The 63,580-nt window shown below is 38.1% G+C and overlaps 2 protein-coding genes across 2 annotated transcripts; one reads left to right on the top strand and one right to left on the bottom strand.

Annotated features, from left to right (window-relative positions):
* Window positions 1-25,850: 25,850 nt before the first annotated feature.
* Window positions 25,851-26,502, bottom strand: LOC117310621 (sex-determining region Y protein). Its single transcript, XM_033850333.2, is given in 2 exon segments — window positions 25,851-26,114; window positions 26,116-26,502. Coding segments are annotated over 2 exon segments (651 nt in total).
* A 17,045-nt stretch (window positions 26,503-43,547) lies between these two features.
* LOC117310622 (sex-determining region Y protein) lies at window positions 43,548-44,199 on the top strand. Its single transcript, XM_033850334.2, is given in 2 exon segments — window positions 43,548-43,934; window positions 43,936-44,199. Coding segments are annotated over 2 exon segments (651 nt in total).
* Window positions 44,200-63,580: the final 19,381 nt, after the last annotated feature.

Genomic DNA, 63,580 nt, shown 5'->3' with positions numbered 1-63,580 from the left:
CCGAACCTTAACCCGAACCCTAACCCGAACCCTAACCCTAACCCGAACCCCTAACCCTAACCCTAACCCTAACCCGAACCCGAATCCAAACCCTAAACCTAACCCGAACCCGAACCCGAACCCAAACCCTAACCCGAACCTTAACCTGAACCCAAACCCTAACCCGAACCCGAACCCGAACACTAACCCTAACCCTAACCCTAACCTGAACCCTAACTCAAATCCTAACCCGAACCCCACCGTAACCCTAACACGAACCCGAACCCGAACCCGAACACTAACCCGTACCCAAACCCTAACCCTAACCCTAACTCCTAACCCGAACCTGAACCCGAACCCTAACCCTAACCCTGACCCGAAACCGAATCCAAACCCTAACTCTAACTCCGAACCCTAACCCTAACCGAATCCCGAACCCGAACCCGAACCCAAACCCGAACCCGAACCCTAACCCTAACCCTAATCTGAACTCTAAGCAGAACCCTAACTCTAACCCGAACCCTAACCCCTAACCATAATTCTAATCCTTACCCTATACCTTACGCTGTGGTCTGCAACAGAAGAGTCCACAGCAGTGATAGTCCCGCGTACCGCAAAAAAAATAATAAATACATAAAAAGCCCATTTCAGTAATGGGTAGAACAACCAGATAGGAGAGCAATAGAGGAATAGAAAAAAATGAACCACAATATAAGCTAATTGGATTAAATGGAACACTCCACCAAAAAAACAGCAGAACATACATTCTTCAAAAGTACACATGGGGGCTTTCCTGGTGGCGCAGTGGTTGAGAGTCCACCTGCCGATGCAGGGGACGCAGGTTCGTGCCCCGGTCCTGGAAGATCCCACATGCCTTGGAGCGGTTTGGCCCGTGAGCCATGGCCGCTGAGCCTGCGCGTCCGGAGCCTGTGCTCCGCAACGGGAGAGGTCACAACAGTGAGACGCCCGCGTACAGCAAAAAAAAAAAAAAAAAGGAAAAGTACACATGGAACATTCTCCAGGATAATACACATCATTAGACACAAAATAAGGCATAACACTTTCAAATTCATAGAATTCACACAAGGTACCTCTCTCTGTCTCTCTCTTATTCCATTTTGTTTTAAATTGAAGTATAGTTATCTTACAAAGTCGTGTTAGTTTCCGATGTACAGCAAAGTGATTCAGTATATATTTTTGTCTGTTTATTTTTGATATTGAGATGGATGGTCTGTTTGTATACTTTGTAGATTAATCCCTTGTTGGTCATATCATTGGAAAATATTTACTCCCATTCTGTGTGTTGTCTTTTCATTTTGTTTATGGTTTCCTTTGCTGTTCAAAAGCTTTTAAGATTAATTGGGTCCCATGTGTTTATTTTTGTTTTTATTTCCATTACTGTAGGAGGCAGATCCAGAACGATATTACTGCAATTTATGTCAAAGCGTGTTCTGCCTATGTTTTACTGTAGAAGCTTTATATACCTGGTTTTACATTTAGGCCTTTAATCTATTTTAAATTTATTTGTGTGTATGGTGTTAGAGAGTGTTCTAATTTCATTCTTTTACATGTAGCTGTCCACTTTTCCCAGCAACACTTATTGAAGAGACTGTCTTTCTCCTTTGTATATGCTTGTCTTCTTTGTCACAGGTTAATCATCCATAAGTATGTGGATTTATTTCTGGGATCTCTATGCTGTTCCATTGATCTATATTTCAGTTTTTGTGTAAGTACCATACTGTCTTTATTACTGCAGCTTTGTAGTGTAGTCTCAAATCAGGGAGTCTGATTCTTCCAACTCCATTTTTCTTTCTCAAGAATGTTTTGGCTATTCGGGGTCATCTGTGTTTCTACACAAATTTTAATTTTTTTGCTCTAGTTCTGTGAAAAATGTCATTGCTAATTAGATAGAGATTGAACTGAATATATATATTGCCTTGAGTAGTATAGCTGTTTTGACAATATTGATTCTGCCAATCCAGGAACTTGGTATATATTGTTCCATTAGTTTGTGTCTTCTCTGATTTCTTTCATCAGTGTCTTATACTTTTCAGAATACTGACATTTTGCCTCCCTAGGTGGATTTAGTCCTTCATATTCTTTTTTTTTTTTTTTGATGCAATGGTAAATGGGATTGTTTCCTTAATTTCTCTTTCTGACCTTTTCTTGTTGGTGTATAGAAATGCAACACACTTCTGTGTATTAATTTTTTATCCTTCAACTTTACCAAATTCATTGATTAGCACCAGTAGTTTTCTGGTGGCATCTTTAGTATATTCTATGTATAGTATCATGTAATCTGCAAACAGTGACAGTTTTACTTCTTCTTTTCCGGTTTGGATTCCTTTAATTTTTTTCTTACTCTGTTGTGGCTAGAACTTCCAAAACTATGTTGAATAACAGTGGCAAGAGGGCACATCCTTGCCAGGTTCATGATATTAGATGAAACACTTTCAGCTTTTCACCATTGAGTATGATGTTTTCAGTCTTCAATTTGATGATGTGGTGTATCACAATAATTGATTTGTGGATATTGAAAAATCCTTGTATCCCTGGAATAAATCCCACTTGATTATGCTTGATCATGGTGTATGATCCTTTTAATGTAGTTGGAGTGAGTTTGCTAGTGTTTTGTTGAGGATTTTTGCATCAAGTTTCATCAGTAATATTGACCTGTAATTTTCTTCTTCTTTGATATATGTGTCTGTCTTTGGTAGCAGAGAAAACCATAATTTGAAAAGATGCATACAGCCCAATGTTCATAGCAGGGCAGAGAAAGATAAATATTATATAATGTCACTTATATGTGGAATCTAAAACAAGGATACAAGTGAACTTATTTACAAAACAGAAATAGATTTACAGACATAGAAAACAGACTTATGGTTAAGAAAGGGGAGGTGAGGAGGGATGCATTGGTAGTTTGGGATTGGAATATACACACTATTATATATAGAATAGATGACCAGCAGAGAGCTACTCCGTACCACAGGGAACTGTACTTAGTATCTTGCAATAGGTAGCATATATATATATATGTATCATTTGTCAAAAGGTTTGTTCATGTTTTCTGTAACATCTTCCATCTTCCATATACTATATATATATATATATATATATGTATATATACAATTCACTTTGCTGTACACTTGAAGCTAACAGAGCATTATAGATCATTATATTTCAACAAAAATTTATTTAATACATAAGTAACAATAAAAATTTTAAAAAGAAAATGATAAAGAAGCTAAGAGAATTGCTTTTGTTGTATTTCTAATTACATTTGTCTTTTTTGTTCATGAAAAGAGAGAGAACACTATGAAAAATTGTATGCCAACAAATAACAGAAGGAATAACTAAATTTCTAGAACCACACAATCTACAAATATTAAATCATGAAGAAATAGAAAATGAGGACAGAACAATAATGACCAAGGGATTGAATCAGTAACCAATATCCTGTCAACAAATAAAAGTCCAGAGCGGAGTGGTTTATTGGTGAATTCTACCAAGAATTAATGTCAATCCTTCTCAAACTCTTGCACAAGTTGAAGAGGAAGAGGCATTTCCACCTCATTCGTTGAGTCCAGCACTACCCTCATAGCAAAGCTAAACAAAGACCCCTGCACACACATTATGGAACACTGTCCCTGATCAATACTGACACAAAATCCTTAAGAAGAAAAAAAAAACTGGCAAACCAAATTCACCAGCACATGAAGACAGTGATGCACCTTAACCAAGTTGGATTTATTCCTGGGGTGCAAGGATGGTTCAACAAACAAAATTTAATCAATGTAAGGCGCCACATTAACAGACTGAAGGACAAAAATCACTTAATTATCTCAATTAATACATAAAGAGTACTAGATGATAAGCAAAAAACAACAAAGCTAGAAGTAAAAGGTAATTATCTTAAAATAGTAAAGGCCATATATGAAAGCTTACAGCCAATATTATGTTCAATGGATTTGCATATCTCCTATGACTAATGGAAGGCTGAAAATATTTTCCTCTAAGATCAAGAACAATGCAAAGAGACCTGCTCCTGCCACTTCCATGCAACAGAGTATTGTAAGTCCTAGCCAGAGCAGCAAGACAAGAAAAACAATAAAAGACATCTAATGAAGTGATTAGAAATGTGAAGGAGTCAATTGAATAGAACTGTAATTCAAGCTTGATTGTCCACACTGATGGAAAGAGGTACACAAGTGGCATTTTACAGATTTTTTCTTTCTCTTAAAAGTAGAACTATGTTTTAGAAATAAAATCCTACTTGGAACCCCAATATCTTAATTAATAAAATGGAGATGCCCAGATTAGAAAGAGAACTGAGGCCCATTGTCTTATCGATCCTGCCTTCTGCTTGTTCTCCTCATCACCCCACACCACGGTCTTTAAAGAACCACTTTGAAATCCAAGATTACTAAGGGATGAGATTGAAAATCACTACACTGATAATAAAAAGAACAATAATAAGGTGTATGAACTGGAGAGAAAGGAGTACAATTATTTCTGTTCATGAGTGATATCTTATAGGTAGAAACCCTAATAACTACACACACACACACACACACAACTGTTAGAATAAACAAATTCAGCAAAATTGTCTGACACAAAATTGACTTGCAAACATTACATTTCTATACACTAACAAAGAACAATTCAAAAAGAAAATCAAGAAAGGAATTTCATTTACAATAGTATTTAAAGAATAAAATAATTATGAATAAACATAACCAATAAGATGAAAGACTATACACTGAAACCTAAAAAACACTAGTGCAATTTAAAAGATGAATAAGTAGAAAGACATCCAAGTTTACAGATAGGAAGGCAATAATGCTAAGATTTCCATGTTAGCCAAAGTGATCTACAGATTCAATTGAATGCCTATCAAAATCCCAATGGTATATTTTGAAGAAATAGCAAATTTTATCCTAAAATCATATGGAATCTCAAAGGAGCCTGAATAGCCAAAACAATTGTGAAAGAGAACAAAGTTGAAGGACTCAATCTTCTTGATTTAATAAAAAAGCTATAGTTATAAAAAGAGTATGCTATTGTCAGAAAGACAGACAAATAGACCAATCAAAATAGAAGAGAGAGGCCAGAGATAACTTCTCACATATATTTTCACGTGGTCTTCAACAAGTGTGCCATAGCCACTCAACGGAGAAAGGTCAGTCTCATCAACATATGATGTTGGAAAAACTGGATATGTGTATGTGTGTGTGTGTGTGTGTGTGTGTGTGTGTGTGTGTGTGTGTATATATATAATGCATATATGTATGCATAACGATGAATGTGGACCCTGCTTTACAACATACACAAAAGTTATTTCAAAATTAAGTAAATACCTAAACATAAGACCTAAAGCTCTTAAACACCTAAAAGAAAATGAGGAAAAATTCTTCATGACGTTTGGATTTGGCAATGATCTCTTAGATACAACACCAAAAGCACAGGTAACAAAAACAAAAAAAGACAATTTGGACTTCATCAGAAATTAAAACTTTTGTTCACCATAAGGCACAAAGACAGTAAAAATGAAATCTTATATCTGACAAGATGTTAATATCCAGAATATTCAAAGGTCCCTATAACAACAACAACAGAATTTAATAGCACAATTTAAAAATGGGCAGATAATATGACTAGGCATTTCTTCAAAGATGATAAACAAATAGGCAAAAAGCATATGAAAAAAATGTTCAACACCATTAGTCATAAGGCAAATCCAAACCACAATGAGATAGCACCATTAGATTGCTTACTATCAAAAACAAGAAGGGGTGGAATTAAGAGGAGAAGGAGGAGGAGAAAGAGAAAGTGGAGAGGAAGGAGAAATGTAACAGCGAATGTCACAAAGGATATGGAGAAAGTGGAATCCTTGCAGACAGCTGGTGAAATTGTAAAGTGATACAACCACTGTGGAAAATAGTATGGAGCATCTCCAAAAATTAATAGTAAAACTACCACATGATCCAGCAATCTCACTTCTCAGTATATATGCAAAATAACTGAAACAAGAGCATCAAAAAGATATTTTCACACACATATTTATAGCAGCACTATTCACAATAGGCAAGAGGTGAAAGCAACCTGAATGTCTATCAATGGATGAATGGAAAGAAGTAATGTGGTATTCACACATACATGCAGTGGAATATTATTCAGCCTTAAAAGGAAGGAAAGTTTATTACATGCTACAACATGAATGAAACTTGAGGACATTATGCTAAGTAAAATGTCAACAACAGAAAGACAAACACTGGATTGTTCCACATTCATGAGGTATCTAAAGAAGTTAATTTGCAGTGACAGAAAGTAGAATGGTATATACCAGGGACTACAAGTGAGGGGGTATGGGGCATTGTTATTTAAAAATATAGAGTTTCAGATTTGCAAGAGAAATTTTTGGAGATCTGTTTCACAACAATGTGTATATATTTAATACTACTCAACTGTACACTTAAAATGGTTAATATTATGTTATGTGCTTTTTAACACACACACAGAAACTAGATGAAGCTGGTAAATTTTATGCTACCTCTTTAGGTCACAATAAGGGGAAAAAAGATCAGTTCCTTTTCTATTACTGGAGAAATATTCCACATTCCTGTAAAGGAAGATTCAATGTTGTCAAGATGGCAGCTCTAACCAACTTTATCTGTAAATGCAATTCCAATCAAAAGTAACCAGCAAGTTACTTTGTGGATATAGGTAAACTTTTTGGATATAGATTGTAAAATTTATATGGAGATACAAAAGACCCAAAATAAGCAACACAATATTGAAGAACAAAGTCAGAGAACTGTCACTACCGAAATTTCAGACTTAGAGGAAATGATAAACCAACTAGTGAAATGATAAACCAACAGATCCATGGAACAGGACAGAGAGTGCAAAAATAGGCCAACACAAGTACAGTCAACTGATCTTTAAAAAAGAATCAAAAGTAATTCAACAGAGAAGAGAACAGTCTTTTTCACATGTGGTTCTGGAGAAATTCTTAAATCTATGTGCAAAAAATTAAGAAATTGAATCCAGAAACAGATCTTACACATTTCATAGTAATTTATGCAATGTGAATCATAGATCTCTAATGCAAAATGGAATAATATAAAATTTCTTGATTATCAGAAAGGTAAAATTTAGGTGACCTTGTTTTTGTGTGCATTTTCAGATACAACAGCAGATATATGATTGAAGGCAACTAAAAGTTGGCAAATTGGATTGTACCATATATAAAACCGTTCAGTCTGTAACACACACTGTTAAAAAAATGAAAAACAAGCCACAAACTAGGAGAAAATATTTGCAAAACACACATCTGATCAAGGATTTGTATCCAAAGTATACAAAGAACTCTTAAAACTCAACTATACTGTGTATGGCTGATTCATTTTTTTGTGAAGTGGAGGCTAACACAACATTGTAAAGCAACCACACTCCAAAAACCAAACAAAAAAACAATAATAACAAAAAACCACCTCAGCAACTAGAAAGCAAACCACCCAATTAAAATACAGGCAAAATATCGGATCAAACAGTTCCCCCAAAAAAGATACATAGATGGCATATAAAAGATTGTTTATAAAAAGATTGTTTCATTTGGGAATTACAAATTAAAATGACAGTGAGGTGCCACTACAAAAACATTAGAATGCCTAAGATCCAAAACACTGATAAAAAAACACTGGTGAGGATGTGGAACATGAGCTATCATTCACTGCTTGTGGGAATTAAAGGTGGTACAGCCGCTTTGAAAGACAGTTTGACAGTTTTTTTTTTAAGCTAAACACAGTTTTTCTGGATGATCCTGCAATTGTGCTCTTAGGTATTACTCAAATGAGCTGAAAAATTATATTTACACAAAAGCCTGCACACTAATATTTATAGCAGCTCTATTCATAATTGTCCAAAACTAATGGCAAACAATATTTCTTCAACACCTGAATGAATTAAACTGTGGTTTGTCTAGTGAGCCATGACAAGACTTGGAGAAAGCATCAATGGACATAACTAAGTGAAAGAAGCCAGTATGGAAAGGCCACATACTGTATCATTTCAACAATATTACATTCTGGAAAAAGACTAAGCTGTAGAGACAATAAAACATTTCATGTGTGGCAGGGGTTTAAGGGATACAGAGACAAATTACTTAGGCGATATTTTAGAGCAGTGAAGGGTTTTTTTGGTATGAAAGTGTAATGGTGAATCATAACATTACACATTTGTCAAAACCCATACAATTCTACAAAACAAAGAGTGAAGCCTAATAAAAATTATGACTTTTAGTTAATAATAGTGTATCATATTTTGGTCCATCAGTTTAACATATATACCACACTAATGCAAGATATTAATAAAGGTGAAATCGTTGAGGTGAAAGAATGTAGATACATTCAGTGTAGTGCTCTCTGTACTCTTTTCATTTTTCTGTAAACCTAAAGCTGCTCTTAAAAATTAAGTATATTTTTTTCAATGGGCAAGCAACTTGAATAGACTTTTTTCTGAGAGAGATTTATAAATGGCCACAGAGCATATAAAAATATACTCAATATCATGAGGCATTAGAGAAATGCAAATTAAACCCACATGCATTTCTACATACCCCTAGGGTAGCTATTAACAACAGAAAGAAAGACAAGGGGGAGAGAGATAAAGAAAATAACAAATGTTGGCTGAGTGTGAAAAAATTGCAACCCTCATCTATTGCTGATAGGAATGTAAAATGCTGCATCTATCATTAAAACTTTTTGTTTCAGCTTTCCTGGTTCATCACAGACCAGGGATGCCACCCCTAGAGTCCAGTGATTTCAGTGTAATAAAACACAAAAGCATGACCAAAAGGTGGCAGTAGTATACAACAAGATTTATTTAGGTGGCACTTTTTCAGTTTCACACGGAGATAAGGGGGAAATCCCTCACCATGTGAGATGAGTACCCAGAAGTGGAAGAGGGCAAGGAAACTCCCAGGGACAGGAAAATAAGCGAGCAGAGTTAGGTGTCTAAAATAATCTCACTGCAAACAGCAGGATAGGGAGTGTCTGAGTAGAAGCCTGAAAAAACAACATCAGCCTGGGGTGTTCTACAGGCCCAGAATTTGTCTTATAATCTATAGCTGGAAGATACCCTGTGCAGTTTCCTGGGGTAAGCAAAGCAGGCAGATTCTGAATGACTAAAAATCGACTCACTTAGGAGATACTTAAAACAACGCGATGTATAAAAACTTGAGTTTGGCATTTTTTGAGCTAACAGTCCCAGGCTGCCATGAAGAGCAATCTTTGCAAAGCCCATTCACAGCCAGTCTGCATATTTAGTGGAGAAATCAGGAGGATAGATTAAAAACAGGGAAGATTTCTATTACTTCTATCTATTGAATCAATAGTGTGACATTATGGCCCCATTGGTGCATATACCTGACACTCTATAAAATTTTGTGTTATTTAACTACATGCAGCAAGACACATTAACAAGGGCACAGACCCCTCCTTCAGAAGCCAATAATTTATCTAAAATCATGGCCCCTGAAGCATGGTGGGATTCAACTAAGTGTTCCAGTCCTTCTGTCATTTGTTTTGCGTGAATAACTCCTTGGGCATTCCTCTCTGTGTTTCTTTTCACTGTTTTGCAGTGTCCATCAAATATGCTGTTTCTACTGCCCCTCCAAATTGATACCCCACACCACAGGCCCACTTGAAATTTCACTGAGGTAGAAGGCCCCTAAATTTTTACTAGATTTATTTCCCACTCTGTGACATGCAACTGTCTTACCAATAATTCTAGGTCAGTTGCTATTTCTTGCTTGTTAGATCCAACCAGTGCAAAGTCACCAGTGTGGTGGCTTGCATAAAGGAAATGTGGTCAAGGTCCCTGCTAGAGGTATACCCCTGATATATCTCTGAAGTATGACAGTAAGTCAGTAAGCATGTATTGCTGGCTTTGCCAGCTAAAAGGAAAGTGGTTCTGGTGGTCTTTACTATTATGTATAGAGGGGAAAAAGTGCATTAGCCAAATCAATAGCTGCATGCCAGGTACCAGGGGATGTGTTAATTTGTTTAAGCAATGAAACCATATCTGGTACAGAAGCTGCAATTGGAGTTACCATCTAGCTAAGCTTATGATAATCCACTGTCATTCTCCAAGACCCATCTGTCTTCTGCACAGACCAGGAAAGTTGAATCAAGATGCGGTGGAAATCACCACCCCTGCATTCTCACAATTCCTTGAAATTGGCATTAATTCCTGCTGTCATTCCTTCAGCTATGTGGTATCACTTTTGGTTTACTATGTTTCTAGGTATAGGCAGGTCTAGTGGCTTCCGTATGGGCTTTTCCATATCCTCACTCCACAGATCAGGGAACCAACCAGTTGCTTGGTATGTCTATTTCAATTATGCTGTCTGGAGCTGGGGAGATAAACAGAGGATGGTTTCCAGGTCTGTGATGGTAAATAATGGGTCAACTTGATTGGGTGATGCAGTACACAGATATGTGGTTAAATATTATTTTAGGTGTGTCTCTGAGGATGTGTCTGGATGAGGTTAACAACAGAGGTGCAGAGGGCAAAGCAGAAAAATTCTCACACAGAGGATTGCTACTCACCAGCACTCACCAGCCTGAGAGGCTTCTCTGCTCACCCACTGGGGCAGGCAGAGTCTGGAAGCTTAGGCTCGGGCTTCGGAGATGAGATCCCCGGGAGACGACTGTGTATGGCTGCATGAACTCAGACTGAAAGGGGCTAGTGCTCCACAGCTAAACGGAAAGGAGTCCGGGAAAAGTCTGGAACTGCCTAAGAGTCAAGACACAATTTTTTTGGTGTGCGTGAGGAGAGGAGATTTAGAGTACCGCCTAAACAAGCTTCAGAGATGGGAGTGAGCTGCAGCTAAAACAGAGACAACAGAGACTGGCATGAAATACTAAGGCTGCTGCTGCAGCCACCAACAATATTGTGTGCAACCACAGGTCACTATCCACACCTCACCTTTCCGGAGGCTGCGCAGCCCACCACTGCCAGGGTCCCATGATCCAAGGACAATTTCCCCAGGAGAACACACAGTGCACCTCAGGCTATTGCAACATCACACCAGTCTCTGGGACTGCAGGTTCACTCCGCATTCCATACTCCTCCCTCCCACTAGCCTGAGTGAGCCAGAGTCCTCTAATCAGCTGTTCCTTTAACCCCCTCCTGTCTGGGTGAAGAACAGTTGCCAGAGGGCAACCTACATGCAGAGGCAGGGCCAAATCCAAAGCTGAGCCCCGGGAACTGTGCAAACAGAGAATAGAAAGGGAAGTCTCTCCCAGCAGCCTCAGAAGCAGAGCATTAAAATTCCACAGTCAACTTGATGTATCCTGCATCTGTGGAATACCTGAATAGACAAGGAATCATCCCAAATTGAGGAGGTGGACTTTGGGAGCAACTGTAGACTTGGGGTGTGCTGTATGCGACTACTAGTTTATGATTTTTATGTGTATCCTAGTACAGTTTTAGCCATTGGTATCATTGGTGGATTTGTTTATTGGTTTGGTTGCTTTCTTTTTCTTTTTTCATTACTTTTATAATTTTAATAATATTTTTTTATTTTAATAACTTTATTTTACTTTTTAAAATTTCTTTTTTCTTTCTTTCTTTTTTTCTTCTCACTTTTCTTCTGAGCCGTGTGACTGCCAGGGTCTTGGTACTCCGGCCGGGTGTCAGGCCTAAGCCTCTGAGCTAGGAGAGGCCAGTTAAGGACACTGGACCACCAGAGACCTCCCAGCACCACATAATATTAATTGGTGACAGCACTTCCAGAGATCCCCATCTCAGTGCAAAGACCCAGCTCCACTCAACGACCAGCAAGCTCCAGTGTTAGACACCCCATGCCAAACAACTAGCAAGACAGGAAAACAACCTCACCCATTAGCAGAGAGGCTGCCTAAAATCATGATAAGTTCACAGACACCCCCAAATAGACCACCGGATGCAGCCATGCCCACAAGACAGATAAGATCCAGCCTCATCCACCCGAACACACAGTCCCCTCCACCGCGAAGCCTACACAACCCACTGAACCAACCTTACCCACTGGGGGTAGACACCAAAAACAACAGGAACTATGAACCTACAGCCTGTGAAAAGGAGACCCCACATACAGTCAGCTAAGCAAAATGAGAAGACAGACAAACACACAGCAGTTGAAGGAGCAAGGCAAAAACCCACCAGACCAAAACAAATGAAGATGAAATAGGCAGTCTAACCGAAAAAGAATTCAAGTAATGACAGTAAAGATGACCAATATCTTGGAAATAGAATAGAGAAAATTCAAGAAACACTTCACAAGAACCTACAAACACTAAAGAGCAAAAAATGATGAACAAGACAATAAATGAAATTAAAAATTCTCTAGAAGGAAGCAATAGCAGAATAACAGAGGCAGAAGAATGGATAAGTGACCTGGAAGATAAAATAGTGAAAATAATTACTGCAGAACAGAATAAAGATAAAAGAATGAAAAGAATTGAGGACAGTCCCAGAGACCTCAAGGACAACATTAAATAAACCAACATTCGAATTACAGGGGTCCCAAAAGAAGAAGAGAAAAAAAAGGGCCTGAGAAAATATTTGAAGAGATTATAGTTGAAAATTTCCCTAATGTGAGAAAGGAAGGAGTCAGTCAAGTCCAGGAAGCACAGACAGTCCATTACAGGATAAATCCAAGGAGAAACACATCAAGACACATATTAATCAAACTAACAAAAATTTCTCCCAGCAGCCTCAGGAGTATCAGATTAAATCTCCACAATCAACTTGATGTACCCTGCATCTGTGGCATACCTGAAGAGACAACAAGTCATCCCAAAATTCAGGCAGTGGACTGTGAGAGCAACTGTAGACTTGTGGTTTGCCTTCTGCATCTAATTATTTTGTGGGTTTATGTTTATCTTAGCTTATTATTTAGAGATTATTATCATTAGTAGATTTGTGTATTGGTTTGATTTCCCTCTTTTTTTATTTTATTTATTTTTTATACAGCAAGTTCTTATTAGTTATCCATTTTATACATATTGGTGTATATATGTCAAGACCAATCTCCCATTCCATCACAACACACACCCCTCCTCCACCACTTTCCCACCTTGGTGTCCATACACTTTTTCTCTACATCTGTATCTCTATTTTTGCCCTGCAAACTGGTTCATCTGTACCATTTTTCTCACTCACACATATATGCATTATTATACAATACTTGTTTTTCTCTTTCTGACTTACTTCATTCTGTGTAACAGTCTACAGATCCATCCACATCTCTGTAAATGACCCAGTTTTGTTCCTTTTTATGGCTGAGTAATATTCCATTTTATATATGTACCACATCTTCTTTATCCATTTGTCTGTTGATGGGCATTTAGGTTGCTTCCATGACCTGGCTATTGTAAATAGTGCTGCAATGAACATTGAGGTGCATGTGTCTTTTTCAATTATGGTTTTCTCTGAGTATATACCCAAGAGTGGGGTTGCTGAGTTATATGGTAATTCTATTTTTAGATTTTCAAGGATCCTCCATATTGTTCTCCACGGTGGCTGTATTAATTTACATTCCCAATAGTGCAAGAGGGTTCCCTTTTCTACACACCCTCTCCAGCATTTGTCTTTTGTAGATTTTCTGATGATGCCCATTCTAACGGTAGTGAGGTGATACCTCATTGTAGCTTTGATTTGCATTTCTTTAATAATTAGTGATGTTGAGCAGCTTTTCATGTGCCTGTTGGCCATCTGTATGTCTTCTTTGGAGAAATGTCTATTTAGGCCTTCTGTCCATTTTTTTATTGGGTTGTTTGTTTTTAAATATTCAGCTGCATGAGCTGTTTATATATTTTGGAGATTAATCCTTTGTCCATTGATTCATTTGTAGATATTTTCTTCCATTCTGAGGGTTGCCTTTTCATCTTGTTTTGTAGTTTCTTTTACTGTGAAGAAGCTCTTAAGTATCATTAGGTCCCATTTGTTTATTTTTGGTTTTTTTCCATTACTCTAGGAGGTGGATCAAAAAAGATGTTGCTGAGATTTATGTCAAAGAGTGTTCTTCCTATGTTTTCCTCTAAGAGTTTTATAGTGTCCAGTCTTACATTTAGGTCTCTAATCCATTTTGAGTTTATTTTTCTGTACAGTGTTAGGGAGTGTTCTAATTTCATTTTTTTACATGTAGCTGTCCAGTTTTCCCAGTACCACTTATTGAAGAGACTGTTTTTCCTGCATTGTATATCCTTGTCTCCTTTGTCATAGATTAGTTGACCACAGGTGTGTGGGTTTATCTCTGGCTTTCTGTCCTGTTCCATTGATAAATATTTCTGTTTTTGTGCCAGTACCATAATGTCTGGATTACTGTAGCTTTGTAGTATTGTCTGACATCAGGGAGCCTGATTCCTGCAGGTCCATTTTCCTTTCTCAAGATTGCTTTGGCTATTCAAGGTCTTTTGTGTTTCCATACAAATTGTGGATTTTACTGTTCTAGTTCTGTGAAAAATGTCATTGGTAACTTGAGAGGGATTTCACTGAATCTGTAGATTGCTTTGGGAAGTATAGTCATTTTCACAATGTTGATTCTTCCAATCCAAGAACGTGGTATATCTCTCCATCTGTTTGTATCATCTTTAATTTCCTTCATCAGTGTCTTATAGTTTTCTGCATACAAGTCATTTTCCTCCTTAGGTAGGTTTATTCCCAGGTATTTTAATCTTTTCATTGTGATGGTAAATATGAGTGTTTCCTTAATTTCTCTTTCATATTTTTCATCATTAGTGTATAGGAATGCAAGAGATTTCTGTGCATTGATTTTGTATCCTGCTACGTTACCAAATTCATTGATTAGTTCTAGTAGTTTTCTGGTAGCATCTTTAGGATAGTCTATATAATATCATGTTATCTGCAAACAGTGACAGCTTTATTCCTTCATTTCTGATTTGGATTCCTTTTATTTCTTTTTCTCCTCTGATTGCTGTGGCTAAAACTTCCAAAACTATGTTGAATAATAGAGGTGAGAACGGACAGCCTTGTCTTTTTCCTGATCTTAGTGAAAATTGTTTCAGTTTTTCACCATTGAGGATGATGTTGGCTGTGGGTTTGTCACATATGGCCTTTATTATGGTGAGGTAAGTTCCTTCTTGCGTACTTTCTAGAGAGTTTTTAATCATAAATGGGTGTTTAATTTTGTTGAAAGCTTTTTCTGCATCTCTGGAGATTATTGTATTATTTTCATCCTTCAGTTTGTTAATATGGTGTATCAAAGTGATTGGTTTCCATATATGGAAGAATCCTGGCATTGCTGAAATCAACTCCACTTGCTCATGGCGTATGGTCCCTTTAATATGCTATTGGAGTCTGTTTGCTAGTATTTTGTTGAGGATTTTTGCCTCTGTGTTCATCAGTGATATTGGTCTGCAGTTTTCCTTTTTGTGTGACATCTTTGCCTGGTTTTGGTATCAGAGTGATGGTGGCCTCGTAGAATGAGTTTGGGAGCATTCTTCTCTCTGCTATAATTTGGAAGAGTTTGAGAAGGATAAGTGTTAGCTCCTCTCTGAACGTTTGATAGAATTCCCCTGTGAAATCATCTGGTCCTGGGCTTTTTTTGTTTGGCGGTACACAGGCCTCTCACTGTTGTGGCCTCTCCCGTTGCAGAGCACAGGCTCCAGACGTGCAGGCTCAGCAGCCATGGCTCACGGGCCTAGCTGCTCCGCGGCATGTGGGATCTTCCCGGACCGGGACACGAACCCGTGTCCCCTGCATCACCAGGCAGACTCTCAACCACTGCGCCACAAGGGAAGCCCTGGTCCTGGGCTTTTTTTGTTGGAAAATTTTAAATCACAGTTTCAATTTCAGTGCTTGTGATTGGTCTGTTTACATTTTCTATATCTTCCTGGTTCAGTCTCAGAAGGTTGTGTTTTTCAAAGAATTTGTCCATTTCTTCCAGGTTTTCCATTTTATTGGCATATAGTTGTTTGTAGTAATCCCTCATGATTCTTCGGATTTCTGAAGTTTCACTTGTTACTTCTCCTTTTTCACTTCTAATTCTGTTGATTTGGGTCTTCTCCCTTTTTTTTCTTGATGAGTCTGACTAGTGGATTATCAAAGTTTTTATCTTCTCAAAGAAGCTCTTAGTTTTATTGACCTTTGCTATTGTTTCCTTCATTTCTTTTTCATTGATTTCTGATATGAACTTTGTGATTTCTTTCCTTCTGCTAACTTTGTGGGGTTTTTTTTCCTCTTTTCTCTAATTGCTTTAGGTGTAAGGTTAAGTTGTTTATTTGAGATGTCTCTTGTTTCTTGAGGTAGGATTGTATTGCTATACACTTCCCTCCTAGAACTGCTTTTGCTGCATCCCATAGGTTTTGGGTCATCGTGTTTTCATTGTCATTTGTTTCTAGTTATTTTCTGATTTCCTCTTTGATTTCTTCAGTGATCTCTTGGTTATTCAGTATTGTAGTATTTAACCTCCATGTGTTTGTATTTTTTACAGTTTTTGTCCTGTAATTGATAGCTAGTCTCATAGTGTTGTGGTTGGAAAAAAATACTTGATGTGAGTTCAATTTTCTTAAACTTACCAAGGCTTGATTTGTGACCCAGGATATGATCTCTCCTGGAGAATGTTCCATGAGCACTTGAGAAAAAAGTGTATTCTGGTGTTTTTGGATGGAATGTCCTATAAATATCAATTAAGTCTGCCTTGTTTAACATGTCATTTCAAGCTTGTGTTTCCTTATTTATTTCTATTTTAGATGATATGTCCATTGGTGAAGGTGGGGTTTTAAAGTGCTGTACTATTATTGTTTTACTGTCAATTTTCTCTTTAATGGCTGTTAGCATTGGCCTTATGTATTGAGGTGCTCCTATGTTGGGTGAATAAATATTTACAATTGTCATATCTTCTTCTTGGTTTGATCCCTCAGTCACTATGTAGTGTCCTGCTTTGTCTCTTAAAATAGTCCTTATTGTAAAGTCTATTTTGTCTGGTATGAGAATTGCTACTGCAGCTTTCTTCTGATTTCCATTTGCATGGAATATCTTTTTCCATCCCTGCACTTTCAGTCTGTATGTGTCCCTAGGTCTGAAGTGGGTATCTTGTAAACAGCATATATACGGGTGTTTTGTGGTTTTTTTTTGCATCCCTTCAGCTAGTCTATGCCTTTTGGTTGGACCATTTAACCTGTTTACCTTTAAGGTATTTATCGATATGTATGTTCCTATTGCCATTTTCTTAATTGTTTTGGGTTTTCTTTTGTCGGTCTTTTCCTTCTCTTGTGTTTCCTGCCTAGAGAAGTTCCTTGAGCATTTGTTGTAAAGCTGGTTTGGTGGTGCTGATTTCTCTCAACTTTTGCTTGTTGGTAAAGGTTTTAATTTCTCTGTTGAATCTGAATGATATCCTTTCTGGGTAGAGTAATCCTGGTTGTAGGTTTTTGCTCTGCATCACTTTAGATATGTCCTGCCACTCCCTTCTGGCTTGCAGAGTTTCTGCTGAAACTTTCCGATCAGCTATTACCCTCATGGGGTTTCCCTTGTATGCTATCTCTTGCTTTTCTCTTGCTGTTTTTCATATTTTTTCTTTGTGTTTAATTTTTGGTAGTCTGATTAATTTGTGTCTTGGCATGTTTCTCCTTGGGTTTATCCTATAACGGACTCTCTGCCTTTCCTGGACTTTATTGACTATTTCCTTTCCCATGTTAGGGAAGTTTTCAACTATAACCTCTTCAAATATTTTCTCAGACCCTTTCTTTTTCTCTTCTTCTGGGACCCCTATAATTCGAATGTTGGTGCATTTAGTGTTTTCCCAGAGTTCTCTGAAACTGTCCTCAATTCTTTTCATTCTTTTTTCTTTACTCTGCTCTGTGGTAGTTATCTCCACTATTTTATGTTCCAGGTCACTTAACTGTTCTTCTGCCTCAGTGATTCTGCTATTGATTCCTTCTAGAGAATTTTAAATTTTATTTATTGTGTTGTACATCATTATTTGTTTGCGCTTTAGATCTTCTAGCTCCTTGTTAAAAGTTTCTTGTGTTTTCTCCATCTCTTTCCAAAATATTGGATCATCTTTACTATCATTACTCTGAATTCTTTTTCAGGTAGACTGCCTATTTCCTCTTCATTTGTTTGATCTGATGGGTTTTTGTCTTTCACCTTCATCTGCTGCATATTTCTCTGTCTTCTCATTTTGCTTAACTTCCTGAGTTTGGGGTCTCCTTTCCGCAGGCTGCAGGTTCGTCGTTCCCGTTGTTTTTGGTGTCTGTCCCTGTGGGTAAGTTTGTTTCAGTGGCTTGTGTAGGCATTTTGGTGGAGGGGACTGGTGCCTGTGTTCAGGTGGGTGGGGCTGGATCTTGTCTTTCTTGTGGGTAGGGCTGCATCCTGTGGCGTGTTTTAGGGTGTCTGTGAACTTAGTATGATTTTAGGCAGGCTCTCTGCTAATGACTGGGGTTGTGTTCCTGTCTTGCTAGTTGTTTGTCATGGGGCATCCATCACTGGAGCCTTTTGGCCATTGGGTGGAGCTGGGTCTTAACGTTGAGATGGAGATCTGTGGGAGAGCTCTTGCCAATTGATATTATTTAGGGCTGGGAAGTCTCTGGTGGTCCAATGTCCTGAACTCAGCTCTCCCACCTCAGAGGCTCAGGCCTGACACCTGGCCAGAGCCCCAAGACGCTGTCAGCCTCACGGCTCAGAGGAAAAGTGGGAAAAAAGGAAAGAAAAAATGATAATAAATAAATAAATTAAATAATTAAAATATTAAAATTAAAGAGTAATTAAAAGAAGAAGGAGAGAGCAAGAAAACAAATTCACCAATGATAACAAGCACTAAAATCTATACTAAGTTAAACATAAAAATCAGGAACAAGTCAGTCGCAGACAGCAAACCCCAAGTCTACCGTTGTTCCTAAAGTCCACCTCCTCAATTTGGGATGATTTTTTGTCTCTTCAGATATTCCACAGATGCAGGGTACCTCAAGTTGATTGTGGGGATTTAGTCCGCTGCTCCTGAGGCTGCCTGGAGAAATTTCCCTTTCTCTTCTTTGTTCTCACAGCTCCTGGGGTTCAGCTTTGGTTTTGGCCCCACTTCTGTGTGTAGGTTGCCCTCAGGCTTCTGTTCCTATGCAGAAAGGATGGAGTTAAAGCGGTGGCTGATTAGGGGGCTCTGGCTCATTCAGGCTGGGGGGAGGGTGGGGTAGAGTAGACATAATTGGAATGCGGGACGAGCCTGCGGCAGTGGAGATTGTGGTGTCTTTGCACCAGCCTGAGGCACGCCGTGTGTTCTCCCGGGGAAGTTGTCTCTGGATCACGGGACCCTGGCAGTGGTGGTCTGCACATGCTCCCGGGAGAGGAGGTGTGGATAGTGACCTGTACTAGGACACAGGCTTCTTGGTGGCTGCAGCAGCAACCTTAGTGTCTCATGCCCGTCTCTGGCGTCCGCGCTGGTAGCCGCAGCACGCACCCATCTCTCGAGCTGGTTTAGGCAGTGCTCTGCCTTCTGTGGGCAGACAGGGAAGGAATCCCCTCTCCTCGCACACCTTGAAACAATGGTCTCTTGGCCCTTAGGGCTGGACTCTTAGATCCAGACTTTTTCCCAGACTCCCTCATGGCTAGCTGTGATGCACTATCTCCCTTCAGGCTTTGTTCACGCAGCCAACCCCAGTCCTCTGCCTGGGATCTGACCTCTAAAGCCCGAGCCTCAGCTCCCAGCCACCATCCACCCTGGTGGGTGAGCAGACAAGCCTCTCAGGCTGGTGAGTGCTGGTCGGCACCAATCCTCTGTGCCGGAATCTCTCCACTTTGCCCTCTACAACCCTGTTGTTGTATTCTCCTCCGAGGTTCCGAAGCTTCCCCCATCTCCGCCAGTGAAGGGCTTCCTAGTGTGTGGAAACTTTTCCTCCTTCACTGCTCCCTCCCCGTGGCGTAGGTCCCATCCCTATTCTTTTTTCTCTGTTTTTCCTTTTTTCTTTTGCCCTACCCAAGTACATGGGGAGTTTCTTGCCTTTTGGGAAGTCTGAGGTCTTCTGCCAGCGTCCAGTAGGTGTTCTGTAGGAGTTGTTCCCCGTGTAGATGTAGTTTTGATGTATTTGTGGGGAGGAAGGTGATCTCCACATCTCACTCCTCCACCATCTTGGAGACCCACCTCCACTGTCTTTCTTACAATTATCAATATTAATACTTAGTTCTTGTAAATGTCGACCTTGTCCTAGGTACTTTATATAATTTACTGTTTGAACCTTTGTACACCTTAAGTTATGTAGCCTTTACACTATCCCAGAGAGGTAAGTTTTTCTTTTGTTTTTGTTGTTGTCATTTTATTATTATTAATACTAGCTTGTTCTTTGATAACGCCAGCCTCCATCTAATCACTTTATATACACTTCCTCATTAAATCCTCATATACCTTAACTTATTTAGCCTCTGGAGCATCCCAGTGATGTGGTTTTTTTCTTCCTTTTGTTATTATTATTATACCATTTTCATTAAAATTATTACCAGTTAGTCCTTTAGTAAACCTGAACTCTGACTTGATATGCTATAAACATTTAATCATTGAATTATACACCTTAACTTATTTAGACTTTACAGTATCCCAGTGACATAGGTTTTGTTTTTATTTATCACTATTATTGTTATTATTACTAGTTAATTTTAATAATGTCGATCTCTGTTCTATGTACTTTATGTAAATTTACTCATTGAATTTAGGTACTTTAATTTATTTAGTCTTCACGGCCTAGGGTTAAGGTAGTTTCCTTTTTGTTTTTTCGTATTATTAATCGCAATCATTATTACTAGTTAGTTCCTTAGTAAGGTAGACGACTTCTATGTATGTTACATGCACTTACTCATTGAGCCCTTATCCACGTAAACTTTTTAATCTTCAAAGTATCCCACTGAGGTAGGTTTTGTTGTTGTTATATTATTATTATTGTTACTGGGGAATTCTTTATTAATGCTGATCTCTATTCTAAGTACTTAGTATACATTTATTCATTGACTCCTATACACTTTAAAATATTTTGTTTTCACAGATTCCAGTTAGGAAGGTTTTGCTATTGTTCTTCTTTCTTCTTATTAATAATGAAAACTAATATTACCAGTCAGTTCTTTACTGATGCCTACCTCTGTTCTAAGTACTTATATAGATGGACTCATTCAATCACTCTTATACACCTTAGCTTATTTACTCTTCACAGCATCCCAGTGAAGTAGAGTTTGTTGTTTTTTATTATTTTTGTTTTATTATTTTTATTGCCAGTTGGTTTTTATTAGTGCTGACCTCTGTTGAAAGTGCTGTGCATACATTTACTCATTCAGCCCTATACACCTTACTTAGTTGTCACAGATCTCACACAGTAGGTTTTATTGTTATTTTATTGTTATCAGTAATAATTTGTTATTATTCTTTATAGTTAGTTCTTTATTACTTTCATATATTTACGGTTTGAATCCTATAAACCTTAACTTATTTAGTCTTTACAGTATGCCAGTGAGGTAGGTTTTGATGTTGTTTTTTTTGTGTTTTTTTTTGCGGTATGTGGGCCTCTCACTGCTGCGGCCTCTCCCGTTGTGGAGCACAGGCTTCGGATGCACAGGCTCTGGACACGCAGGCTCAGCGGCCATGGCCCACGGGCCCAGCCGCTCCATGGCACGTGGGATCCTCCCGGACCGGGGCACGAACCCACGTCCGCTGCATCGGCAGGCGGACTCCCAACCACTGCGCCACCAGGGAAGCCTTGATGTTGTTATTTTATTATTTTATATATATATATATATATATATATATATATATGTTAGCTCTTTAGAAAATTGACATCTGTTCTAGTACTTTATAAATACTTATTCATTCATTTCTATATGCATTAATTTAGTTAGTTTTTTTTTAAATTAATGCTTGTCTTTAACTACTTCAATACATTTATCAAATTCTATAATCCTGGAATGCTATAGTCTTTAATCTTTACAAAATACCATTGAGGTATGTTTTGTTGTTATAATTGTTGTTGTTGTTGTTGTCGTTATTACCACTTTGTTCTTTACTAATGCCAGACTCTGTTGTAAGCCCTTTGGGTACATTTACCTATTGAATCCTACACACCTTAACTAATTTAGTCTCCACAGCATCCCAGATAGGTAGGTTTTGTTTTGTTTTGTTTTTGGTTATATTATTATTATTGTTTACTATTACTAGTTAGTTCTTTACTAATGCTGACCTCTTTTCTAAGTAGTTTGATATATTAACTCATTCAGTCCTATACACTTTAACATATTCAATGAGTGAGGTAGGTATTATGTTATTTGTATTTTATTATTAATAGTCCTTATTATTATTACTTGTCTTTTTACTAATGCCATCCTCTTTTCTAAGTTCTTTAGACACGTTTATTCATTCAGTCCCTATATGCCTTAACTTACTAAATCTTTCATAGTATCCCAATGATATATTTTTGTTTGTTTTCATTATGTATTACTATTATTGTTGTTGTTACTAGTTAGTGTTTTATTAATGCCAAGCTCTGTTCTACGTACTTCAATACACTTATTCATTGACTCCTCTACACACTCACGTAGACTTCACAGCACCCATGTAGTAGGTTTTCTTTGTTTATCATCATCATGATTTCATTACAACTTAGCCTTTGCTAATCTTGACCTCTGTTCTTACTACTTTATATACATTTATGCATTGAATCCTACTCATCTTAATTTCTTTAGTGTTCACAGCATACCACTGAAGTATGTTTTGTTGTTATCTTAGTACTATTATTATTATTACTATTGCTATTGTTATTATTGGTTAGTTCTCTACCAATGCTGACCTCTGTTCTTAGTACATTGTGTACCTTTACTCATCGCACCCTGTACACCTGAACTTATTTAATCTTCACAGCATCCCAGTGGTATCATTGTTTTTTAAGTATTACTATTAGTTAGTTCTTTAAAAATCTGAGCCTCTAGCCTCTAGCTTTGAATCATATATACTTTAATGTATTTAGTTTTCCCAGCGTCCCACTGAAGTAGGTTTGGTTGTTTTTTGTTATTATTAATTTTTGCAATTATTACTAATTACTTCTTTACTAATGCCATCCTCTGTTCTAAGTATTTTGCATATTTACTCCTTGAATCTTATATACCTTTACTTATTTAGTCTCATAGCATCCCAGTGAGGAGGTTTTGTTGTTGTTGTCATTATTATTATCATTATCACTGTCATCGTCACCATTACTATTAATAGTACTGTAATAATGTCGACCTCTAAGTATGTTAAATATATTTACTCTACATCTTTATGCCCCTTAGTTTCTTCAGTCTTCACAGCACCTCAGTGAAGTAGGAGATTTTTTGTTCTTTTTATTTTTGGTTATTATTTTTACTATTTAGTTCTTTGCCAATGCCTGCATCTGTTCTAAGTACTTGAAATACATTTACTCCTTGAAGCCTATACATCTTTAAGTAATTTAGTCCTCTCTGTATCCCACTGAGGTAGGTTGTCACTGATATTTTGTTATTATTACTATCATCAGTTGTTAGTTTGTTACCAGTGCTTACCTCTGTTCTAAGAACTATGTGTATTTTCACTCCCAGCATACTATATACCTTCACTTATTTAGTCTTCATAGTATCTCAGCGGGTGTGTTTTGTTCTTGTTATTTTGTTATCATTATTATCATTACCAACTAGTTTTTTAATAATCTTTAGTTTTGTTTTTAATACTTTATATACTTTTACTCACTGAACCAGCATACACCTTCACTTATAGAGTCTTCCCTGCAGCCCAATGGGGTTGGCTTTGTTTTTGTAGCTGTTCTTTTATTTTTGTTTATTATTCTTATTATTACCATTAATTTTATTATTACTGCTACCTAAAGGTGAAGAAACCTAAAGGTGAGGGCCAGACATGTAAAGGAAATAGTTCAATGTCAGGTCTGGTAAATGGCAAAGAAAGGAGTCAGATCCAGGTTGCATCTGGAGGCCATGCTATTACTTCATACCATTAAATGTTTTTTTAAATGTTGGCATTTTAAAATATGGCAAATATTCATTATAAATATAAGAATACTTCTTATCAATACTTGCTAAAACAAACACTTGCAAAAAATATGCAAAAGCATCCGTTTATTTCCTAGGTATATTCTCGGAAGATATTCATGTAAATACTCTCTCATGGACATGTATACAAATGTACTAAGGATGTCATATCTGTAATGACTAAAACCAGAAGTTTTTATGGACATTACATGTCCATAAAAATAAAATAAAATGAAATATACACAGTAATTTCTAAAGCAAACCAACTGCATGTGACCGACATTATATTAAACAAAAGAAACTGGACATAATATTTTATATTTTCATTTATTTGAGGTTCAAGAAAGGGAAAAATAACCTATTTTGATGAAGGTCATAGTGGAGGTTATTTCTGAACACGTGGAAAGAGAGGTGTTAAACATAAAGCACAAATACGTAAAAATGTATGTAAAATATTTTAAAATACAAGGTAGTTTAGGCAGTTGTTTAAAAGGTTATTACAACGTACAGTTCTCATTTGGGCTGCATGAATCTCCGATTAAGAAATACTGTTTCTGGAACAAGTCAGTCTTTGAAGATAACTCCCTTTTTACCCTGAACTTTCTTTCAAAAACCTGACATTTCATTCTAATACATACTATTTTCGTGTTTTGAGTTTTATTGTTTGAGGTATTTTTTAAAGGTTTGGAATATATGTATTGGAAAGTCGACTTTGATATATATCATATGATGTGATACGTATTGACCATCGGCTTATTTTTATTCCAAAAAGTGATGCTTTTCTTTGCAAACTGCCAGGTTTTCTACTTTAGCCTGTATGCAAATTTTATAATGCCTTTGACTTATATTTTCACTGACATCTCATCAGGTTAACCAGACGGGGGGCTCCCTCCTCCCATCGCCCACCTCACCGCCATAATCTGAATGGTTCATATCCTCGACATGATACCTCTCTCTCTCCCCCTCTTTCTCCCCCCTCTCCCTCCCTCTCTCTCTCTCCCTCTCCTTCTCTCTCCCTCCTTCCCTCGCTCTCTCCCTCTCTCTTCCTTGCAGGAACGTAATAGTTAAGCGGCAATAGAAACAAGTACCTTGCCATTGTTAAAAGAAAAACTTCGGAAAAGAGGCGAAACCGTGAGTCCCATAGGAGCTAATTAAAGATTTCTTTTTACCCGATAGACGTTATAATTGGTTCAAAATAGAGGTCGAAGCGTGCAGAGTTGGTGCGGACTGAAGGAATTGAGTTGCAAATGGCAGCAAAACTGGTTTTTCCACAACGGGAATAGGACCCAACATAAACTGTCAAAGAAGATAGAATGTACATATGTATTCACTAATTAGGGATTGGTTTAGGAGTTAGGAAGATTTCCATCGAAGTGCGACATTTTTTCCCTATACCATAAATCCGTGAGTGTTTCTCGAAGCACTATAGTTTTGAGTTACAGTATTTAAAATAAAGAGTGAGAATTCTATTGTCTATGCTGACGATTACCGACTACTATCATATACGAACACCTATCTAATGGCCAATCTCGGGAACAACTAAAATTAGATATGAAAATATTTCCACCGATAGGAAAAACAGATGGCCTTTGAATTCAAGCAGTTTCAGTGCTGTTAAGATACTTTCTTAATAGTTAGTATTCTTTCAAGCAGTCATAAACAAAGGTTCAGTCATATTGTAAGGTCCTAATTCTTTATATGTTAAACATGTTTATGTGACTTATTTTGAAATTAAGTCACAGGTGAAATAATAGTAAAATTGAGATGAATAGGGCCTTTGATAGCGAGAGTAAGGAAACCAGCATCGAAAATAAACGTGAGAAAGTTCGGGCTCTGAACTATAGTAAAAGGGGACGTCCGCAGGTCTGCGTAGCCTGTGTTACCCTATTGTGGCGCAGGCTTGTCCAGCTGCTGCGATGCTCCTGTGGCAGGAGTGAGCTGCTTATGTTCGTGGGCTGTGAGTGGCTTAACCGGCTTTCCATTCGTGAACGTGTGGCCTTGGCGCAACCGTCCTTGGATGGGAAGGGGTACAACGTCTCCTCTATGTGCATTCGGCTGCACAGTACTGAAAAGTCTGCGGGAAGCGATTTCTGTGGCCTCTTTGGCCTTCCGACGAGGTCGATATTTATAGCCCGGGTATTTGTCTCGGTGCATGGCTCGTAGTCTCTGTGCCTCCTCGAAGAATGGCTGCTTTTCGGCTTCTGTAAGCATTTTCCAGTCGTATCCCAGGCGCTTACTGATCTCTGAGTTTTGCATTTGGGGATTCTCTAGAGCCACCTTTCGCCTTTGATCACGAGACCACACAATGAAAGCGTTCATGGGTCGCTTGACGCGGTCCTGGCCGCTCTCTCTACAATTTCCTCCGGTTTCACACCGATCATTCGCGCTACCGTTGTCCGTCCACAGTAGGGAATGTGCTTTCCCAAAGTCGAGGATATTTCGTTGCTGTACCGCTGGGCTGTAATCCTCACCGTTCACAGTTCTGAACATGGCACAAGCGTATGATTGCACCGTTTAAAAAGGGTGAGGAATCAAAATTCGAAGGTGCAAGTATTACGAAAATTATCTTGCTATTCAAGGGTTATTTCTACTAGGCACTGACTGACTACAGCTTTTGCAGTGAAATACGTACCTCTCCGCCCCCAACACCTCCCCCCAATACCGCCCCCGGCCCTCAGCCAAAGCCCGCCCAGCCAACCTACCTATTCTCAAGGGAAACTATTTAATACGATTGTAACGCTCTGCTTTCTGCTTTGTTTATATCTAATCAAAACCGCTGAAGGTGCTAAAACACCTGCTTTAAAATACAAACTTTGTCATTATAAAGCTATTTTATTATCCCCTTAATGCAAAGGATGAAGGTGCAGCAGAGATACTAATGAATTTTTTATCGTTATGAATGTAAGTGAGTATTATCTTAAACACAAAGCTTAAAGACAACCTGAACCTGTTAGCCATTAGAACACACAGGATACTGAATTCACGCTAATCATGATCCTTGTTTCTTCACTTCTACCTAAAGTACAATTGAAAATTCTATATCAGTATTCCAGTGGCAAGTAACTCGGAATTCTATTATCTATGCCGACGATGATCGGAATGCTAATATATACTAAAACCTATTTAATAGGCAATCTTAGAAACAATTAAATATAAAAAATGTTCCATTGAAGAAAAACAAATGACCTTGGAACCCAAGCAGTTCCGTCGTGTTAATGTAACACTTAAAAGGGACTGGGTTTTTGTTTTGGCGGGGGTGGGGGGGTGGGGGGGGGTGGGGGGTGGTTTGAGAGGGTAGGCTATACAGAAGTATACTTGTCATTCTCTACTGCACTTTTACATAACGGATGATCAAAACTAAACAAAACAAAAAAGAACAATGTTTTAGAAATCTAAGTTTCTAAATTATAGCTATCAATTTGTCGTCGTCTTTTATATTCTAGGTCAAACCTAGGACAAAATTTAAAAGTCATACTTTACAAAGTGAAATAAGTGAATACCTGCTCCAAATAAATCCTTAAGGCAAAATTGGGAGTTTTGATAAAATATTTGCATGTAATAAAATAGGAGAAATCTTCCCCGACACAAGTTTTAAAACTGTATTTGGAAAATGGGAGTAAAAATTATAGACTGCACAGGACATAACCTATGAAAAATTAAAATAAAAAAAATCTCACTGAGACTGCCAAAGAGTGATGCCAAAATTCCTAAGAAAATAAAACTTAAATGATCCCTGCATTACATGCAAAAAATCTGCATAACCAAATGTGATTTAAGCAATAAGACATCTGATACAATGAATAATAGAAACTCCAAACAAAAATTAACTTAACCAAAAGACATATCTAAATCCCATAATCTGTATCCTGTCATCAAAGTTTAGTATTCAAGATCAAAATAAAATGTGAAAATATTGTTACCTGGTCCAATTTGAAACAGGCATCTTACTACAGAATCAAATGTTTAAATTGCACTCATACTCAAAAGCAGATTTTGTAAAGTTGGAAATTGTTTAACACGTGAGAAAAGAATATATACCATTTCAAAATTGAAATTAAAAAGCAAAGAGGGATACATTCTGCAATGTGGAGGAACCTTGAAAACATCAACCTTTGTGAAAAACGGCAGACACCAGAGGCCAGATACTGGAATATTCCATTTATATGAAATCCCCAGAGGAGGCAAATGCAGAGACAGGAACCAAATTAGTGATGGTTGCCCAGGACTCAATAAGAGGGAGCGGGCATGGAGAGTAACTCTTACCAGGTGCAGGGTTTCCTTCTGGAGTGATGAAATATTCTGGAACTAGATACAGGTGACAGTTGCACAGCATTATGAATGTACTTAAGTACTGAATTGTACCATTTAAATGATTAAAATGAACGTTATGTATATTTAACCACAATGAAAAAGAAGAAAAACAGGACCTCACAGGTATGAATATAATTACATAAAGGGTTGGGGAAGAGTTTTTGGAGGAACGGTGGCAAGAATATTTAAATTTAAAAAAAGAGATTTCAGTGCTTTTAGACCTCCAGCTCCTAGAACAGGGCCCGGCATGTATTAGGTTCTTGAAATATTTCCTCAATGCTTCAATTAACAAAAGGAGTGAAAATAGCTCCAAGCTTGGAGAAGGAAAGAGAACTGGTAATCCACTTTAAAAAAAAAAAAAAAAAAAAACAAGAGTCTCTAAAGTAATGATTTTTCGTGCAAGAATGCAGGAAAGAGGATGGAGAGAGAGAGGCATGGTCCACCTCGGTAATATGATATCATGTTTGTTTCTTTGAGTGCATTTTTAATGTTTCACCTCATTTTGATCTCAGAAGCAAGGCTGATACTCACTCGCTATGCCCAGGTACAATATTTAACAGTCCTTACAATATTGTGCCTTTATGCCAGAGAGTGAAAACATGCTCCCCTGAACTCTTGGGTAGCTGGGATACCACCCGCATTCCCCATATTCATTAAAGAAAAGTTTAAGGCACTATTGTGTTAAATGACTACCACCTTTCCTATTCATTCCTGACTATGTCTCAACAGTTAAATATGTTTTCCTCAATCAGACCCAGAAGCTAAGTTGTAGGAAGTGATATGGTCCTGCCAATATTAAATCCAAACAGGATTTACTAAGAACAAAGTTCACAAAACAAACAAACAAACTCATTTTATCTTTTGGCGGGATTACTGTTCTAGAATATAAAAATGCTCAAGAGATATTAGATTCAAGTAATTTCATATAGACTTCCTTCTCAAATTAGAATAAAAATGATGAGAACTGAAAATGATAACTGAGATTATTTCAGTGAAATCATCTGTACTTGGAGTAGTACCGATATGCACTTCATTCTCATGAGTTTAATACCCCCTGTGTAGCTCTCATTTTAATTTCTATGGTGAATGGAAACACAGCTCAACAGTGTTTACACAATAAAACCCACAAATTTTTACATTAATAATTATATATTTCCTTCCTCGCCACCCCCCATCTCCTACTCCACCCCCCACCCCCAAAATTAGAACATCTTCAAATTAAGGTGTGGATACAAGGAAACTTACATGGATGCTACTCCATTTATTTCCTCTAAATGTATCAGGACCTTCCCATCAAAATATGAATATATGTAGTTAAAAGATAACTCCCCTGCAAATCTTAAACAAGTTGGAGTTTACTAATCTAAATCCACTTATGTGTCCATTTCCTTTGCAATTTGTCTGTGAGCTTTGTTTGTTTTAAAGCCTAATGATACATAAGACACAACAAAAGAAAAAAAGTACGTAAAGTACACAGCAGCCAGTGTTAAAATATTTGTGCATCAAAGGACACTTATGAAGTAAATGAAAAGATTAAATAGAATAATACTAAATTTATGGGTTTTAAAATTTTTTATAAATAGCTAATTTCCTTTGGAACTTTAGAGTCAAATGTCTTTAAGTTCTGTTTATTTATTTGCTCCTTTGTTTGTTTGCTTTTTAAATCCTGCTGGATTCTTAAAATACTTATGGCCTGGATTTAAAGAAGTGAAATGAAATATGCTTTGAATGTGTTAGATACAAATCAATGCTCAGTTATTTCATTGTTCCAAGACTTTAATCAAGTAAACCGCATAGATTCCCTTAAACATGATCGATTTCATTGCTGTCTCCTTTCCAGTGGCTTCCTAATTAATCTGGGGTCAGGGTGGGGGGGGGGGGTGGGGGGGGGGGAGGGGGGCGGGTAGGGCAGAAAAAGAAACTACCGGAAAAAGAGAAACTTACTAATACAGATCCACTATATTTAGTTTACAACGATAAAATAATGCTGCTTGGTTTCTTCTCTAGCCTCAAACACTTTCTTTTAGTTTACCGTTTTGACATTTCCAAAATATAGGAGATTGCCTAAAAAGTGGGCATAGCCCAAAGCATTTTCCCATATCAGTTGTAACTTATGGTATTAAAAAGGCATACCTCTGCTAGCCAGGTCTAAAATATGTAAAAAGGAAACTGATTACAATGCAGTCCTCCTTTCTACCTTGAAACATACAGGTGGCCTCACTCCCTTCATTTAACTTCTGATGCACAAGTATGACCTACTCTTTTTAATCCCTCTAATCAGCTCAGATGTTGTTTGTCTTAGCTTGTGCTTTTCTATAAAATGAAGGACACTTTTGATCTCCCCTCTGTTTCATATCTCCCTTCTGTTTCTGTCAAGGTCAGTTATAGCTTCAGTTCTCAAGCGAACCAAGCAGCTGTTTGACCAAAAACTACTTTAAGGAAAATTTGTTAAAGATATTCCATGGAAGTGTTCCATTGTACTTTGCACACATTATTTTTTTCTCACTTTATTAAGATCAGAAACTACTTTCATTCAGCTTCTACTTTTTTGAAATAATTTATTTAATACTCCAATAATTGGTCAACGCTTATGAGTATTTCTCAGTTTTCTGCTGAGGACTTTTTTTCTTTTCTTTTCATTTTGTCTAGTGCTTTATACATGAAAGATAGCATCCTTTAGCTGAAATAGATTTCACAGATACTTTCCCTATTTTGGCCCTATATTTGCACTTATCCTGTTTTATCTTTCAACTTTGAAAGCAGTACTGAAGTAATTATTAGTGGATATAATGTGAATCCTTGCTTTGGCCTTGTTTCAAAGACATTGGTTTCAGTAGCTTAACAAGAAAATGTTGCTTGTTTGTGAACTAGTCTTTATGCTGCCACTGCAGCAGGTATCTGATAACAACAACAACAAAAATTTATATTATCTGGTGATTACATTGTTGACTAAAATATAACCATACAACCTAGGGAGTCCCCTGGTGGTCCAGGGGTTAGGACACAGTGCTTTCACTGCCATCACCCCAGGTTCAATCCCTGGTCAGGGAACTGAGATCTTGCAAGCCGCTCAGCCTGGCCACAAAATAAAAAATAAACGTACAACCTAAAAGTTGAGAGTTATATTTTATTTGGAAGACATACTAAGGACTTCAAGCCCAGGAGGCAGCATCTCAAGTAACCTGGAGAAAACTGCTCTGAGGAGGCAAGGGAGAAGCCAGGATATATAAGAGTTTTGCAACAAAGTGCAGGTAGTAGGAACAAAAGATTACCCTTAATAGAAGAAAACTAGATATCTCAAGTTAAGGAATATAGCACTTTTTTATGTATGAGAAGTTGCAAGACTGTGGGCTCACTGAAATCATTCATTTGATATGCACTTCCGTTATCTGGGGCCAGGATCCTGTGTTTTCATGTCCTGAGTTTCCTCAGGGCTCACTGTGGGGAGTGGCTGCAGTCTGATGACTGCTACTTGGCAGGTATTCTTTGTTTCCTTCCTGAGTTCCCTCAGGGCTCACCACTCAATGTCAGAGGTGGCTGCAGTCACTGAGGACTGTGGCATCCTTTGTTTACTGATATGGCAGGCAATATTTTATTTCTCAGTAACTTGCTTGAAATGTGGTTAGAAATCATCTAAAACAGTAATCCGAGACTGATGACTAGCAAAACAAATCACACTGTGTGGCTGGATTTCTGAATAGAAAATTGGGAAATTGAATTGTCTATGAAACTTTTTGATTTGTGGGGATGTTGTAGTTTTGCTTCTTGGTTTCTATTTCAGCCAAACATGATCACTTTTCTTTTCTTTTCTTTTCTTTTTAAGGACAAGTGATGTATATAAACATATATACATATGTTTATGTGTCTTTTAAATGTAAAAGTTTAAAAGTAGGCAATTTATGTGTTTCCACACCTGACATATGAAGCAAACCTCATTCTATCTACCTGTTTCACCCTCCTCTTTTCTCTCTTTTCATACTCTTGTATTCGTTCTAATTGTCAACTGGAAAAAAAAAAAAAAAGTTAAGCATTATGTTTTATTCAATACTGTTGAGAGGTCACTCAAGGTATTGATTTTTGAATCAGGGTCTACTGATAATCTAAAATTCTCTCGATGGCCTGTCTTACTAGTCTGCTATGATCCAGAAAATGTTTTCCTTCGTTGCTTGTTCGTATACCTAGAGATGCACTATTACAGTTATTCTATGTAGAGTTACATATATGAGCCACAGCCTCAGGACTTAGCCATCATTAATTTTGTCAGAGACCTGGCTACACTTTGGGCCACATAAGAGACAACAATCTTGTAAAACAGACAGGATATAAGTAATCCGGCTAGTGACATTAATAAAGTCACAGTGAAGCAGAGAGGGGCGTGAAGTATAATTAATTTAAAAACAACAAGAGAGAACAAAGTAAAACAAAAACTACCATAACTACTTGTAATCTGGTCCTAATAAGCCATCAGTTCCACAGGGGAGCCAGCTGGAGAAGCCTAATTCTGGAAGGATCACTCAGAGATAAAAAGATAAATGTTTCCTTTTTGTTTACAAAGGTATACTTTATCAACTTGTAGCTCCCAGCATGAGAGGAAAGGTTTTTCTGGAAAACAAAGAATTAAAAGCAAGTATATTTCAGAAGAAGTCATGAAATTATAAATTATATTTATCAGTTAATTCAGTCCGATGTAACTGATTCTGTTGATCTGAATGAAGTCCTCATGTTTTCCATTAGAGGTTTATAATTTCTTACCCGGTTAGGGGTATGATTTAAAAGTCATCAGAAATTTACATTTGTCAAAAAGTCCTTTTTATGACTCTTCCTGAAGATCTTTGTTTTATAAAAGCATCAGAGTAAAACAATGATTGTCTATAAACAACGAGAAAAAATGGTGGGGTTAAGGTTGCGATTACAGTGCAATTGACAAGAAACTTGGGTAGTTTGGTGACATACTACCTTTCAAGATAATCACTAGAATGATGACTGATATCACTGTTCCAGGACATATAAGATTTTTAGGGAGACTGGTTCAAGATGGTGGAGTAGAAGGACATGCACTCACTCCCTCTTGCGAGAGCACTGGAATCACAACTAAGTGCTGAACAATCATTGACAGGAAGACACTGGAAATCACCAAGAAAGATACTCCACATCCAAAGACAAAGGAGAAGCCACAATCAGATGGTAAGAGGGGAGCAATCACAATAAAATCAAACCCCATAACCGTTGGGTGGGTGACTCACAAACTGGAGAACACTTATACCACAGAAGTCCACCCACTGGAGTGAAGGTTCTGAACCCCACGTCAGGCCTCCCAACCTGGGGATCTGGCAATGGGAGGAGGAATTCCTAGAGAATCAGTCATTAAAAGGTCAGCGGACTATGTTTGCAGGACTTTGACAGGACTGGGGGAAACAGAGACTCCACTCTTGGAAGGCACCCACAAAATAGTGTGTGCATCGGGACCTAGGGGAAGGAGCAGTGACCCCATAGGAGACTGAACCAGACATACCTGCTGGTGATGGAAGGTGTCCTGCAGAGGCAGGGGGTGGCTTTGGATCACCCTGGGGACAGGGACGCTGGTGGCGGAGGTTCTAGGGAGTTCTCCTTGGCATGAGCCCTCCCAGGGTCCACCATTAGCCCCACCAAAGAGCCCAGGTAAGCTCCAGTGCTGGGTCGCCTCAGGACAAACAACCAACAGGGAGGGAACCCAGGCCCACCCATCAGCAGACAAGTGGATTAAAGTTTCACTGAGCTTTGCCTACCAGAGCAACACCCAGCTCTACCCACCACCAGTTCTTCCCAACAGGAAGCTTGCACAAGCCTCTTAGATAGCCTCATCCACCAGAGGGCAGACAGCAGAGGCAAGAAGAATGACAATCCTACAGCCTGTGGAACAAAAACTACATTCACAGAAAGATAGACAAGAAGAAAAGGCAGAGGGCTAGGTACCTGATAAAGGAAAAAGATAAATCCCCAGAAAAACAAGTGGAGATAGGAAACCTTCCAGAAAGAGAATTCAGAATAGTGATAGTGAAGATGATCTGTCCATTTGTGTAAGTGAGGTGTTAAAGTCCCCCATTATGACTGTGTTACTGTCAATTTCCTCTTTTATAGCTGTTAGCAGTTGCCTTATGTATTGAGGTGCTCCTATGTTGGGTGCATATATATTTATAATTATTATATCTTCTTCTTGGATTGATCCCTTGATCATTATGTAGTGTCCTTCCTTGTCTCTTGCAACATTCTTTAAAGTCTATTTTGTCTGATATGGGTATTGCTACTCCAGCTTTCTTTTGATTTTCATTTGCATGGAATATCTTTTTCCATCCCCTCACTTTCAGTCTGTATGTATCTCTAGGTCTGAAGTGGGTCTCTTGTAGACAGCATATATATGGGTCTTATTTTGTATCCATTCAGTGAACCTGTGTCTTTTGGATGGAGCATTTAATCCATTTACTTTTAAGGTAATTATCAATATGTATGTTCCTATTTCCATTTTCTTAATTTTTATAGGTTTGTTTTTGTAGGTCCTTTTCTTCTCATGTGTTTCCCACTTAGAGAAGTTCCTTTAACATTTGTTGTAGAGCTCGTTTGGTGGTGCTGAATTGTCTTAGGTTTTGATTGTCTGTAAAGCTTTTGATTTCTCTGTTGAGTCTGAATGAGATCTTTGCTGGCTAGAGCAATCTTTGTTGTAGGTTCTTCCCTTTCATCTCTTTAAGTATACCGTGCTACTCGCTTCTGGCCTGTAGAGTTTCTGCTGAGAAATCAGCTGTTAACCTTATGGGAGTTCCCTTGTATGTTATTTGTTGTTTTCCCCTTGTTGCTTTCAATGATTTTTCTTTATCTTTAATTTTTGTCAGTTTGATTACTATGTTTCTCGGCCTGTTTCTCTTTGGGTTTATCCTGCCTGGGACTCTCTGTGCTTCCTGGATTTGGATGGCTATTTCCTTTCCCATGTTAGGGAAGTTTTCGACTATAATCTCTTCAAATATTTTCTTGGGTCTTTTCTCTCTCTCTTCTCCTTCTGGGAACCTTATAATGCAAAAGTTGTTGTGTTTAATGTTGTCCCAGAGGTCCCTTACGCTGTCTTCATTTCTTTTCATTCTGTTTTCTTTATTCTGTTCTGTGACAGTGAGTTCCACCATTCTGTCTTCCAGGTCACTTATCTGTTCTTCTGCCTCAGTTATTCTGCTATTGATTCTTTCTATGGTATTTTTCATTTCAGTTATTGTATTGTTCATCTCTGTTTGTTTGTTCTGTAATTCTTCTAGTTGCTTGTTCTTTAATTCTTCTAGGTCTTTGTAAAACATTTCTTGCATCTTCTCTATCTTTGCCTCCATTCTTTTTCTGAGGTCCTGGATCATCTTCACTATCACTATTCTGACTTCTCTTTCTGGAAGGTTTCCTATCTCCACTTTTCCTATCTCCACTTCTGGGGGTTTATCTTTTTCCTTTATCAGGTACCTAGCCCTCTGCCTTTTCTTCTTGTCTATCTTTCTGTGAATGTAGTTTTTGTTCCACAGGCTGTAGGATTGTCATTCTTCTTGCCTCTGCTGTCTGCCCTCTGGTGGATGAGGCTATCTAAGAGGCTTGTGCAAGCTTCCTGTTGGGAAGAACTGGTGGTGGGTAGAGCTGGGTGTTGCTCTGGTAGGCAAAGCTCAGTGAAACTTTAATCCACTTGTCTGCTGATGGGTGGGCCTGGGTTCCCTCCCTGTTGGTTGTTTGTCCTGAGGCGACCCAGCACTGGAGCTTACCTGGGCTCTTTGGTGGGGCTAATGGTGGACCCTGGGAGGGCTCATGCCAAGGAGAACTCCCTAGAACCTCCGCCACCAGCGTCCCTGTCCCCAGGGTGATCCAAAGCCACCCCCTGCCTCTGCAGGACACCTTCCATCACCAGCAGGTATGTCTGGTTCAGTCTCCTATGGGGTCACTGCTCCTTCCCCTAGGTCCCGATGCACACACTATTTTGTGGGTGCCTTCCAAGAGTGGAGTCTCTGTTTCCCCCAGTCCTGTCAAAGTCCTGCAAACATAGTCCGCTGACCTTTAATGACTGATTCTCTAGGAATTCCTCCTCCCATTGCCAGATCCCCAGGTTGGGAGGCCTGACGTGGGGTTCAGAACCTTCACTCCAGTGGGTGGACTTCTGTGGTATAAGTGTTCTCCAGTTTGTGAGTCACCCACCCAACGGTTATGGGGTTTGATTTTATTGTGATTGCTCCCCTCTTACCATCTGATTGTGGCTTCTCCTTTGTCTTTGGATGTGGAGTATCTTTCTTGGTGATTTCCAGTGTCTTCCTGTCAATGATTGTTCAGCACTTAGTTGTGATTCCAGTGCTCTCGCAAGAGGGAGTGAGTGCATGTCCTTCTACTCCACCATCTTGAACCAGTCTCCCTAAAAATCTTATATGTCCTGGAACAGTGATATCAGTCATCATTCTAGTGATTATCTTGAAAGGTAGTATGTCACCAAACTACCCAAGTTTCTTGTCAATTGCACTGTAATCGCAACCTTAACCCCACCATTTTTTCTCGTTGTTTATAGACAATCATTGTTTTACTCTGATGCTTTTATAAAACAAAGATCTTCAGGAAGAGTCATAAAAAGGACTTTTTGACAAATGTAAATTTCTGATGACTTTTAAATCATACCCCTAACCGGGTAAGAAATTATAAACCTCTAATGGAAAACATGAGGACTTCATTCAGATCAACAGAATCAGTTACATCGGACTGAATTAACTGATAAATATAATTTATAATTTCATGACTTCTTCTGAAATATACTTGCTTTTAATTCTTTGTTTTCCAGAAAAACCTTTCCTCTCATGCTGGGAGCTACAAGTTGATAAAGTATACCTTTGTAAACAAAAAGGAAACATTTATCTTTTTATCTCTGAGTGATCCTTCCAGAATTAGGCTTCTCCAGCTGGCTCCCCTGTGGAACTGATGGCTTATTAGGACCAGATTACAAGTAGTTATGGTAGTTTTTGTTTTACTTTGTTCTCTCTTGTTGTTTTTAAATTAATTATACTTCACGCCCCTCTCTGCTTCACTGTGACTTTATTAATGTCACTAGCCGGATTACTTATATCCTGTCTGTTTTACAAGATTGTTGTCTCTTATGTGGCCCAAAGTGTAGCCAGGTCTCTGACAAAATTAATGATGGCTAAGTCCTGAGGCTGTGGCTCATATATGTAACTCTACATAGAATAACTGTAATAGTGCATCTCTAGGTATACGAACAAGCAACGAAGGAAAACATTTTCTGGATCATAGCAGACTAGTAAGACAGGCCATCGAGAGAATTTTAGATTATCAGTAGACCCTGATTCAAAAATCAATACCTTGAGTGACCTCTCAACAGTATTGAATAAAACATAATGCTTAACTTTTTTTTTTTTTTCCAGTTGACAATTAGAACGAATACAAGAGTATGAAAAGAGAGAAAAGAGGAGGGTGAAACAGGTAGATAGAATGAGGTTTGCTTCATATGTCAGGTGTGGAAACACATAAATTGCCTACTTTTAAACTTTTACATTTAAAAGACACATAAACATATGTATATATGTTTATATACATCACTTGTCCTTAAAAAGAAAAGAAAAGAAAAGAAAAGTGATCATGTTTGGCTGAAATAGAAACCAAGAAGCAAAACTACAACATCCCCACAAATCAAAAAGTTTCATAGACAATTCAATTTCCCAATTTTCTATTCAGAAATCCAGCCACACAGTGTGATTTGTTTTGCTAGTCATCAGTCTCGGATTACTGTTTTAGATGATTTCTAACCACATTTCAAGCAAGTTACTGAGAAATAAAATATTGCCTGCCATATCAGTAAACAAAGGATGCCACAGTCCTCAGTGACTGCAGCCACCTCTGACATTGAGTGGTGAGCCCTGAGGGAACTCAGGAAGGAAACAAAGAATACCTGCCAAGTAGCAGTCATCAGACTGCAGCCACTCCCCACAGTGAGCCCTGAGGAAACTCAGGACATGAAAACACAGGATCCTGGCCCCAGATAACGGAAGTGCATATCAAATGAATGATTTCAGTGAGCCCACAGTCTTGCAACTTCTCATACATAAAAAAGTGCTATATTCCTTAACTTGAGATATCTAGTTTTCTTCTATTAAGGGTAATCTTTTGTTCCTACTACCTGCACTTTGTTGCAAAACTCTTATATATCCTGGCTTCTCCCTTGCCTCCTCAGAGCAGTTTTCTCCAGGTTACTTGAGATGCTGCCTCCTGGGCTTGAAGTCCTTAGTATGTCTTCCAAATAAAATATAACTCTCAACTTTTAGGTTGTACGTTTATTTTTTATTTTGTGGCCAGGCTGAGCGGCTTGCAAGATCTCAGTTCCCTGACCAGGGATTGAACCTGGGGTGATGGCAGTGAAAGCACTGTGTCCTAACCCCTGGACCACCAGGGGACTCCCTAGGTTGTATGGTTATATTTTAGTCAACAATGTAATCACCAGATAATATAAATTTTTGTTGTTGTTGTTATCAGATACCTGCTGCAGTGGCAGCATAAAGACTAGTTCACAAACAAGCAACATTTTCTTGTTAAGCTACTGAAACCAATGTCTTTGAAACAAGGCCAAAGCAAGGATTCACATTATATCCACTAATAATTACTTCAGTACTGCTTTCAAAGTTGAAAGATAAAACAGGATAAGTGCAAATATAGGGCCAAAATAGGGAAAGTATCTGTGAAATCTATTTCAGCTAAAGGATGCTATCTTTCATGTATAAAGCACTAGACAAAATGAAAAGAAAAGAAAAAAAGTCCTCAGCAGAAAACTGAGAAATACTCATAAGCGTTGACCAATTATTGGAGTATTAAATAAATTATTTCAAAAAAGTAGAAGCTGAATGAAAGTAGTTTCTGATCTTAATAAAGTGAGAAAAAAATAATGTGTGCAAAGTACAATGGAACACTTCCATGGAATATCTTTAACAAATTTTCCTTAAAGTAGTTTTTGGTCAAACAGCTGCTTGGTTCGCTTGAGAACTGAAGCTATAACTGACCTTGACAGAAACAGAAGGGAGATATGAAACAGAGGGGAGATCAAAAGTGTCCTTCATTTTATAGAAAAGCACAAGCTAAGACAAACAACATCTGAGCTGATTAGAGGGATTAAAAAGAGTAGGTCATACTTGTGCATCAGAAGTTAAATGAAGGGAGTGAGGCCACCTGTATGTTTCAAGGTAGAAAGGAGGACTGCATTGTAATCAGTTTCCTTTTTACATATTTTAGACCTGGCTAGCAGAGGTATGCCTTTTTAATACCATAAGTTACAACTGATATGGGAAAATGCTTTGGGCTATGCCCACTTTTTAGGCAATCTCCTATATTTTGGAAATGTCAAAACGGTAAACTAAAAGAAAGTGTTTGAGGCTAGAGAAGAAACCAAGCAGCATTATTTTATCGTTGTAAACTAAATATAGTGGATCTGTATTAGTAAGTTTCTCTTTTTCCGGTAGTTTCTTTTTCTGCCCTACCCGCCCCCTCCCCCCCCACCCCCCCCCCACCCTGACCCCAGATTAATTAGGAAGCCACTGGAAAGGAGACAGCAATGAAATCGATCATGTTTAAGGGAATCTATGCGGTTTACTTGATTAAAGTCTTGGAACAATGAAATAACTGAGCATTGATTTGTATCTAACACATTCAAAGCATATTTCATTTCACTTCTTTAAATCCAGGCCATAAGTATTTTAAGAATCCAGCAGGATTTAAAAAGCAAACAAACAAAGGAGCAAATAAATAAACAGAACTTAAAGACATTTGACTCTAAAGTTCCAAAGGAAATTAGCTATTTATAAAAAATTTTAAAACCCATAAATTTAGTATTATTCTATTTAATCTTTTCATTTACTTCATAAGTGTCCTTTGATGCACAAATATTTTAACACTGGCTGCTGTGTACTTTACGTACTTTTTTCTTTTGTTGTGTCTTATGTATCATTAGGCTTTAAAACAAACAAAGCTCACAGACAAATTGCAAAGGAAATGGACACATAAGTGGATTTAGATTAGTAAACTCCAACTTGTTTAAGATTTGCAGGGGAGTTATCTTTTAACTACATATATTCATATTTTGATGGGAAGGTCCTGATACATTTAGAGGAAATAAATGGAGTAGCATCCATGTAAGTTTCCTTGTATCCACACCTTAATTTGAAGATGTTCTAATTTTGGGGGTGGGGGGTGGAGTAGGAGATGGGGGGTGGCGAGGAAGGAAATATATAATTATTAATGTAAAAATTTGTGGGTTTTATTGTGTAAACACTGTTGAGCTGTGTTTCCATTCACCATAGAAATTAAAATGAGAGCTACACAGGGGGTATTAAACTCATGAGAATGAAGTGCATATCGGTACTACTCCAAGTACAGATGATTTCACTGAAATAATCTCAGTTATCATTTTCAGTTCTCATCATTTTTATTCTAATTTGAGAAGGAAGTCTATATGAAATTACTTGAATCTAATATCTCTTGAGCATTTTTATATTCTAGAACAGTAATCCCGCCAAAAGATAAAATGAGTTTGTTTGTTTGTTTTGTGAACTTTGTTCTTAGTAAATCCTGTTTGGATTTAATATTGGCAGGACCATATCACTTCCTACAACTTAGCTTCTGGGTCTGATTGAGGAAAACATATTTAACTGTTGAGACATAGTCAGGAATGAATAGGAAAGGTGGTAGTCATTTAACACAATAGTGCCTTAAACTTTTCTTTAATGAATATGGGGAATGCGGGTGGTATCCCAGCTACCCAAGAGTTCAGGGGAGCATGTTTTCACTCTCTGGCATAAAGGCACAATATTGTAAGGACTGTTAAATATTGTACCTGGGCATAGCGAGTGAGTATCAGCCTTGCTTCTGAGATCAAAATGAGGTGAAACATTAAAAATGCACTCAAAGAAACAAACATGATATCATATTACCGAGGTGGACCATGCCTCTCTCTCTCCATCCTCTTTCCTGCATTCTTGCACGAAAAATCATTACTTTAGAGACTCTTGTTTTTTTTTTTTTTTTTTTAAAGTGGATTACCAGTTCTCTTTCCTTCTCCAAGCTTGGAGCTATTTTCACTCCTTTTGTTAATTGAAGCATTGAGGAAATATTTCAAGAACCTAATACATGCCGGGCCCTGTTCTAGGAGCTGGAGGTCTAAAAGCACTGAAATCTCTTTTTTTAAATTTAAATATTCTTGCCACCGTTCCTCCAAAAAACTCTTCCCCAACCCTTTATGTAATTATATTCATACCTGTGAGGTCCTGTTTTTCTTCTTTTTCATTGTGGTTAAATATACATAACGTTCATTTTAATCATTTAAATGGTACAATTCAGTACTTAAGTACATTCATAATGCTGTGCAACTGTCACCTGTATCTAGTTCCAGAATATTTCATCACTCCAGAAGGAAACCCTGCACCTGGTAAGAGTTACTCTCCATGCCCGCTCCCTCTTATTGAGTCCTGGGCAACCATCACTAATTTGGTTCCTGTCTCTGCATTTGCCTCCTCTGGGGATTTCATATAAATGGAATATTCCAGTATCTGGCCTCTGGTGTCTGCCGTTTTTCACAAAGGTTGATGTTTTCAAGGTTCCTCCACATTGCAGAATGTATCCCTCTTTGCTTTTTAATTTCAATTTTGAAATGGTATATATTCTTTTCTCACGTGTTAAACAATTTCCAACTTTACAAAATCTGCTTTTGAGTATGAGTGCAATTTAAACATTTGATTCTGTAGTAAGATGCCTGTTTCAAATTGGACCAGGTAACAATATTTTCACATTTTATTTTGATCTTGAATACTAAACTTTGATGACAGGATACAGATTATGGGATTTAGATATGTCTTTTGGTTAAGTTAATTTTTGTTTGGAGTTTCTATTATTCATTGTATCAGATGTCTTATTGCTTAAATCACATTTGGTTATGCAGATTTTTTGCATGTAATGCAGGGATCATTTAAGTTTTATTTTCTTAGGAATTTTGGCATCACTCTTTGGCAGTCTCAGTGAGATTTTTTTATTTTAATTTTTCATAGGTTATGTCCTGTGCAGTCTATAATTTTTACTCCCATTTTCCAAATACAGTTTTAAAACTTGTGTCGGGGAAGATTTCTCCTATTTTATTACATGCAAATATTTTATCAAAACTCCCAATTTTGCCTTAAGGATTTATTTGGAGCAGGTATTCACTTATTTCACTTTGTAAAGTATGACTTTTAAATTTTGTCCTAGGTTTGACCTAGAATATAAAAGACGACGACAAATTGATAGCTATAATTTAGAAACTTAGATTTCTAAAACATTGTTCTTTTTTGTTTTGTTTAGTTTTGATCATCCGTTATGTAAAAGTGCAGTAGAGAATGACAAGTATACTTCTGTATAGCCTACCCTCTCAAACCACCCCCCACCCCCCCCACCCCCCCACCCCCGCCAAAACAAAAACCCAGTCCCTTTTAAGTGTTACATTAACACGACGGAACTGCTTGGGTTCCAAGGTCATTTGTTTTTCTTCAATGGAACATTTTTTATATTTAATTGTTTCTAAGATTGCCTATTAAATAGGTTTTAGTATATATTAGCATTCCGATCATCGTCGGCATAGATAATAGAATTCCGAGTTACTTGCCACTGGAATACTGATATAGAATTTTCAATTGTACTTTAGGTAGAAGTGAAGAAACAAGGATCATGATTAGCGTGAATTCAGTATCCTGTGTGTTCTAATGGCTAACAGGTTCAGGTTGTCTTTAAGCTTTGTGTTTAAGATAATACTCACTTACATTCATAACGATAAAAAATTCATTAGTATCTCTGCTGCACCTTCATCCTTTGCATTAAGGGGATAATAAAATAGCTTTATAATGACAAAGTTTGTATTTTAAAGCAGGTGTTTTAGCACCTTCAGCGGTTTTGATTAGATATAAACAAAGCAGAAAGCAGAGCGTTACAATCGTATTAAATAGTTTCCCTTGAGAATAGGTAGGTTGGCTGGGCGGGCTTTGGCTGAGGGCCGGGGGCGGTATTGGGGGGAGGTGTTGGGGGCGGAGAGGTACGTATTTCACTGCAAAAGCTGTAGTCAGTCAGTGCCTAGTAGAAATAACCCTTGAATAGCAAGATAATTTTCGTAATACTTGCACCTTCGAATTTTGATTCCTCACCCTTTTTAAACGGTGCAATCATACGCTTGTGCCATGTTCAGAACTGTGAACGGTGAGGATTACAGCCCAGCGGTACAGCAACGAAATATCCTCGACTTTGGGAAAGCACATTCCCTACTGTGGACGGACAACGGTAGCGCGAATGATCGGTGTGAAACCGGAGGAAATTGTAGAGAGAGCGGCCAGGACCGCGTCAAGCGACCCATGAACGCTTTCATTGTGTGGTCTCGTGATCAAAGGCGAAAGGTGGCTCTAGAGAATCCCCAAATGCAAAACTCAGAGATCAGTAAGCGCCTGGGATACGACTGGAAAATGCTTACAGAAGCCGAAAAGCAGCCATTCTTCGAGGAGGCACAGAGACTACGAGCCATGCACCGAGACAAATACCCGGGCTATAAATATCGACCTCGTCGGAAGGCCAAAGAGGCCACAGAAATCGCTTCCCGCAGACTTTTCAGTACTGTGCAGCCGAATGCACATAGAGGAGACGTTGTACCCCTTCCCATCCAAGGACGGTTGCGCCAAGGCCACACGTTCACGAATGGAAAGCCGGTTAAGCCACTCACAGCCCACGAACATAAGCAGCTCACTCCTGCCACAGGAGCATCGCAGCAGCTGGACAAGCCTGCGCCACAATAGGGTAACACAGGCTACGCAGACCTGCGGACGTCCCCTTTTACTATAGTTCAGAGCCCGAACTTTCTCACGTTTATTTTCGATGCTGGTTTCCTTACTCTCGCTATCAAAGGCCCTATTCATCTCAATTTTACTATTATTTCACCTGTGACTTAATTTCAAAATAAGTCACATAAACATGTTTAACATATAAAGAATTAGGACCTTACAATATGACTGAACCTTTGTTTATGACTGCTTGAAAGAATACTAACTATTAAGAAAGTATCTTAACAGCACTGAAACTGCTTGAATTCAAAGGCCATCTGTTTTTCCTATCGGTGGAAATATTTTCATATCTAATTTTAGTTGTTCCCGAGATTGGCCATTAGATAGGTGTTCGTATATGATAGTAGTCCGGTAATCGTCAGCATAGACAATAGAATTCTCACTCTTTATTTTAAATACTGTAACTCAAAACTATAGTGCTTCGAGAAACACTCACGGATTTATGGTATAGGGAAAAAATGTCGCACTTCGATGGAAATCTTCCTAACTCCTAAACCAATCCCTAATTAGTGAATACATATGTACATTCTATCTTCTTTGACAGTTTATGTTGGGTCCTATTCCCGTTGTGGAAAAAACCAGTTTTGCTGCCATTTGCAACTCAATTCCTTCAGTCCGCACCAACTCTGCACGCTTCGACCTCTATTTTGAACCAATTATAACGTCTATCGGGTAAAAAGAAATCTTTAATTAGCTCCTATGGGACTCACGGTTTCGCCTCTTTTCCGAAGTTTTTCTTTTAACAATGGCAAGGTACTTGTTTCTATTGCCGCTTAACTATTACGTTCCTGCAAGGAAGAGAGAGGGAGAGAGCGAGGGAAGGAGGGAGAGAGAAGGAGAGGGAGAGAGAGAGAGGGAGGGAGAGGGGGGAGAAAGAGGGGGAGAGAGAGAGGTATCATGTCGAGGATATGAACCATTCAGATTATGGCGGTGAGGTGGGCGATGGGAGGAGGGAGCCCCCCGTCTGGTTAACCTGATGAGATGTCAGTGAAAATATAAGTCAAAGGCATTATAAAATTTGCATACAGGCTAAAGTAGAAAACCTGGCAGTTTGCAAAGAAAAGCATCACTTTTTGGAATAAAAATAAGCCGATGGTCAATACGTATCACATCATATGATATATATCAAAGTCGACTTTCCAATACATATATTCCAAACCTTTAAAAAATACCTCAAACAATAAAACTCAAAACACGAAAATAGTATGTATTAGAATGAAATGTCAGGTTTTTGAAAGAAAGTTCAGGGTAAAAAGGGAGTTATCTTCAAAGACTGACTTGTTCCAGAAACAGTATTTCTTAATCGGAGATTCATGCAGCCCAAATGAGAACTGTACGTTGTAATAACCTTTTAAACAACTGCCTAAACTACCTTGTATTTTAAAATATTTTACATACATTTTTACGTATTTGTGCTTTATGTTTAACACCTCTCTTTCCACGTGTTCAGAAATAACCTCCACTATGACCTTCATCAAAATAGGTTATTTTTCCCTTTCTTGAACCTCAAATAAATGAAAATATAAAATATTATGTCCAGTTTCTTTTGTTTAATATAATGTCGGTCACATGCAGTTGGTTTGCTTTAGAAATTACTGTGTATATTTCATTTTATTTTATTTTTATGGACATGTAATGTCCATAAAAACTTCTGGTTTTAGTCATTACAGATATGACATCCTTAGTACATTTGTATACATGTCCATGAGAGAGTATTTACATGAATATCTTCCGAGAATATACCTAGGAAATAAACGGATGCTTTTGCATATTTTTTGCAAGTGTTTGTTTTAGCAAGTATTGATAAGAAGTATTCTTATATTTATAATGAATATTTGCCATATTTTAAAATGCCAACATTTAAAAAAACATTTAATGGTATGAAGTAATAGCATGGCCTCCAGATGCAACCTGGATCTGACTCCTTTCTTTGCCATTTACCAGACCTGACATTGAACTATTTCCTTTACATGTCTGGCCCTCACCTTTAGGTTTCTTCACCTTTAGGTAGCAGTAATAATAAAAATTAATGGTAATAATAAGAATAATAAACAAAAATAAAAGAACAGCTACAAAAACAAAGCCAACCCCATTGGGCTGCAGGGAAGACTCTATAAGTGAAGGTGTATGCTGGTTCAGTGAGTAAAAGTATATAAAGTATTAAAAACAAAACTAAAGATTATTAAAAAACTAGTTGGTAATGATAATAATGATAACAAAATAACAAGAACAAAACACACCCGCTGAGATACTATGAAGACTAAATAAGTGAAGGTATATAGTATGCTGGGAGTGAAAATACACATAGTTCTTAGAACAGAGGTAAGCACTGGTAACAAACTAACAACTGATGATAGTAATAATAACAAAATATCAGTGACAACCTACCTCAGTGGGATACAGAGAGGACTAAATTACTTAAAGATGTATAGGCTTCAAGGAGTAAATGTATTTCAAGTACTTAGAACAGATGCAGGCATTGGCAAAGAACTAAATAGTAAAAATAATAACCAAAAATAAAAAGAACAAAAAATCTCCTACTTCACTGAGGTGCTGTGAAGACTGAAGAAACTAAGGGGCATAAAGATGTAGAGTAAATATATTTAACATACTTAGAGGTCGACATTATTACAGTACTATTAATAGTAATGGTGACGATGACAGTGATAATGATAATAATAATGACAACAACAACAAAACCTCCTCACTGGGATGCTATGAGACTAAATAAGTAAAGGTATATAAGATTCAAGGAGTAAATATGCAAAATACTTAGAACAGAGGATGGCATTAGTAAAGAAGTAATTAGTAATAATTGCAAAAATTAATAATAACAAAAAACAACCAAACCTACTTCAGTGGGACGCTGGGAAAACTAAATACATTAAAGTATATATGATTCAAAGCTAGAGGCTAGAGGCTCAGATTTTTAAAGAACTAACTAATAGTAATACTTAAAAAACAATGATACCACTGGGATGCTGTGAAGATTAAATAAGTTCAGGTGTACAGGGTGCGATGAGTAAAGGTACACAATGTACTAAGAACAGAGGTCAGCATTGGTAGAGAACTAACCAATAATAACAATAGCAATAGTAATAATAATAATAGTACTAAGATAACAACAAAACATACTTCAGTGGTATGCTGTGAACACTAAAGAAATTAAGATGAGTAGGATTCAATGCATAAATGTATATAAAGTAGTAAGAACAGAGGTCAAGATTAGCAAAGGCTAAGTTGTAATGAAATCATGATGATGATAAACAAAGAAAACCTACTACATGGGTGCTGTGAAGTCTACGTGAGTGTGTAGAGGAGTCAATGAATAAGTGTATTGAAGTACGTAGAACAGAGCTTGGCATTAATAAAACACTAACTAGTAACAACAACAATAATAGTAATACATAATGAAAACAAACAAAAATATATCATTGGGATACTATGAAAGATTTAGTAAGTTAAGGCATATAGGGACTGAATGAATAAACGTGTCTAAAGAACTTAGAAAAGAGGATGGCATTAGTAAAAAGACAAGTAATAATAATAAGGACTATTAATAATAAAAATACAAATAACATAATACCTACCTCACTCATTGAATATGTTAAAGTGTATAGGACTGAATGAGTTAATATATCAAACTACTTAGAAAAGAGGTCAGCATTAGTAAAGAACTAACTAGTAATAGTAAACAATAATAATAATATAACCAAAAACAAAACAAAACAAAACCTACCTATCTGGGATGCTGTGGAGACTAAATTAGTTAAGGTGTGTAGGATTCAATAGGTAAATGTACCCAAAGGGCTTACAACAGAGTCTGGCATTAGTAAAGAACAAAGTGGTAATAACGACAACAACAACAACAACAATTATAACAACAAAACATACCTCAATGGTATTTTGTAAAGATTAAAGACTATAGCATTCCAGGATTATAGAATTTGATAAATGTATTGAAGTAGTTAAAGACAAGCATTAATTTAAAAAAAAACTAACTAAATTAATGCATATAGAAATGAATGAATAAGTATTTATAAAGTACTAGAACAGATGTCAATTTTCTAAAGAGCTAACATATATATATATATATATATATATATATATATAAAATAATAAAATAACAACATCAAGGCTTCCCTGGTGGCGCAGTGGTTGGGAGTCCGCCTGCCGATGCAGCGGACGTGGGTTCGTGCCCCGGTCCGGGAGGATCCCACGTGCCATGGAGCGGCTGGGCCCGTGGGCCATGGCCGCTGAGCCTGCGTGTCCAGAGCCTGTGCATCCGAAGCCTGTGCTCCACAACGGGAGAGGCCGCAGCAGTGAGAGGCCCACATACCGCAAAAAAAAACACAAAAAAAAACAACATCAAAACCTACCTCACTGGCATACTGTAAAGACTAAATAAGTTAAGGTTTATAGGATTCAAACCGTAAATATATGAAAGTAATAAAGAACTAACTATAAAGAATAATAACAAATTATTACTGATAACAATAAAATAACAATAAAACCTACTGTGTGAGATCTGTGACAACTAAGTAAGGTGTATAGGGCTGAATGAGTAAATGTATGCACAGCACTTTCAACAGAGGTCAGCACTAATAAAAACCAACTGGCAATAAAAATAATAAAACAAAAATAATAAAAAACAACAAACTCTACTTCACTGGGATGCTGTGAAGAGTAAATAAGCTAAGGTGTATAAGAGTGATTGAATGAGTCCATCTATATAAGTACTTAGAACAGAGGTAGGCATCAGTAAAGAACTGACTGGTAATATTAGTTTTCATTATTAATAAGAAGAAAGAAGAACAATAGCAAAACCTTCCTAACTGGAATCTGTGAAAACAAAATATTTTAAAGTGTATAGGAGTCAATGAATAAATGTATACTAAGTACTTAGAATAGAGATCAGCATTAATAAAGAATTCCCCAGTAACAATAATAATAATATAACAACAACAAAACCTACCTCAGTGGGATACTTTGAAGATTAAAAAGTTTACGTGGATAAGGGCTCAATGAGTAAGTGCATGTAACATACATAGAAGTCGTCTACCTTACTAAGGAACTAACTAGTAATAATGATTGCGATTAATAATACGAAAAAACAAAAAGGAAACTACCTTAACCCTAGGCCGTGAAGACTAAATAAATTAAAGTACCTAAATTCAATGAGTAAATTTACATAAAGTACATAGAACAGAGATCGACATTATTAAAATTAACTAGTAATAATAACAATAATAGTGATAAATAAAAACAAAACCTATGTCACTGGGATACTGTAAAGTCTAAATAAGTTAAGGTGTATAATTCAATGATTAAATGTTTATAGCATATCAAGTCAGAGTTCAGGTTTACTAAAGGACTAACTGGTAATAATTTTAATGAAAATGGTATAATAATAATAACAAAAGGAAGAAAAAAACCACATCACTGGGATGCTCCAGAGGCTAAATAAGTTAAGGTATATGAGGATTTAATGAGGAAGTGTATATAAAGTGATTAGATGGAGGCTGGCGTTATCAAAGAACAAGCTAGTATTAATAATAATAAAATGACAACAACAAAAACAAAAGAAAAACTTACCTCTCTGGGATAGTGTAAAGGCTACATAACTTAAGGTGTACAAAGGTTCAAACAGTAAATTATATAAAGTACCTAGGACAAGGTCGACATTTACAAGAACTAAGTATTAATATTGATAATTGTAAGAAAGACAGTGGAGGTGGGTCTCCAAGATGGTGGAGGAGTGAGATGTGGAGATCACCTTCCTCCCCACAAATACATCAAAACTACATCTACACGGGGAACAACTCCTACAGAACACCTACTGGACGCTGGCAGAAGACCTCAGACTTCCCAAAAGGCAAGAAACTCCCCATGTACTTGGGTAGGGCAAAAGAAAAAAGGAAAAACAGAGAAAAAAGAATAGGGATGGGACCTACGCCACGGGGAGGGAGCAGTGAAGGAGGAAAAGTTTCCACACACTAGGAAGCCCTTCACTGGCGGAGATGGGGGAAGCTTCGGAACCTCGGAGGAGAATACAACAACAGGGTTGTAGAGGGCAAAGTGGAGAGATTCCGGCACAGAGGATTGGTGCCGACCAGCACTCACCAGCCTGAGAGGCTTGTCTGCTCACCCACCAGGGTGGATGGTGGCTGGGAGCTGAGGCTCGGGCTTTAGAGGTCAGATCCCAGGCAGAGGACTGGGGTTGGCTGCGTGAACAAAGCCTGAAGGGAGATAGTGCATCACAGCTAGCCATGAGGGAGTCTGGGAAAAAGTCTGGATCTAAGAGTCCAGCCCTAAGGGCCAAGAGACCATTGTTTCAAGGTGTGCGAGGAGAGGGGATTCCTTCCCTGTCTGCCCACAGAAGGCAGAGCACTGCCTAAACCAGCTCGAGAGATGGGTGCGTGCTGCGGCTACCAGCGCGGACGCCAGAGACGGGCATGAGACACTAAGGTTGCTGCTGCAGCCACCAAGAAGCCTGTGTCCTAGTACAGGTCACTATCCACACCTCCTCTCCCGGGAGCATGTGCAGACCACCACTGCCAGGGTCCCGTGATCCAGAGACAACTTCCCCGGGAGAACACACGGCGTGCCTCAGGCTGGTGCAAAGACACCACAATCTCCACTGCCGCAGGCTCGTCCCGCATTCCAATTATGTCTACTCTACCCCACCCTCCCCCCAGCCTGAATGAGCCAGAGCCCCCTAATCAGCCACCGCTTTAACTCCATCCTTTCTGCATAGGAACAGAAGCCTGAGGGCAACCTACACACAGAAGTGGGGCCAAAACCAAAGCTGAACCCCAGGAGCTGTGAGAACAAAGAAGAGAAAGGGAAATTTCTCCAGGCAGCCTCAGGAGCAGCGGACTAAATCCCCACAATCAACTTGAGGTACCCTGCATCTGTGGAATATCTGAAGAGACAAAAAATCATCCCAAATTGAGGAGGTGGACTTTAGGAACAACGGTAGACTTGGGGTTTGCTGTCTGCGACTGACTTGTTCCTGATTTTTATGTTTAACTTAGTATAGATTTTAGTGCTTGTTATCATTGGTGAATTTGTTTTCTTGCTCTCTCCTTCTTCTTTTAATTACTCTTTAATTTTAATATTTTAATTATTTAATTTATTTATTTATTATCATTTTTTCTTTCCTTTTTTCCCACTTTTCCTCTGAGCCGTGAGGCTGACAGCGTCTTGGGGCTCTGGCCAGGTGTCAGGCCTGAGCCTCTGAGGTGGGAGAGCTGAGTTCAGGACATTGGACCACCAGAGACTTCCCAGCCCTAAATAATATCAATTGGCAAGAGCTCTCCCACAGATCTCCATCTCAACGTTAAGACCCAGCTCCACCCAATGGCCAAAAGGCTCCAGTGATGGATGCCCCATGACAAACAACTAGCAAGACAGGAACACAACCCCAGTCATTAGCAGAGAGCCTGCCTAAAATCATACTAAGTTCACAGACACCCTAAAACACGCCACAGGATGCAGCCCTACCCACAAGAAAGACAAGATCCAGCCCCACCCACCTGAACACAGGCACCAGTCCCCTCCACCAAAATGCCTACACAAGCCACTGAAACAAACTTACCCACAGGGACAGACACCAAAAACAACGGGAACGACGAACCTGCAGCCTGCGGAAAGGAGACCCCATATTCTCCATAGTTCTCTTACTATGGAGAACAGTATGGAGGTTCCTTAAAAAACTACAAATAGAACTACCATATGACCCAGCAATCCCACTGCTGGGCATATACCCTCAGAAATCCATAACTCAAAAAGAGTCATGTACCACAATGTTCATCGCAGCACTATTTATAATAGCCAGGACATGGAAGAAACATAAGTTTTCATCAACAGGAATGGGTAAAGAAGATGCAGCACTTATATATAATGGAATATTACTCAGCCATAAAACGAAACGAAATTGAGTTATTTGTAGTGGGTAGATAGAGCTATAGTCTGTCATACAGAGTGAAGTAATTCAGAAAGAGAAAACAATTACCATATGCTAACACGTATATATGGAATCTTAAAAAAAAAAAGTTTCTGATGAACCTAGGGGCAAGACAGAAATGAAGACACAGATGTTGATAATAGACTTGAGGACATGTTATATCACACAGGGAGAACAGCTCGGTGCTTTGTGACCAACTAGAGGGGTGGAATAGGGAGGGTGGGAGGGAGACACAAGATGGAGGGGATATGGGGATATATGTATATATATAGCTGATTCACTTTGTTAAACAGCAGAAATTAACACAACATTTTAAAGCAACTATACTCCAACAAAGATATTAAAAAAGAAGAAAAGAAAAACAATGGCAAAAACCATCTACCTCAGTGGGTTGTTAGGAAGACTCAATATGTTATTAAGTTATTATTATTAATAATAAAAATAAACCATAAAAACAAAAAAAGCTACCTCACTTGGATGCTATGAAGACTACGTAAGTTCAGGTGTATAAGGATTCAGTGTGTAAATGTAAATAAATTACTTAGAGCAGTGGTCATGTATTAGTAAAGAACAAATGAGTAATAATAATACAAATAATTATAAAATAACAAAAAAATCTACCTCACTGGGATGACTGAGACTGTTAAGACTATCTATGTTTTGTTTTGTTTTTTAACATCTCTATTGGAGTATAATTGCTTTACAAAGTGAATCAGCTATACATATACATATATCCCCATATCCTCTCCTTCTTGCGTCTCCCTCCCTCCCACCCTCCCTATCTCACCCTTCTAGGTGGTCACAAAGCACTAAGCTGATCTCCCTGTGCCATGTGGCTGCTTCCCACTAGCTATCTATTTTACATTTGGTCGTGTATATGTGTCCATGCCACCCTCTCCCTTTGTCCCAGCTTACTCTTCCCCCCCTTTCCGTGTCCTCAAGTCCATTCTCTACATCTGCGTCTTTATTCCTGTCCAGCCCCTAGGTTCATCAGAACCTTTTTTTTCTTTTTTAATTTCATATATATGTGTCAGCATATGGTATTTGTTTTTCCCTTTCTGACTTACTTCACAGATCCTATGTCCATCCACTTCACTACAAATAACTCAGTTTTGTTTCTTTTTATGGCTGAGCAATATTCCATTGTATACATGGGCCACATCTTCTTTATCCATTAGAACCCCGAATTCCCAAAGCAATCTTGAGAAAGAAAAATGGAGCTGGAGGAATCAGGCTCCCTGACATCAGACTACACTAAAAAGACTAACTATGTTAAGGCATATAAAGATTCAATGAGTAAGTGTATTTAATGTACTTAGAAGAGTGGTTGATATTAGGAAAGAATTTACTAGTAATAATAATTATTAATAATACTAAAAATGCAACAACAAATCTTACTTGGGATGCTGAGAAGACTAAATATGTGAAGGTATATAAGGATCCAAATAGTAAGTGTATATAAACCACTTGTGTATAAAGTACAGAAGCAGACATTACTAAGGAGTGATTAGCAGTAAAATAGCAAGAACAGCATAACCTAGCTTTCTGGGAGGCTGTGAAGTGTAAATATGTGAAGGGTGTGTTTCGCCAAAAGTTTTACTTTCGTTTTAGCCTCAAAGGATTTGTTAACAAAAAACACTACTCATCACACAAATGAACAGTTTTAGCTCAATTTTAATAAGAAATCATCAAAAAAAGAAAGAAATATAAATGAGAGAGAGAAGTTAAATCATTTACATCACCAAATTGGGCTGACATCTACATCTAGACTCAAACAGTGCTGGTAAGTCCCAGAAACAGCAATCTGGAGTCCCAACTGGGAAAGGTCCCAAGCAGCGCGTTCACTCCATGGGTGAGACTTCAAATTGCAGTTTAGGGGAGTCCCCCTTATAATACCAGGTTGCAAACTGATATCATCAGTTTACATGCAAATATGCAGCTCTGGGTCTCTTCAAGAATGCTGTTTGCGGGCTTCCCTGGTGGCTCAGTGGTTGAGAGTCCGCCTGCCGATGCAGGGGACACAGGTTCGTGCCCTGGTCCGGGAAGATCCCACATGCTGCAGAGCGAAAAAAAAAAAAAAAAAAAAGAGAATGCTGTTTGCTTTACCTTGTGACTCACAATATTTTCCAGACCCTGGGGAACTGGCCAGGTTCTCAGGGCTCAAGAAATTCCAAGATGCACTCCCTTTCTTTATCTTAAGTGCTGCCAGACTTGCTTTGGGGGCTTATGAGCAAGCATGTAGTCCAGGCAATATCACACATTGGTCAGAGGCCTAGTATTGCCTCCAAAGCCTGAACAAGATTATTTCCATTTTAACTTTCTTAACAGTGCATAGGATTGAATGAGTAAACATAACAAAGTACTTAAAAAGGAGGTCAGCACTAGTAATGAATTAACTGGTAATAATAATAATAATCCCAATAATAATGTCAACTTAATAAAAGTGCAGAACATGAGAGTTGTGAGTCAAGTTTTATTTGGGGCAAAATGAGGACTCTGGCCTGGGAGACAGCATTTCAGATAATTCTAAGAAACTGCTACAAAGAGATAGGGGGGAAGGTCAGTACATATGTGATTTTGGTGTAGGGGGAGTACATGCAATCAAGCACTTTTTTTTTTTTTTTTTGCAGAAGGCTTCTGCTAGTCATGAGGAACAGTTGTCACCATGAAGAATTTTAGTGTTTTTCTAGATACGAGGAGATACAAGAATTGGGCTCATTAAATCAGCTCCTGAAAATATCTAACTATCTGAAGACCAGTTCTACCTGTTTTTCCCAGAGCACAGAGGGCCTCATTTCAGCTCTCCACCCTGAACTCCTTTCAGGGGGTGGGGAAGGTCAGCAGTTGCAGAGCACATGATTCAATCCTTGTAGAGGTAGATGGCAAGTGCCAGGTTTTAGCTGACGGGGTCCCCTCATGGTCATAAATACAACCATGCTTTGAGAGACATTTCATGACCATATTGTCCCACAGTGATAGGAAGCCTCATTCCTAGCAAAGATTTTGCTGATAGGCCACCCAATGTGCTATTACTGGACTAGGTCTTTTAATAGTAACTAAGGACTCTGGACCACCTGTCTTACTAGTCTGTTATGCTCCAGGAAAATTCCCTCTTGTTGTATCTTCCCCTATCTAGAATCACAGTATTAACAATCATTGATCTCATATAAAACTAATTTGTTGGAAGCCATCCTGGAGTCCCTGCGCCATGACAAAGTCATGATGCAATCAAAGGCAGGACTGCAAAGCAGTACTGTGCCAGGACGGTAGACTACATCTCTATTGATTTGTTTGGTTGTGTTAAGCTTATATATGGAAACAGCACAAGGGGGATTTGTGCCCAGGGTTAGGAAAATGAGAAAAACTACTACCCCCCCTACTATTATTATCACAAAATGGAAAGTACCTATTCCAGCCCCAGGAAACTTGGAATGCTATACACAATCTGGAAATATAGGGATGTTCCTATGGAAAACACCCGCAATTGAACAACTGTGGCCCTACGAAGGGGTTGTTGATGACTTTGGTTTCATATGGGTCCACTATAAAGAAAGGTTAATATCCGGATGATAAACAGGAGTGTAGGAGGTATTGTGAGTGCTGTGAGTGAAGTCAGGAACACAGGAACTGTAGGATATATTGTAAATATTTTTAAGGTACTATTTAAAAAACTTCCCCATGCAGAAAGAACACGAAGATTGCCCTTCTGTAATAAAGACTTACATAATAACTTGGTTTAACTACTAGAAAATAACCTGCAACTAATGAGAACTTGGGGAAATATCTTGATAGCACATCTAGGAACCATAGACAATTCTAAGGTAATCTTTTGAGGAAATCTTGTGGTCAAGGGTTTGAGGCCTAAGGCTAGACTATATTATGATAATTATGTTTTGATTATGTAAACCAAAAATATATAAGCTTGCTGAATAACAATAAAGTATGCTATTATCTGCCTGACTCCAGAGACAGTGTCAGTCTCCTTCTTTCTCCGTCGCTGAGGCTGTTCCTCCCTCAGGTACTCCTGGACTCGTTGGAGCTGGACTCCAACACATATTTTTGTCACAGGCTCAGTCACACACTTAGTAATGCAAAAAACAACAATCTTATAAAGCAGGCAAAATACAAATAAGATGGGTAGCAGCATTATTAAAGTCACAAGTGAGAATTAAGCCAAGAACTTCCATTAGATGTAGCCCAGTATATCCTCAGGTCATCTGACTTAGTCTGTTCTGTTCCAGACCTTATCTTTCAGGGAAATGACACATTGGCACTGTCCATAAGGCTCCCAGCCCAATTTCCTACTGTTAGTAGGCTGGTTATCCTTAGTATAATTTCATTGTTCCTAAGATAAGGGTGGGGGAGGGCTTAAAACTCAAATGACTATAGCCTGGTGTTAACCACATAAATCCATCCCCTAATTGTGGGAGGTTTTATTCCTTGGCTGAAATTTTGCTGTTGCTCTGACTGAGCTTGAGTTACTTTAGAAGAAAAGTTCTTTTGATGGCCAGGGTCAGAGTGGGTGTTGTTAATTGGCTAGGTGAGGGGATCCCATCTAGTAACATCAAGAGTAGTCTGAACAGGCCTATTTCTTCTAAAATAAATGTCCTAAGGGCCATCTAATTAGAACCTTGGAGTGGAGAAATCCACCAGGGTAATCCAGCAGTAGTAGACACAGGTAACTGGCCACAAACCCAACAATTTGATTGATTTTTAAAACCAGCATAGAGGATCGTGTCCATGATAAGAAAACATTTGATTTACATGCAAAGGTCCAAGAAATCAAGAAAACATTATAAATGGTCATACAAGTCAGGTCCAGCATCGTGGGCTAGCTGTCTGCCTCTGATGTCATCTTCTCTTCATCCTGGAGTGAGTGTAGTTTCCTCTGTTTGAGAATCATTTTAATTCAAGTTTGAGGTCAGCAGTCCTCTCTATAGATTAGTCCCGTTCAGGGGCCCTTTGTAATTGGAAATTAATTCAAGAGTCAATTCCCTTCAGTTTCCCTGTGCATAAGATAGAAAAGAGTACCTGATAAGGGTACTTCCATCTAGGTTGGAGATAGTCCTCTAAATTATGTCTTTTCCAGTATGCATAATCCCCTGGTTGGAGGTTGTGGGGCATCTGATCTTCATCTAAAGACAGATTACTGAGATAAGTTTCAGAAACAACTTAGAGTGTCCTTTTAATAATTCAAGTAAACTTTACATCCATATAACATAACAGCAAGGAATTATCCAGGAAGTGAGTCTTAGCAAATAAAGACCTCCACTAACAAGACTGGGATTTAACATTCATTGAAACATCTTTTCTTTCTGAAGTTACCCTCATTTCTACCAAATATAACCAAATTAAGACTAACTTGTTTGCGAAAATAATTCTGGTCTCAAAACCTTGGCCTGATAATTTATATAACTATACTTGATCATATAGGCTTTTTGCTTTGCTGAAACTTTTATATGGAGTCTCAGACTGAACTGTCAGAAGACCTCTCAGGGCTAGGAAAATCACACCAAGGGATTATCACAGATTTTACCTAACAGATCTAGGTGAATTCCTCCTTTTTTAAGGTCCCACAAATACCTTGAGCTTTCTGTAACTTTTTTAATTTAAAGCTGCTGGGAACCAGAGTTTACAATCTCTAGAGGGAGCAGATAGAGAAAAAAGATAAATGTTTCAATTCTGCTTACAGAGGTATAATTTACCAAATTACTGTAAGTCATAATTAGTTTAAGGGAAAAGTTTCCTTATACCTGGAAAACACAGATTTAAACCAGTAATTTTTCAGATAGAAACCATAAAAACTGTAACCGTATTCACCAGTTCACTCAGTCTTCTGTAACTAACTCTTTTTGTTAACAGTTTATGAAGCCATTAGGCTTCTCATTTGGATTCTATAATTTCTTACTCAGTTCAGCATTATGGTCTGAAAGTCAGAAACTTGTATTTATCCAAAAGTCCTTTTTATAAATCTTCTTGAAGAGGAAGCATTTTTGCAAAGGCAACAGAATAAAAACATAACTGTCTACAATGACAAAAGACTTAAGAAGGCACATTTAAATCTAACTGCAGTGCAACTGACATAGAAACTTAGTTACTGCTGTGACATACAACATTTGTAGATAATAACTAGAATTATGACTGATAACATTTTACCAGGACATATCAGAATTTTAGCAAGTCCATATACTTTCTAGAATATCTATATTAGTAACATTTACCATACACTATAACATAAGAACATTTATTACTCATTTGACAATACTTCTCATGTAATTTAACATACCAAATGAACCTAATTAGTTTAAAATCTCTCTTTGGGGGCTTCCCTGGTGGCGCAGTGCTTGAGAGTCCTCCTGCCGATGCAGCGGACACGGGTTTGTGCCCCGGTCCGGGAGGATCCCACATGCCGCGGAGCCTGCGCGTCTGGAGCCTGTGCTCCGCAACGGGAGAGGCCACAGCAGTGAGAGGCCCACGAACCACAATAATAATAATAATAATAATCTTTAAAACCTCTCTTTGGGATGTTTCAGGGGCCCTTTGAAGCACCCCAGAGTTAGCTAGATATCAAAAGGACTTCATCAGAATTTGGTTTGGAAAGTATTGTCAAAAGAAAAACCCCAAATCCAAAAGGATTTAGAACACTCAGTCACAGACAATCACAGGTCACTCTGAAACAATATTCACTTAGCAAAAGTAACAATAAAAGATTTCAAAGGCAAATACAGAACAGATCACTTAAAAGGTAAAGAAACTTGAAATCTGTTCTCAAAGACAGTTCAACATTTTAAGAAATCTTGTCCTCTTAAGAGAGAGAAAAATCAAATTCAAGTTTTGTGCCCGCTTGCTTTTAAAATTCATTTTCTCAATTAAATTTATTTTAACCATAGTCAATCCTGACTGTGTACAAAATACTTTTCTTGGAGTCCACTTTCCACAAAAATTTCCTCACTTTCTGTATCCATCACTTTATTTTCCCATTCAGAAACAGCCACCTGTAAATCAGACCTACTTCCTTTTCCCTTAATAAAATGCAATTCCATTCCTCATACCTTCTTTACTGACAACACACATCCTACTTTCCTACTGTAGACTGAAATGTTTCCTTTATTATTTCTATTAGCTTTAATTACATGTTTAAATTAAAATCCTCAGCTCTTAAAAGCTTAATTTCTTGTGAAAACTAAGAAGTTAGCAACTATGAACTGTCCTTTACATTAACATTCTGTAGATTAGTGAACATAAATGCAAGTGATATTTTCTAAAAACATTTGCTTTCTTTAGAGAATGTGGCACCAAACATATTCATTAATACCTTTTGTTTCTAAATACCTTTTGTTTCTCTGCAAAAGGAAGCCAATGTTCAGTAATTAATGTTTTGGTATCCTATTTTATTTGGGAATGACCTAGCTATGCAATAAGCGTCCATCACTTAATTTAGCACAACTCTAGGATTTCAAGTTACCAGAATCTGGAGAGACTATTTTGAATAGATATTCCTAAAGCATAATTATTCTTAATACAGTTTATCTAAAAGCTATTATCTCATTTATATTTTCTTCCCTTAAAAATTTCTTCATATCAAGTTACTTTCCTTGCTGACAAATTTATAACAGATATAACAAGATTTTATTTAGCTTATATTAAACCAAGACACAATAAAAGTATTATACTTAATGTTGATGACTCTAAAGATGTGTCTGTATTAATTAGATCAATAAACAAACATTAATACTAGGTATTAATTTAATACTGACTACTTCCCAGCTCACATGAAACTGAAATTAATTCTGGCCAGTTAACTTCTGTTTATATTGTTGGTTTTTTTTTTTTTGAGGATTTATATAAGTGCTTACTTTCCTTTAATCCAGTTAAGTAGAGCTCACTTACAAATTAATTTTTGATAATGCTGTAACAGGGAAGAACTAATTCTGATTCCATATTGAATGTGTTTCTTTTATTTTAAACTTTGCTTCCCATTGCTTTCGTTCACTAAAAGGATAATGTCTATACACAGTGGTCTGCCTTGGGGAACGCTCCCCTCTGCCGGAATGTTAAACAAAAGTACCTTATTCAGGGAAATATCCAGACCCTGTTCACCTGTGGATGGCTGCAAGAAAGAAGAAATTAACACATACCGTCCCTGAGTCTGGCCATTCCAGGAGATATATGCTAGACTATGGTCTTTTTACTTTACTTCCTCACCTCCTCCCCCTCTCTGTTCCATAAAAGAAACTGGCATCCAAATCCGATAAGATGGCTATTTAGCGACATTAGTCAGCCATCTTCTTGGTCTGCTGGCTTTCCTAATAAAGTTACATTCCTTGCCTCAACACCTCGTCTCCCAACTTATTGGCCTGTTTTGCAGTGAGCAGAGCGAGCTTGGACTCAGTAAGAATACAATCCAAAGGTAAAAACAAAGATAATGCACATATAAACATGCAGACAGACAAAATGAGAGATCACATACCCTCCTTATCTAAACTTAGTCATGAATCAGATATCATAAGACTCACTAGTTTTAAATAACAGTTAGAACAAGTTAAATTTTTTTAAGAATTTTTTTCCTTTCCCCCGCAACCTCTCTCTTTCTTTTTTTTTTTTTTCTTTTTCTCAGTCTCAGGAATTTAGAGATGATCTAGATAAGAAAAGTGATCCTGAGAGCTCTGGTCGCAAGGCATAGGGAGAGAAACTCAGGTTATCCTAGTAGGACTTACTCCCTCAGGATCAGAATTCTGAAGATTTGGGGTTTTCTTCCTTCAAGCTACCATTCTCTACCACTTGGGAATTAAACAGGGGTCAGTTAACCTTCAGCTGGCATTGTACACTTAAATGGCACAATTGGTTCATATTTTCATAGATACCCCCTTTTCTTCTTTCTTTTCGTTTTCTTTCTTTCTTTCTTCTTTCTTTCTCTCTTTCTTTCTTTCTTTCTTGTTTACTTGCTTGCTTTCTTGCTTTCTTTTTATTTTATGATCTTGAAAATTTGGTCAGCCAGAGTAACAAGGGCGTTTGTATGTAAAGTAGACCAACCTAGATTGTGTCTTCGGATCAGAGTAGCCAAATTCTCATCTAAGCCTTCTTAAAAGGCAGAGTTAAGCAGAGTATCATTTCGGTGTTTAGAGAATGATTCAGGTGTTGAGCCAGAGCATTGCTTAAAAGTTTTCTTTTTTTTCCTGCATACCATTCATAGTAATCCAGAATAGATTCATCCAATCTTTGCTTGCACTGTTGAATCTCTGTCCAGTGTATGTTTTTTGGAAAAAGCTCTGGGATAATTTCGAGTAATTTCTGAGCTAATTCCTTGCATTCAGTGTGAGCCTCTGGAGTATGTAATTCCAAATCCATTATGGGGCATTTCCATTCTGCCTTCTCTATCCATTCCCTTTCTTTGCTTTCAGAACTAATAGCTGTATTAATAGATATAGGTCTGAAAACCCGGGCTCGTAGGTCTGGATGGTTAATTCAAATTCCTTAGCAATTCCCCATGGATCCTGACTTGGATCGGTAAATTCCTTAGGCAAGGATCTAAGTTCTGTTTGGGTCGAGGGTGTGTACGTAAGCACTGAGGATGATTCATCTCTCCCTGTCATAGGTTTCTCATTAAAGGGAGCTATAATCACTTCTGACTTTTTATCCTCCTTTGCTGGGGAGAGGGGAGCAGCAGGGGGTGGAAGAGCTGGAAGAGGGAAAGAGACGGCATCTGGGCCGGGCAGTTCAGACAGAAGAGGACCCATGGGAGGGCCAGAGGGAGAGACTGAGTCAGAGACAGAGGGCTGGTAACCTTCTTTAGTTCTGATATAGTTTCAAGAATTTACTCTATCATTTCCTCTTTTAGAAGCTTCTGAATACCAATCAAAGTTAGCATTCCATTCAGTCTGTTTGGTCTTATGGCTGGCAATTTCTAACTGTGCGTGCAAAAATGTCAATTTTGGAATATCAAAAGAACCACAGTTTTGTCATTTTAGGTTGATATCTCCTTTAGTATAATTTCCCCAATTAAGTAGGTACTTGCAGGTATGAGTTTTTGTACATACATAAACCTGGCTGAGGTACTAGTCAGAAGCTGGCTTTCTGTCACCCCTTGTTTCTGTGTTTGAGAGGCTCTATTTCCCAGTTTAAAGTTGAATTTGTCAGGGATAAAAAAACACTAGTGAAATTGTGTGGTGGGCCAGTGTGTTCTTTGTGAGCTAAACTCCTCTAGGCATCACCCTAGAGTCGTTTCAGCCCTCTTAGGTTTCTCAGTTTCTCCCTTTGGTGTTCTAAGGTCACCACAGGTGCTTGGATCACTGAACATAATCACTGATTATGTTCACTAATCTACAGAATGCTAATGTAAAGGACAGTTCATAATTTCTTACTTCTTAGTTTTCACAAGAAATTAAGCTTTTAATAGCTGAGGATTTTAATTTAAACACGTAATTAAAGCTAATAGAAATAATAAAGGAAACATTTCAGTCTACAGTGTTTTAATTAATGAGTGGGCTTCCCTATGGGACCACTGCACGGTATGAGGATGCTGCTTCCACCACTCCCATAAATTTCTCAGTCGCCTGAGAAAGCCATAAGCACCAGAAGAAATCTTGTCCCTTTTCTTCAGAGCAAAAAAGCTCCTATGTAATATCTTCACTCTTATGCCAACAAGTTCTATTAAGGCAGTCAAATTGAGGAAAAGCACTCAGCCAAGACCACTCAGTCTCCTACAGCTGAGCAAACCCTGATATCTTTCAACCAGGCCCAGGTGCCCAGTACCTTTCACCTGGGTGGGTATTTGCAGTATCTTTCAACTGAGCCCCACCCAGAGCTTTCCACTCAGTGGGTATTCCCCTGGAGTCTTTCAACCAGGCTCCCCACCACCACCGCCTTCCCCCCCACCAACCCAGTGTCTTTCATCTGGGTAGGTATTTTCCTGGTATCTTTCAACCAGGACCCCCACCCCCAGTAACTTTCAACTGGGAGGGGACAGATACCTGCTATACACCACCAAATAAAACTCAGGATCATCAACAAATACAAGAAGTCTGAGAACAAGGAGAGACTTACCCAAATTTTTCTGGACTCTCTGAGGAGGTGGATGAGCAGAAGGGGCCTTTGTTGGTACCATGTTTCCGTTTCCTTATAGGGTTCAAGTGAAGGAGAAAAGTCCACACTGGGTCCTTTCTTCATGGTTGCCATAAAGCTGTCAACTTTAAAAGAATGCACAATGTGAGAGTTGTGAGTCAATTTTTATTTGGGGCAAAATAAGGACTATTGCTCCAGAGACAGCATTTCAGATAGTTCTGAGAAACTGCTCCAAAGAAGTAGGGTGGAAGGTCAGTATATATGTGATTTTGGTGAAGAGGGAGTACATACAATCGAGCACATATTTGTTTTTGCAGAAGATTTCTGCTAGTGTCGTGAAGGTTAATGCTAG

Source organism: Tursiops truncatus (genome assembly GCF_011762595.2).
Source record: "Tursiops truncatus isolate mTurTru1 chromosome Y unlocalized genomic scaffold, mTurTru1.mat.Y SUPER_Y_unloc_1, whole genome shotgun sequence".
Classification (NCBI taxonomy): domain Eukaryota; kingdom Metazoa; phylum Chordata; class Mammalia; order Artiodactyla; family Delphinidae; genus Tursiops; species Tursiops truncatus.
This window is presented reverse-complemented; position numbering and strand designations above follow the sequence as displayed.